At 34.5% G+C, this 62,752-nt stretch overlaps 3 protein-coding genes across 3 annotated transcripts; 2 read left to right on the top strand and 1 right to left on the bottom strand.

Moving 5' to 3' along the window:
* Positions 1-21,064: 21,064 nt before the first annotated feature.
* Positions 21,065-42,713, top strand: LOC113493831 (organic cation transporter protein-like). Its single transcript, XM_026871861.1, has 6 exons — positions 21,065-21,297; positions 28,997-29,213; positions 36,365-36,620; positions 40,324-40,956; positions 41,167-41,345; positions 41,546-42,713. The coding sequence occupies exons 1-6, from the start codon at positions 21,125-21,127 to the stop codon at positions 41,741-41,743; spliced, it is 1,656 nt and encodes a 551-aa protein (XP_026727662.1). The 5' UTR covers positions 21,065-21,124; the 3' UTR covers positions 41,744-42,713.
* Positions 42,714-50,737: 8,024 nt separating this feature from the next.
* LOC113493829 (myb-like protein W) lies at positions 50,738-53,093 on the bottom strand. Its single transcript, XM_026871858.1, has 3 exons — positions 52,805-53,093; positions 52,390-52,551; positions 50,738-52,026 (listed from the first exon to the last, which is right to left on the bottom strand). Exons 1-3 carry the CDS (start codon positions 52,841-52,843, stop codon positions 50,758-50,760), a joined length of 1,470 nt encoding a protein of 489 aa, XP_026727659.1. The 5' UTR covers positions 52,844-53,093; the 3' UTR covers positions 50,738-50,757.
* A 299-nt stretch (positions 53,094-53,392) lies between these two features.
* On the top strand, positions 53,393-54,848 carry LOC113493830 (60S ribosomal protein L36). The gene is made up of 4 exons (XM_026871860.1): positions 53,393-53,496; positions 53,647-53,770; positions 54,230-54,322; positions 54,669-54,848. Exons 2-4 carry the CDS (start codon positions 53,648-53,650, stop codon positions 54,819-54,821), a joined length of 369 nt encoding a protein of 122 aa, XP_026727661.1. The 5' UTR covers positions 53,393-53,496; position 53,647; the 3' UTR covers positions 54,822-54,848.
* Positions 54,849-62,752: the final 7,904 nt, after the last annotated feature.

The raw sequence follows: 62,752 nt of genomic DNA, 5'->3' as shown, positions 1-62,752 counted from the left end.
TCAAAGCCTTTGTAATCATAATACGAGAAGGACTAACAATTTTTTCTGGATAAATTGGACTTCCTACCAGTTTATGATATGTCAAATGTCTTTCTACTGTCATTAATCTGTACATGTGAGATGGTTACTTTAAACCTTTTATTAAGTCTTGATATTCGTCATCAAATCATATAATGCCGCATCTTTTTCACCGAACTCTCTTACTCAATCCTTGTTCTAAGAGTGAGTCGTGGTTTGATATCAGAAGATGCAACAAAGGAGCGGTCCCGTCCCTTTTGTGTGCAGTAGGGTCGCGACACCGCCCAAAATATTGCACTTCTCTAAATCGCCAGACTAGTGATGTGGAGTATATCGATAAAAATGTCTTTGAAAATATCGATACCATTTTTTCGTTTTCAAGCTTTAGCTAATTAATCATATAGGTTATACAGAATAATAATTTTCGAGCAGATTGCATGTCCAGAAATATTTTGTCTCTGTTTAAAAATATACCGGTCAAGTGGCAGAGGAGCCTCACTCAAAGAGTTACATTTAAAACCGTTGGATAATAAAGCAAGTTGTTTCTTTTAACATAGTTTCTTGTACTTTAGATTAACACCAGTTTAAAGGAAATGGCTTTTAATAGGAAGAAGATGCAGTAAACACTTACAGGTAAGAAAAAGGTAATCTTATAAGTAATTATTTATCAGCAGGCTATACTAAAATCAATTTTATTGCGTGTAGTATTAGTTCTATACATAGAAATCTAAATAACAAGGTAATAGAAGTGCCAACGCCGCGTGACCTTGTCGCCACACTGGTGTCTTGGACGACACCAGCGCGCAAACTTACGCTCAGTCGCTCGCGGAACGTCGTCACAGCAAGAACCACTAAAAATGGTGTTTTGCGGCGTTTCTCAGGCTGGAAATTCAACTGCATCGTGTAATAACATAAATAATTGCAGTAATATTGATGTTATTGCAAAATTAAATTTCAAAACATAACCTTCATTATAAACCATATGAATATCGCACCATCCTGCAACAATTTCATTCTTTACTAATCATTGCCTCTGCAGTAAGAGACTTACGGAAATGCACCGTTGTAAAAAGAGAAATGTATAACGAAAAATAATATTTATCAATGCGATCGTATTTGTAGTGGTACGGCCGCACAAAACTGTCGGAAATAGTGATGTGGTTAAGTGCGGACAAATTATCCAAAATGAACATTGTATACGAAAAGTAACAATTTTAATAGTCGTTTGTTTTTGTGAACATATTATTGAATATATTTTTATTTCAGATTCCCATTGAAATAAATACAAAAGACAAGATGTCTACCACGGGTAAACGAAATTGATACCCTACAAGTTAGGCCGAATATACACTATGAAATTAGTTGCATGCATGATAACTTGCCGCCCGCCGCCGCCCGCGCCCCTCTCCATTGTTACGGCTCGGACCGCGCTCGCAACTGAATGTTTCAAAAAGTACGCCTTGCGTTATAGCATAGCATTGAATAAAAATTGCAATTTAAATTTATCCAAATCTCATAAATACCTATTTTTTTATTTTGAACGTTTTCTAGTCATTCGATACATGAACTGGGCTGCTTTTGTAAGACGACTAAAAAGTCACCGTATATACCAAACCTACCTACCTACCAAGTATTTCCTAATAATATTTTTTTTGTCAACCGACAATTAGCGATTTTTTTTTGTAAGGAGGTACATATTATAATGTAATCCATAGAAGATTACAACAAAAAACATTGTCACTCATAATTTCGTCTTTCATTATATTTCGGATCCGTAGTCAATCCCTAGTGTAGTTTACGTAATCACTACAACTAATGCAAAAAAATGCAATGACTGTGTGAGTTAGTGAATCCATACAACGACAAAGTCAACCTTATTGCAATAGACGTACGGTCTAGTATTGTTTGCTTGGTCTTCTCGATGTTAATGTTTGCGTGATTGCGTAGTTATTTGCTGTGAATGTGTTGAAGCCCCGCCCACCGGCGACATGCGTTTCGATAGATCGCCGCGGTGTATGCCATTTCTATTACCTTGTTATTTAGATTTCTATGGTTCTATACTATTTCATTGCCAATGCCTAAGATCAGTGTTTTATGAATATTAAATCAGGAAGTGCCGTAAATCGATGTTTATAATCGATCTTGAAATCTAAAATCGTCTTCTTAAGATGCTGTAAAATCTGCTTTTGTTATGTTTAAGGAAGTTAATCTATATGAAGCTAATTTGCTTAATATCATTTACTAGCTGTTGCCCGCGACTTCGTTCCCGTGGGTAGAAGTTATAAGTTATGATTTATACCTGCCCTGTTTTTTTTCACATGTTCCATTGTATCTTCGCTCCTATTAGTCGCAGCGTGATGGTTTATAGCCTTAAGCCTTCCTCGATGAATGGTCTATTCAACACAAAAATAATTTTTCAATTTGGACCAGTAGTTCCTGAGATTAGCGCGTTCAAACAAACAAACAAACTCTTCAGCTTTATATATTAGTATAGATTTATTCGACTAACTACATATTAATGTGCTATTGTAAATTGTTATGTTATTTGTAGCAAAGAATACGCAAATTATAAATTTTAGCTTTTTTAATCGAAAAACGACAGATAAAATTACATTTTTTCATTGTGTAAATTAAAGAATTTCTTTATCTTAAATGTTGATAAAAGTTGAACAATCCATACGATATCAGATATTTTCAAATATATTATTATTATTATACACTTAAGTTCGTGTAGAAATAATAGTGGTACTGCACATAAATGAAATGATCATATTTTATATATAATCATTCACAGTTAATTAAATTTATTTCTTACGGTCAAAGGTTTCCATGTTTTCCTCATAGTGTCCTGTCTTTGAACACGTTTAAAGTTTTAATGACTTCCTTTTATAGCTAATTCCATTGTTATTCTCATAATTTAATCCAAAACATTGGATAACTCGTTAAAGGTTTGTTGATGTACTTAAACTTTTTAAATCACCTGATTAATGATTAAATAATCTCGGTTCTAATTCGAGCATTCTATTTTTATCGAAATTGAAGCTTAAATAAATTCCAATATCGTTTTTCTTTCCATCTTGCTTTCATTAAAGAATGTATTGCTGTCCTTAATTTGTATTTTGACCCTCGATAAATAATGGTAAAAAATCGTATTTTATCGATATCTATATTCCAAAACCATTCCCATCACTAAAACTTGTCACACAGTATATAGGCTCTTTGTGTGATTGAAACGCAGGCGGGGCCTATTTGACATCACCACACTCTATGATCGAGATTACGAAAACGGGCATCTAGGGAGCCTCTTTTAGTGATGATACCTAAAGTTCATGCAGCCTGGCTGGAGAAATAGGCCACCTCTCTATATTGACTTGTGACTGGACTGAACGACATCACTTTTGTTATTTCAAAAAGAGGATGTATATAGTGTTAACTTGAGGTAAAGTAAACAAAAAGTTATGTAGAAACAGAAAGGCAATAAGTAGAAAATGGCGTACCTTTACAAACAAATATACTCACAAGTTATTTGCAGATCGCTGGGCTAAAGCGACACCACTAGGAAAAAGGATAAATTATTTTTTAAGTATTCAACATTATTTCAACGTGAAACAACTACATTCATAATTTTCTGAAAAACTAAAACTTAGAGAGTGATTTCAAATAAAAACGATTGAACCAAATTTGATGGATTTCGTATGAGACTAAATGACAGCAATTTCTCGTTAAATAGAAAAAATAATCAACAACATCGGTTCATCAAGTCCTAAGTCCTAAGGTAAAAAACATAAAAAGCAGACAAATTAAGAACCTCAAAATCTAAGGAAGAATCTTTTAAAATTTCCTTTATAACATACTAGCTGTTGCTCGAGACTTCGTCCCCGTGGGTAGAAGATATAAGTTATGATTTATACCTGCCCTGTTTTTGTCACATTTTCCATTGTATCTTCGCTCCTATTAGTCGCAGCGTGATGGTTTATAGCCTAAAGGCTTCCGTGATGAATGGTCAATTCAACACAAAAATAATTTTTCAATTTGGACCAGTAGTTCCTGATATTAGCGCGTTCAAACAAACAAACAAACTCTTCAGCTTTATATATTAGTACAGAGTATAGATTGGCAACACCCTATCAACAAAAGCATAAACAAAACACTCCTTCCACAACTAAAACATTTTTAAACGTGTTAGACTAACGGTATTGTTAATAAGTACCAGTTTTCAACAAACTGCAATATAGCCGGTTTAAGTACGTGTAAGTTTCTTGTGAGACGCTCCAAACTACCATCCAATGATATTAGATAGAGATTTACTTGCTACGAGTTTTTAAAGACCGCCATTTTACTTGTATTACGAGGACAGCTCTTATAATAACGCAATTAAAGAGTTTCTAGGCTAATTTATGCAATGGTAGGGTTTAGATCGACGAAACAAGGCAGGAAATTGTAAGATACGGGATATTTAGCTCTGACACATTTGCAATTAAAGAAGGAATCTAATAAATAAACAGCGATTATTAATCTTTACCCTGCAATATGCTGGTTTTTGACATTAGAGATCTGAAACTTATGATTGGAAAGAAGTCAGTTTTTTATTTTCAGATAATGGGAATTACTCAAACGTAAGGCCTGTTGGTCTAGTGGTTAGTGACCCTGACTGCTATACCGGAGGTCGTGGGTTCGATTCCCGCCCAGGACAAATGTTGTGTGATGAGCATGATCATTTGTTCTGGTGTCTGGGTGTAATTTATCTATAATATGTATGTATTTAGAAATATATAAGTAAGTTTATCAGTTGTCTGGTTACTATAACACAAGCTCTGCTTAGCTTGGGATCAGATAACCGTGTGTGAGTTGTCCCATGATATTATTTATATTATTTATAAGGAAAGTATTTTTCATTTTGTAGGGTTATGTAGGAAAGGGCAAAAATGATATATATTTATCTAATGCCTGTGCTTGTGAGAGATAGGTTCAGGTCCTTCAATATCGAAACTTTTATACAACCTGTCCTCTCTTTCATCATTCTTAGGTATAGCCGTTGTCTCAACACAATACACAACAGTAATTACATTTATGCCTATTTCCTTAATATATCCGTTCAGTTCATGTTATTACAGAAACAAAATATTTCTTAATCATACTCTGAATTCCATATTCTCCGAAATTACATTCCAAATGGAAATATGTCTTCCTAATCAGTTCCAGAAACTAACCCTCGGGCGATTATCGAAAACAGATTGGTTTAGCGACGTGAAACTATTATCTTCACAAATTCTTATTACATTCAATATTATATTATTTGAATATTCTTATCAAAGTATACATGTACTTACGATTTGCTCCTCCGAGCTTCCTTCTGCCGGATGTATTAATGAATTTAAACTCTCCAAGATGCTATCCAAACGCATACAAAAAGTCATTCAAATCGGCTCAGCTGTTTAGATGAAATTCAGTGACACACACACGTAAAGTCCTTTATGTACACATACATTATAAAAACTAGCTGAGTCGACTATAACCATTCAGATAAAAATTGTGTGTATCAAGATATCGTCTGTTACAAGTTTTATGCAACCTCACAGTTCACACTGTCTGCGTATTATATTAAAATCGGTTAAGTAGTTTAAGAGTCGATCGCGAAAAAACAACGTGACGCATAATTTATCCTACTTACAGAATAAATGACTTCATTTCATGCTTTATGCTTTCGGCTTACAAACTGTACCATTTATTTTCACCATCATTTCAACAAATCAAAATATGATAAAACAATGTTCTAATTGAACACATTCTAAACACAGTATCTCGATTATTTCAGTGCCGCTCGTCCACAGACCACTGCGGTAGGAATGTTCAATTACTGTCCAACAAACGCTCGCACTATATGCATATATTTTCAGAAGTTAATATTTCACCAACAGATATGTAAAGAATTCCATGAACGAGAAGGCAATATATTTTTTAGTTCGGATTTGTTTTGTGAAAGGTCCAATGTGTTTTGTTTTGTTTCAAATTGGAATTTTGTTAATACAAAAGGCGACTTATTGCTCTTTTTTCAAAGTTGAATTTTGATTAATTTCTTTAATTAATCTAATCAGATAGACTAGGTATCAAACAGCGGAGAATTACTCTTTATTAATCTAATTAAATTTACTCTTTTATAAGGATCCACTTTTACCGCTTGGGTTTCAAACTAATAAAAAAATATTTTAAGTCCAAATATTAAGTCTGTATTACTTAGATCTGTCTCAGAAACTGCGAGAAAAATCATGGAAGTTGCATTGCATTGCGTTGTTGCGTGTTAAGTGACTTATCAAAACCAGCAAGGTGTCGTAAATACCCACATTTTATTACGTCTAAATTTTTGAAGAAGTACCAAAACTACAGCTCATTATTTACACGAAACTTCGACAATTTTCTCAGGTAAACATTAACCATAAAAACGGTTGTTTTGTTCCAAATTAGGGGCTCATTTGAGACTAATTAAGGGCCGTGTGTACCGAAATTACAAAGGTACGTGTATGTATAGTATTATAAAGTACACGACGACGCACTTAGGCAAAAGGAGTTATGCTACTTTAGGGAGTAAGTAGATATATAAGGGTGTATCATGAGTAAATTGAAGCATCAATCTTAGGTGGTATTTCGTTCTGTAGAGATTTAGAGAGATGTCGTGTGCTTGCTTAAGTGTGGTGTAGGTGTGCTGATATGTACTGATCTACTTAACATATGTAACGATATTTTGCCACGTTTTTATACTCTCACTTTTCTTGTTTGTCTGTCGTTCCAGTTGGATTTTTGCAACTCAATTTTGAGGCATTTTCCGATATGCTAGCGGGCTGAAATTATATTATTAAAAAACCTTTACTGACAAGTTGCTATTACTATAGCAGTTGCAGGCTCATTATTACGGTTCACAAGCATACAACTCACACACAAAATCACACCCAGACTTAGAATAAGCAATCGTGGATCACAAATGATTGTCCTACGTGGGAGTCAAACTCTCGACACGTCGGACTGTGGATTTACTTATACCTGGCTAGCCGTGCAATGATAATGCAACTAGACCCTCCCCATGCTACCATCAATACAAACCTTCACTTTCCTTCCTCCCATACAATTTCGAGACAGTGTCATCATTCAAATTACTGCAAATCATTATATTTTCCATTCGAATTCCCCACAAATAAGACGGGTAATCTGCTTACTCGAAAGTACTTGGAATTTCCACGAACTTCCACAACACTCCCGGGTCAGATTTTCAGTATTCATAATTCAGAACTTATTTAAGAAAATTACCATTCGTCCTTAGACCTTTAGGTGAATGTAGGGTGACTATGATGTTGTAAGAGTTTAAACTAGTTTTTGAATATGCACAGTGAGAAGTTGTTAAAGAAAAAACATAAAACAGGTAGTCTTGTGTCTTGTGCTACCGGTGTCTATGGACGATGGAGATTATAACAACACCCGTCACACTAAGGAATCTAATGCTTGCTTCGCGGCACAAAGAAACGCAGACTCAGAACAAGCATTCGGGGACCACACAACTTGTTTTGAGATCAAACCCTTGTCACGTACTAATTATTAAATATTTGGGACTTTTTAAAGGCTTATTTTTAATGAAGTATCAGGAATGTAAATGGCATGGTCACCCTACAACGACTGGTAACCGTCAAGTTACAAGTTCTCATTTCATAATTACGAAGTTGCCTTTTTCTTACGAAAACGGCGTTTTGTTTTTTAACAATAATAGCACTTAACTTTGATTAGTTTCAGAAGTTACGTTAAGTATTACTTTGCGAATAAAGCCAAAAGAATCATAAATTATTGATGAAGAGTCAACCCATTAAAAAGTAATTGGTAAGTAATTTTATGACTACAAAAAAGATGAAGGTTGCAATAGAAGTGAGTTTTATTAAGTGTTTCACCGGTTTAATAAATATACCTAAATATTTCTTAATAATGGTTATAACATACTGAGACACGACAAAATATTATGCCAGAAGGGTAAAAAGACATTAAGCTGATTTTGGTACGATCATGGATTTGATATTTGACCAATTATTTCTATTCGTACGGAACGGAGTGTCGTAAGATCGTCTCGCAATTGACCGGTTTTTTATACAACGAAATAGGCCGGGATGTATTTGGAATAACGTTTTTGTCCATGATTATAAAAGATAATTACAAAATAGAAGTCATTTGGGAGCAAGAAGACCACAAAATTAAAGTCTCGGGTCGAGTCTGGATGATGCTAAAATAGGACCGTAAAGGGAAGACGAGGGCTGTGGGAGATGATATAAAACTCGATACATTATTAATCTTTTATGTTAATTAAAACATAGTAAAAACCATTGATTAGTTGCTCACCTAAATACGATTAAAGTGATTTATACTCCTAATACAATCATAATCACAGTTTGTGACGCAAGAGATAGTATAATTTGAAGCAATTGCGTCAAACTTACGTTTTATTATAATGGTACATTTTAAGATTTTTCCAGTCAGTTGAACAATGGTGCCTTAACCTTTTAGACTAATGATACTACTTTTGTACGTGAAGTGACTTCCTAAGTTCAGCAAATCTTTGACACTCAAAAATAATACCGTTATTGTGAGAAATTCGATAAAGTCAAAAAGTATAAGTCATCATACCCTTTCATTTGATCTCCTACTTAGTAAAATGATAAATAGGAACGATGTAGACACTTTTAACACCCTAACTTGAAGACTGTAGAAGAATCAATTTGAAACAACCATAGCCAAAAAAAAAATTGCCAAGAAGAAACCACATTCAAGAAACTTAATAATGAGGTCATAAATAAATATAATATGTATACAATTGTTTTTCAATGAATAAAATACAAGCTAATCAAATTATTTTATCACACTGGCTTAAAATATTCGCTTTCTAGACAAACTTTAACGTATAGGTTTGACTCGAGTCTGGAACATACATTTGAAGCTACTTGTCGGATAACAATCCCTCTGAGTCAAAAAGTTTCAATCCCACAAAGAGCTTGTGTTGAGAATAGAGTCCCTTAGTGATGGGACTTGCAAGTACACAAATATATCGATAAGTTTAAAAAAAGATTTATACTTAGGTACATGATTTACGCATCTGGGTTAAATAATTATGGATGCATTTTTTTTTATCTGGCCCACTGTGACCCATTGCTGGGTAAAGGCCTCCCCCAAATGTTTCCACGATTCTCTGTACTGGGCCTCATGGAACCAGCCCGTACGGTAAGCGTTAATATCGACCAACATGGATGCAATTGTAACACAAAGAATCTGTTTTTCTGAAGTTCACAAAGTAAAACGTTTATTACATGCCTTGACAGCAAAAACAACACTAAAATTACCATAAACACGTCCTTTATTCAAAGTCCTTTTCACAGAATTCATTTCATTGAAACCTCATCACGTTTTCAATCAGAAAGCAAGACTCTTACTTTTTTATACAAAACGATTAAAAAGCATTCAATTATTATATCGAATTGATAACTCAAGTTCAAAAGGTACCAAACTAAAGAGAATCGATGAATAATGAATTATTCATTTTCAAATTTTCCTGCCGCATTTATTTTAAACTCTTAAGACAATTAAGGATGACGATAACATTCTAAGTAATTGATCAAGTGCCTTATTAAGGTATTGTTAACATTATTAAGTTGTCACTGAGAGGTTAAAATAATCGATTGTCTTCTTTTTAGTTTCTTCGTTCCTTTATTATTGTCCTAGCAAATATTGTGACTTAAATTATTTGTTCGCGATTTACACTGTGACATTTCGATAGTTTAATTAGTTTCTTTTGCTAGTACATTGTTGTTTTTTTTAAATACAATAGTAGGTACTGTAGTAGGAAAATAGAATACTCTCAACGACTTTAACGTTTAGTATCAGCAATGTTTAGTAAATCTGAATTGCTCTTTCATATCTTGAAGAAAGCAGTTTATTTTCCAGACACTGTAAATGTTCTTAATGCACAAATTGTGTGGAATAAAACGAGGTCAAAGAAGCACTTACCATAGTTAAGTAATGACAAAAGTAATATAACGGTTCACTCACGCGTATTTATCGGGGTAGCCCGACTAGTTTCGGACCCAATCGGAGTCCTTAATCATAAGCGCGTCAGCTTAATAATGAATCAGTCTCACGGTAGCTATTTTAAAAAGGACAAAAGTAGCCATGGACTGAAACTATGTTTAATGTGATTCAGAAATGGCGTGTCAATGAACAACGCCATGCAGTTAGTTCCTAATAAATTACTACAACTAATATTAATTCCAATTCTTTCTTGCCGTCCACCCATTCATATCAGCCTATGGCTGTTGGCATAGCAAGGTCTATGAAAATACTATAAAAACCATAAAAAATTGTAAGAACCATCATACCATCAAACATAATCATCTGAAATTGTAAAAACTGAGATGTAGTTGAATTGAGACTCTCCCGAATAAGCTTAAGAACACTCGCACATAGATAATTCATACAAAATTAACTAAGTCGAAATCGCTGGATCCGTTCAGGAGCTATTCACAGACTGACAGGGATGTCAAACTTATACCGAAACTCTTTTTGTGTTGGAACTTAAAAGGATCGAGTTCATCCCGTAATCACCGTCAAAAGTGTATCGAAACAAAAAAAAACATTTTTCGTTTAATTTCGTTTTTATCGATAGAAATTATGTGTCCCATCACTAAACGAAGCGTAATATCGAATACTAGTTCACGTCGTCGGAATAAAACACGGAAATCTCTTGCAATACAAGTCGTGTGACCGCGAATGTAAATTGTTTGCGCTATTGCATTATATTCTTATCTTGGAGAAGCAGAAATACACGACGTATTGGATTGGAGAATGGAGAATTTTAGGTGCAATGGAGAAGATGTTTGTAATTGAATAAACAGAGTTACACTTGGAACAGCTTTATTTTATTTTGTTGTAGAAAATCACTGGATATACCGTGATTTTTAAGACACGGAAAAGATAAGTTAAATAAAACCAGTCAATTACGATCTGGATACATTGCACTGAGGGTACAGTAAAAATTGTCTAAAGCCCACACAAAATTGTAAAATTATAAGATCATCCAAGTTGTAACAATACCACCGTTGCTTAACCTTGATTATTCGTATTGTTGTCGTAGCCAATAGAAATACATAATTGTTTAAAGTTTCAACAGTCTTCCTATCATGCTTTATGAGATACAGCCTTCTGAAAGGTGGAAGGACAGACAGAGCCTTAGTAATTGTGTCCTGTTTTAACCTTTCCTTACAGAGTCCTTATTTATCTATGCAATAAATCAATAAGTAATAATTTTAATAACAATAAATCTAAAGAAAATGACAGATAAACAATTTGCCATTGAAATTGTGGATTTTATCTCAAACGTTATTGGCGTTCAAATAATTCATCATCTCTACTGTGGTTAGTTTAGTTAATTTATTGCGGAGTTTATTTCACGACAAATGTCTTTAATAAAAGCTTTGCGGTTTCTCGTTTGTTAATAAAATTACAAATTATTCTATTGTGGTAAAAGATTTAAAGGAAATTCGTAAACGCAGGTATGAAAGTAAAGGATTCTTGGTTGTTAGTCTTTAGGGTTACGTAAGCAAGGAGTTAACTCAGAACCCTATAAATAAGGCACCGCTGTAAATCTGTCAGTATGTCTTTCACCAGGCTTTAAGTCATGGACTGTGATGGACGATGGAATTTGGAGACTAGAGCACAAAAAAAAAAAAAAAATAAAGATCGGAGTCGCTTGTTTCGGTTATATATTGGTTGGGTGACAAATAAAATGATATCAAATTATTAGTTTTTCTTAAACCTATTTTTAGGTAACTAGATCATGAGTCCAACTCGTACCTAACCAGTTATTTTTATAGTAGTACTAGCTGTTGCCCGCGACTTCGTCTACGTGATTTTCAAGATGTGAAAAACTATGAAGTTTAATAATAACGATCATCGCAAAAATGTAATACAATATTGAAAATGAAACACTTTTTTTACATTTTAAGCTTGCTTTTTTTTCTAAATTATAATGAACTAGCTGTTGCCCGCGACTTTGTCTGCGTGATTTGAGATTGATTGAAGATGTGAAAAACTAAGAAGTTTAATAATAACGATCATCGCAAAAATGTAATGCAATATTGAAAATGAAACATTTTTTTTACATTTTAAACTTCCTTTTTTATTTCTAAATTATAAGTAATCTTGAGCGGCCCAAACACTATCAAATGTTTAAATCAAACACATTTCATCGTTTACGATACTATCCTGGTGTCAAATATTTCACAGCTGTTTTAATGACTTTTTCTTATTTAATCCCAAAAAGAGGTCTATAACTTTGACATATCTGCCTGCCTGTCTGTCTGTGACATCATAGCTTTCGAACAAATTGAACTATTTTAATTTAAACGTCAATTATGTGCAAGTGTTCGTTTAGACATGTTTGACAAATCGAGCCGTTTAAAAATGGGGGGGTTGCAAGTAAAAAATAATAACACTTCTGCCAAAAAATGTTTTACTTTCGAGGGTTTTCCATTTTTTAATTGGAAAAATATGTTGTTAATCCTCGTCGGCTTAGCTTTGGGATCTCAGAAACTCATTCAGTCTCGTTCCTTCCCCTGTTTTTACCAGGCTACGAAAGAAGAAAATTTTAAATAAGCAGAGATTACAACAAATTGTTAAAGGATTTCTTGGAAGGACCACGTGTGGTGTTACGAGAGCGGATAGAGCAATAAATGAGAATATAAGGGGAAGTTTGAAAGTGGCACCGGTTACAGAGAAACTACGTGGTAACCGGCCGGTATGGGCATGTTATGCGGAGGAATGAAAATCATGTGGTAAGGAAGGCGTTAAGCATGGATGTGGATGGATATAGGGGAAGAGGACGACCAAAGAAACGATGGATGGATTGTGTGAAAGACGATATGGCTGTAAAGAGTGTTTCTTGTGAGATGACGGCCGATAGGAAGGTGTGAAAGAAGATGACATGTTACGCCGACCCCAAATAAAATAATTGGGATAAGGGCAGAGGAATGATGATGACCACGTGTGCGGTCTCTGTAATGGCGGATGTAGACTGATCAAATCGTTAAAATGTTGAAAAATCCCAGGTATCAGTAAACATTGTTCTGTCAATAGATACATAATGTCAAAAACCGTCTAGCGTACGCTCTTATTCATTGATAGGTTTGGTCGTACAGATCTTTCACATTGCATACCTATTATGCAGTTTTATGCAAGTTTTCTGGGCTTTTTTATCCGAAATACTTTTGGCCTATGTAATGTTGCAAATTTAAGAAAACATTATTTCATTGTTTGAAAGGCTTTTTTTTGTTTGAATGTTTATATTTTTGTTGCTAGTTGTTACAGATGAACCAAGGTAATAATTAACTGTGTCGTTCAGTAATTTATTGTTGCATATTTATAGATGAGATCAATGTGAACTACATGCAACTTTGGGTTGAGTGTCACTACGAATGTTTTGATCTTGAAGACATAGGTATATACTCCTATCGTAAATAAATACAAAATCTATCACGGCATTCCACATTTGAACTTGAGTCATTTTAGTACATCAATAAAAATAAAAATAATTTAAGTTCCTTTCTTTCAAGAGTGTACCGATTACGGTAACAATAGCATAAAAAAACGTATTAGTTTATGTTTCTTTTATTTTACGTGTGAAATAGTCGCGGTAGGCCTATATCAGACTTGAAAGAGAATGAAATCACTAATTTTGTGAAAATTATTTATTTTCGAAAAATCCTATTATTGCTCTGCCAAAAGTCTTAAGATAAATAGCGTGATGTTTTTTGTGTAAATTGATGACCGTGCTGCCTACTACTGAATGGGGTGAAAATACACCTCATAATTGTATTAAACGATGTTACGGGTGAGTCCAAATGTTTAAAACTTTACTGCTCATGCCCCCTGCATAGTAGCGTTATGGTTTTTGTATATTTGTTGTATCATGTCTACGATAAGGTTCATGCAAAATTTGAACGAAATATATTCAGTAGTTTATGAGATAATTTGATATTTGTTTATAGATATAAAAGGCTCTTGCTCACTCCCTGTAACGAAAAGCGAGATAATAAGTAAAAAGTATGTTGACCGGACCTCTTGTTGATATTCTCTGAAAATATGAATCAAATCTATCCAGTACTTTGCGAGATCTTTCCGGACATACATACAGACAAACAGACAAACAGACAAACAGACAAAAATTCTAAAAATTATATTTTCGGCATCGAAATCGTTCGTAGACCACCCTGCAATTATTCTTTTTTAAAAATATTCAATGTACAGTTTTTACTTTTCTACAATTTTATTATATGTATAGATCTTGAGCGGCTTAAAGACTATCAAATGTTTGAATCAAACACATTTCATCATTTACGATTCTTTCCTGGTGTGAAATATTTCACAGTTAATTTAATGACTTTTTCTTATATAATCCCAAAAAGAGGGGCTTATAACTTTGACATATCTGCCTACCTGCCTGTCTGTCTGTGACATCATAGCTTCCGAACGAATTGTACAATTTTAATTTGAACGTGAATTATGTGCGAGTGTTCGTTAAGACATGTTTGACAAATCGAGCCGTTTAAAATGGGGGGGGGGGGGTGCAAGTATGAAAAAATAACAGAAGGTATAACTCAGTCTTAGCACTTCTGCTAAAAATGTTTTACTTTCGAGGGTTTCCATTTTCTAATTGGGTGGGTTATGATTTTCGAGCACGACTGTTTTTTGGTCGGCCTGCACCTGAAATTGTTAGACGGATTATGATTATGAGGTATTATGAGGTATCATAAAATGATTATTGTACTGTAACCAAAGAGGTAAATCAGAACCATATTACTGAGGCCCCGGTGTCCGTTCGTCTGTCTGTCACCTGGCTGTTTCTCAGGAACAGTGATAGCCAGATAGTTGTTATTTCCACACACGATGTTTTCTGACGATATAAATAAGATGTCAAATTATTTTTGTGGACGGAGCTGGTGAAGTGAGAGTCGGGCTCGGTAACTGTGGATGTTACATAGTGTCGTGTATATAAGATTTTGCAAAACGTTATGTTTGATTGTCCTCTTAATATTAAAACTGATCTTCCTTACAAACATTTGGAATATTTCCAAAATAAAAAAGTTGGTAAACGTGTTATCTTGTTTTGATCATGATTTGCCTTTAAATTGCCGATAAATAAACAGCGTGATAATAAAAAAAAATATCAGACACCCCTTTTTTTAACTATGATAAAAATCTATAGTACCTATAGAATGTGTGTTATTTCTGATGTTACAACAAAGTAAAATATGAACATAAAAGTGACTTCATGTGCATGAGTTCTATTTACTGTACCAATTTACAAAGAAAAATTACGTATTTTATTCGTTAACCTATCTGACGATCATTGAAGTAAAATACCGTCATGCAGTAGGGCTGCATAAATGGAACTTAAATAAAGACTACATGAGGTTGGTTATGAGGCTGTCGATACCGACAGCCAAAATGAATGTTCCAGACATTGTGTGACGGATGTAAAAAATATGTTCCTAATCCTCGTCGGCTTAGCTTTGGGATCTCAGAAATTCATTCAGTCCTGTTCCTTCCCCTGTTTTTAAAAGGGTACGAAAGAAGAAAATTTTAAATAAGTCGAGATTACAATAAATTGTTACAGGAGGTTTTGGAAGGACCACGTGTGCGGTCTCTATAATGGCGGATGTAGACCAATCAAATCGTTAAAATATTGAAAAATTCTAGGTATCAGTAGACATTGTTCTATCAATAGATACGTAATGTCAAAAACCGTCTAGCGTACGCTCTTATTAATTGATAGCTTTGGTCTTATAGATCTTTCACATTGCATACCTATTATGCAGTTTCTATGCAAGTTTTCTGGGCTTTTCTATCCGAAATACTTTTGGCCTATGTAATGTTGCAAATTTAAGAAAACATTATTTCATTGTTTGAATGGCTTTTTTTGTTTGAAAGTTTATATTTTTGTTGCTAGTTGTTACAGATGAACCAAGGTAATATAATTAACTGTGTCGTTCAGTAATTTATTGTTATGCATAATTATACATGAGATCAATGTGAACTACATGCAACTTTGGGTTGAGTGTCACTACGAATTCTTTTATCTTGAAGTAGCATCGCCAACATTACTGAGCTAAAAACATAGGTATATACTCCTATCGTAAATAAACACAAAATCATATTACGGCATTCCACATTTGAACTTGAGTAATTTTAGTACACCAGTAAAAATAAAAATAATTTAAGTTCCTTTGTTTCAAGAATGTACCGATTACGAAGTAACATTTGCATCAAAATAATAATAATAAAAGTATTAATAGTTTATGTTTCTTTTATTTTAATTATTGTCGCGCTAGGTCTACATTAGACTTGAAAGAGAATAAAATGACTGATTTTGTGAAAAAGATTTACTTTCGAAAAAATATATTATTGCTCTGCCAAAAGTCTTAAGATAAATAGCGTGATGTTTTTTGAGTAAATTGATGACCGTGCTGCCTACTACTCAATGGGGTGAAAATACACTTCATAATTGTATTACACGATGTTACGGGTGAGTCCAAAAATTTAAAACTTTACTGCTCATGCCCCCTGCATAGTAGCGTTATGGTTTTTGTATATTTGTTGTATCATGTGTACGATAAGGTTCATGCAAAATTTGAACGAAATATATTCAGTAGTTTATGAGATAATTTGATATTTGTGTATAGATATAAAAGGCTCCTGCTCACCCCCTGTAACGAAAAGCGAGATAATAAGTAAAAAGTATGTTGACCGGACCTCTTGTTGATATTCTCTGAAAATTTGAATCAAATCTGTCCAGTACTTTCCGAGATCTTTCCGGACATACATACAGACAAACAGACAAACAGACAAACAGACAAAAATTCTAAAAATCATATTTTCGGCATCGGAATCGTTCGTAGACCACCCTCCAATTATTCTTTTTTTTAAATATTCAATGTACAGTTTTCACTTTTCTACAATTTTATTATATGTATAGATGCATGAGCATAAAGGAAGGGAAAATAGTGTGGGTCAGCTAGACTTTATTTAGACTAGGATTTTTGGGCTTACATTTTTATTGTAATCACACAAATCACTTTTTCAGCAAAAGTGTATTATTTCCGAATAATGCTTCATCGGATCTTCCAAATTTCGATTTAGGCATGCATTTCACATGGAATTCCTCAATATGCTGAATAGTCGTTTCTCAAAATGGAACAGTCTACGGTGCAAATGAAATTTGTGAAATCGCAGAGGGGGAGAGAAATTAGATTCCGATGATGGCAGGACTTTTTATACAATTGTAATGTTACTTTCGATGTACGTTAATATTTACTTAGAAGACATAAGAGGGCATTGAAGAAGGAGAGGGTCCTCAATTTTTTTATTCATTTTTTCTTCGGACTGAATAAACTGATTTTCTTAGATCATTATACATTTAACGTGAATTAAAAATAATCAAGTTTGGCACCATAGTTTTTAATTTTAATCGGTTGTATGTTTTTGTTGTTAAACCAACATAATAATTAAAGAATATGTGGCTAAATTACTAAGTAAAAATAAACCTGGAAATATTGAAATCTGAAATCGCCCGCAGTGACTAAGCTGCAGTGTAAGGCGATCAATGTAGGCTTGTCAGGCCCGAGTTGCGGGTTCAAGGTTATGGGTTCGATTCCCACCCAGGACAAGTCATTGTGATATGAGCACGATCATTTGTGTACCATATTTATACATATGTATTTAAGAAAAATATAGGTTTATCAGTTGTCTAGTCGTCTTAATACAACCTTTGCTTAGTTTTAACTACATGGCGTTGTAAAAATTGTGTCATACTAAAAAACATCTTAAAAGACTTATATAGGCCTCAACAATGACGTGAGGTTAGAAATGTGCTAATTAAACCTACGAAAGCAAGTCACGGTGCATGTAACATGGTTCACACATACGTCGCCTCGTACGTACAAGCAGGTAAACCGTTTGCAAAATTTTTGATCTAAGAAATTGACTGCTGAGGTTGCGTACTGACGTCATAAGACCAAAGAGTCTGCCGTTAAAGAGCTTGTTCGGAGTCTGAGTGTCTTTGTGCATGTGACTTAAATGTTTGTGAAAACCTTCGATACAAGGATGAAATTCCTTAATGTGGGAGTCGCTTTTTTTATTAAAAAAAATGTGACACTATGATAGGTGTGGAAGGGAGAGGACGCTCTACACCGTGTAGCGTGCTATCTCCCTCCCACACCTGTCTTTCTTTAAGCTGTACTGGTTGATCCGCCGACCGTAGACAGGACATTAGCATTGGATCTATTTTTATTTAAATAAATAATTAGACTAATCTACTAAATCCTTAAGGTTTTTTCCACCGCCGTGTATTGAGTATTATTTTGTGTGCTTTGTTGCCATGCGGTGCTAGTAAGTAGAGCAACATCAATACAAGCGGAGTTTTTATGTGATCTGGTAGATATCTTCATGTGGATAAGGTGAAAGAACATGCAGGACTCTTGCTGGCTAAAACCGGGACGCTTTTCCGTTCCTGATAGGCGAGATACAAACGGGAAGGTTTTCGCAAACTGTAAGCGGATAATACCCTGGTTTACCTTCTCAAAATGGACTACGTATGAAATTATTTCTATTTTTTAAAATAAGTTCTAATAAAGTTATACTGATTGATAATCAAAATTAAATGTTTACAAAGAATGAAAAAGAACAACAAGCATTAGTGTTACTTATTTACAATTTGCAAATTTATAATTACAGAAAACATAGACTCTCCGATAGTTATAAAAAAGCGAGCATACTTACACAATATACATTACAATCCAAAATCAATTTAACCACAATTACCTCTACTCTTGATGTTGAATTTTAGACCATTCCAAAATTCTTTAACAAACAGAAGAATTCTAACGTCGCAAGTAGAGTTTTATAGCTCAATAGAACGTGAAAAAGGCGTGGTTGCAGGCCTATACAGGTAAAACAGTAGCAAGCAATAGTCTTTCAAATATTGGAAACACCTAAAATAAACTGTTATCTCTGTCTTGCTTATTTCTGTTCTATTCCTGCTAATTTAGCTAACTTAATAACATGAAATGGTCTAACAAAAAAATGGTCTATTTTTGTACAGACAAGTAAATTAGTAAATATTCTTTTCATCTAAATCTGAGACTTGATTAAGTAGTCTTTAATAAAATACCTTCACGAATAAGCGTAATACAATAACTAGCCAAAGAGTTTGTATGATTGAAAGAATAAAGTAAACATTGTTCCTAAATAAACATAATTATAATCAAGCCCATTGCAACTAAGACGTACTTCATCAATTTGTCTTATTGCAAAACTCTTCATCTCGACATCTGTCAATTCTTTTCACCAAATTCGAAGTATGAGTTCGTGATACTACGCCGTTGTAAAAGCGAGACAGCAAATATGACGGCACGTAGTGCGTCTCTCTTCCGCATTAGCAATCATCATAAGATAGTGATCATGACGGTATGTATTGCGCCTGTCTTCCGCATCAACAATCATATGGGCAAATCGAATACAACCAAACAGTTCCCTAACTTGTGGGAGCAAGAAAGCGCTATACACTGTGTCTTATGGTGTCTCACTTTCTAATTACCAATCAGCTAAGTCGTTTTAAAAGCGGGACAGAAAACAATAGAGCGCGTTTTGCGTCATCTTCCAAATCAAAAAAAAATAATTATTTAAAATAGCTTTCAAACAGCTTTGGAGAACACGATCTCTTGACCCAGCCATTGTGTTAGCAAGACAGCGTACCACACAATCTATAGCGCTATCTTGCTTTTACAATAACCACCGTCTTGCTTGAAGGAATCATAGTATTTGCCATTTTACAAACGCGAAGATATGTCCTCTACGTACTTTCACAAATAATCACTCAAACAAAATGTCGTTACTCAAGAACTAGGTAAAATAAACTGTTATGTTAAGTATGGAACTGACAAAGCCCCATCAAACGAATATCGTAAGTCGTATTAGATATTTAGCAATAACACAGCAATTTCTATATGAGTTATGGCAATAACTTGCAAAAAATAATTAGTCGACATGGAATATAACTGAAGCCTTGGTGAAAGTGTCGTCATTTTTCTATTTAAAGAATAATTAGTTAAAGTAAAAGATAATTATTATAATATAAAAAACTTTAGTTGAGGCAGATTCATAATTATTTATTTAATAACTGTTTTCTTACGCGTATTTATCGGGATTCCTCGACTAAGTTCGAACCCAATCGGAGTCCTTAATAAACGATCGATATTTGCGCCAGCAATCTGTCGCTGTATTTATTTTTTTGTAAAATGTATGTGTATATATTTCAATAAATAAAACAGGTGCAAAACAATCCGTTATTATTTATTTATGACGGCTATCTTAAAAAAGTAGGGTCATTACTTTTTTTAAGGTTTCTGTACCTGTCGGTTTGTCTGTTCATCCGTCTGTATTCAAACTGATAAACGGTGCTTGCTAGACAATTAAATTTTTCACCGATAAGTTTTCAGATGAGTTACCATTATTTCCCTTATATTATAGAAACCTGTTTATTTAAACTCCTGAAAAACCCTTGGAAAATAATGAATTAACAATTACAAAACAGCATCTGATTTCACCACCTAAAACTTGTTCCTTATAACTGGAACATTCTATCCCTAATTAGTCGAAAACAAACAGACAAACGAACACTATCAAATATTACGCCTAATAGTAAAAATAGTAAACACTTTAATAGTCAATGTTATCGTAAATAAACTATGCTTCGATAGCCAATGATTTTATAACAATAAAAAGCATAGATCGGCACAGCCGTGCGCACAACCAAGACGGAGCGAAGCCGCGCGCGCGTTCCATATAAAAATACTTACAAATTACGACAAAAATAATAAAAAATATAAAATAGTTTATTTTATAATTTTATTTTTGCGCGTTTTATACAAACAAATACAGTTCCAAATAAAAATAAAACTTTATAAATAAATAAATAAAGTTAAAATAAAATAGTTTATTTTATAATTATAATTTTGTAAATAGTGTTTTGAAAATGGATCCCGAGAAGAAAATGAATAATGAAGTGACAGTGGACGATATCTTAACGATCCTGGGACCTTTTGGAAAGTTCAATGTATACGGTTTTATTTTAATATTATTCCCCGTGTTTTTGGCGGGAATGTATTCTTCAGTTTATAACTTTGAAGTTATGGATCTCAAATATAGGTAAGCCTGCATTTATTTTTATAATATAATTAAATGCAATTGTACCGTACTCGATATAACGTTGGTAATATTTATATAAGGTTAATTATATGTGTTCATTGATTTACTGATTACATAAATAAATGAAGCCCGACATAATAAATGATCGTTGTTAAGCTATCCCTCTCGAAATTTATGAATAAACAAGATAAAATATTTATTTTACTGTACGTGTGTATGTCACTAAACTCCTCCTAAACGGCTAGAACGATCCCAATGTTTTTTTGTCTTTATTTTCGTGGCGACTGGGATGGTATAGTTAAATTCACAAATCAGCCCGAAAAGAAAGAATTACGCCGGAAGAGCTAATTTATTATAAAACCCCAAATTCACACTTCAAAAAAGTTTAACCAATAAACCAATTCATCTTCATAATTTTATAATTAATTGAAATAAAATAAAATTGTAATAATATTGATTGATGAAACATATACGTAGGCACTCTAAAGTGATTAATGATTATTTTAATTTGTTTCTTACTTTATTCCGAAAACTATATTAAATGGTCTTTCCTTTTTTCCCACCATTTTAAATCATTTTGTATTCTTTAAAATCTTTACTAGGCGGAAATAGGTCTTAGGCGAAAACAATCATAGACTTAGGATTATACATTAACATGCTCAATTTATTTATGTCTTCACGAGCCCTGCGAATAAAATAGGTATTATTCTATGGTGTCAGTCAAATCTATATCTGAGTTAGTTAAAGTTTGAGGTAATAAACAAACACACATATTACTATTACATCTTGTCATTTTAAAATCTATCTTCGCTGCAGCCGGCTGGCTGTTTTCTTATAAAAAAAGGTCTTTAATTGGATATCCAAAAACGTTATTTAAATAAAATAACTGTCGAAGTTATTTATTGGTTAGTTCTTTATATCAAGTCTTTAAGACGTCTCTACATCTCTATTAACTGATCCTTAAAAGTTTCTGCTTGGATAACAATATCTTCCAGATAGTCTCCATATCTATTCAATTATAATTAAATTATACCAGTCTATAAACGTCCTACTGCTGTTCATAGGACTCTTTTCGTGTATATTTGAGCATTGATAAACACGCCATCGTCGTGATTTCAGATTCTAATACTGCCATCCAGGTTTCCACACAATTTCTTCCTTCACCTTTTATCACTGGTGTCGTAGTATTTTAAGACAATATATTGCACATTGAAAAACTCACATTCGGACTTTGCCTGCGTTAGAATCAAACCTGCACCCCTTGCAAACCTTATGCACAGAAATCCATGGATGCATAAAACCGCAATGCCACATTCAATTCAAATCACAATAAATTAAATACAAACCGATAGTTGAGCAGGAACATGGCATGTTACAATCACACGTGTTAGCTACGTAGGTCAGGTATAAAAATAATGTTATTGTTTGTAAACACAGCGAGTTGCCCAGTGTCATTTGACCCCGCTAACACGACGACGCGAAAATATTACTTACTTTTCATTGTTAGCAAATGAATGGTCTAAGTATTACAAAACTGGTGTTAAATGATTTAATAACAGACTTCGTGAATGACTACCGAAGTATTGTTTTTCGGTGTACTAAGGGGTATTAGCAGATTTGCGGTAAAAAGTATAGAAAAGTAAGATTATTTGATTTGAGACTTGTTGTACTGGAAAGGCCCCCTTTATTCGCAGTTTTTACAAAAATATTGGTTTTCTTTTGAGGAAATTGGGCGAGCTGTTTAGTTTTAAAGTATCTTCTCTAAACTAATGTGGAAAAAGGGATCTCCATTTTTGCTGGCAATTTTATAATTGAGGCTAAGCATTACCTATCATTTCAAAAGTAACATGTTGCTTAGCTTAATTAAAAATTAACCCTCCTAATTATTAAAAAAAATCTTTCAAATATAGTTGTTTAACAAAGTCACACCCCCTCCTAAAGCAATACGGGTTTAAAGAGAGAGGCCGCTCATTTCCATTTATAGCGCTGTCACTTTTCCACAATCGTAATAATATGATGCTACTTTAGGATGAGGTGATAGACTCTCTAGGCTTAAAGACAAGGTACACTCCTCCAAGCTCAAACGCTGACAAATCGCTCAAATGTATTAAACTGACAAGTCAGTCACGTCACCTGTCAAAAATGAATGACATTCCCATAATTTTCTATTATTTTTTTATTATGATGTATTGTAACATTGTGTAGTCTGTAGTACTATTTATTGTATTTCCGTGCAATGGAGATTTTATAGGCTCTTTGCCAAGATCCTGATGGATTTATTCTAACGCAATATTCTCATAGCAAATTGATTGATTTATCACACTTTCTTGCAAATAAAGTACCTATACCTATGCACGTGCATAGAATATCAGATAACCACAATTATTATTCTTATATTTTACAAATCGTAACTTGCCTAGCTAAGCCAGCGACTTCATTCGCGTGAATTTGTGACTTTCGGTCCCTTAAGCGAATCTAAGTGATTCCCTAAATTGGTATATTTTTAAAATTATAAACGTTTTGATATGAAGCATCCTACTTAATACAGCCGAGAAAGTCTGAATAGAATCTAATAAACCTTTGCGTATATCGTTGCAAACAAACTTACAGACAAAAAATATATTATTATTAAATGACGCAATGGCTTACTCTCCGTTATTTATTTATCGGGACTGCTCGACTAGTTTCGGACCCAAGCGGAGTCCTTAATCATGAGCTGACGTTGCGGGTTTCGATCGGCGCGCCGGCTCACGATAGTTACTACAAAAATACAGACAAAAATTGTTTCATTTTTTCAAACATATTTTTTAAATATTACTTTTAATTTCATTTCACATCTCTACAATTTAATTATAAGTATAGATTATACAGATAACTCATCTATTTATAATAGTATCGTCATGGCCTAGGGATTAAATTGGACTATGCGACTTTAAGGTTCAAAGCAAGATCGCTCGCAGTTTTTGTATTTAATTATGAAGTTATTTTTACAATTGCACTTAGAAGACTAGTTGAACAATGCTTTTTCACCTTTAATAATATAATTAATCAATCAAATCATTATTGCTTGCTGTTAACGATTGTATAATTAAAATAATTAATAATAATCACACTCAAACTGTTATAATTAAGGAAAACTATTACACTAGTATATTAAATCAATCGATCACTCTGACAATGCCGATCCTTTACTATTTACTTATATTTTAAAGGTTTTTAAGGAAACCCTGTTGATGAGGATCTGCTGTCTGTGAACAGACTGTATCTCAAGAACCGTAATAGCTGGACCGTGGAAAATTTTACAGATGCATTTTTCTGTTGCCGTTATAAAAACCAACTTATACTTAAAATAAAAATTAAGAATAAACAGCGGGGTCCTACTAATATAAAAATTATAAACGCGGAAGTTTGCATGTATGGATGTATCAGTGTTTTATAAGGACGACCTGGTGACAGATGGACGGACAGACAGCGTTGGATAATAATAATAAGTTTCCATTTTATCCTTAAAAATATCCAGAAAAGATTACCAATAAGTATTTACACTCAAACATAGGGCTTAACGTCCACTACTATAACGAATATAATGTTTATTCATTATATTCTCATGCACGAGACATTGATTGACATACAGAACCGCCGACTTTTCTAATTGACACTTCCATCATAATAAAGTCCTCAATGCCTTGGCATACTTTTTAGAAGCCTCGATAATCCTTAAAGGTCAAATATATTTTATTATATTAAAGAATATAAAGCAACGTTTTTCTTAACGTAAGGAGCAAAAATAAAGAAAGCCGTCAAGTGCGAATCGGACCCGCAGAACGAGACGTTTAAAAGGCACTTACAAATCTGCTAAAGATACACAAAACATTTATTTGTTTGTCCAAGGATCATCTCTGTAACAGTTAGATCAATATTAATAAGATTTGAATTAGGAGATGGTTCAAGTATTAGGACATTAACATATACTACTATTATTATACCTATATATAACACGCAAGATGAAGTCACTATGGACAATTAGTTACCTATAAATAGGCAAGCAATTTATAGCGACATAAGATTATATTTATTAGAGATTATTTTTAAAGCGCTTATTTTTTTTAAATGCCCATAATTCTTGAATATACTTCACAAGTTATAGAAGAGGTTTAGATCTTTGTAGAAAAATGCTCTTTTTTAAGATCTAATACTGTTTTTATACTCTACCTTACACATAACCACTGCTGGGAAATTCATCCAGGAATCTACTTTTTATTCCCTATCCTTTTCTTTTTTTTTGATGGTGAATAATTCACCATCAATACTCAATCATTTATTGCGTTCCATAATTTACCTGAAGGTCTTAAAAATATAATAATACAGAACCACTATGGACCCTGTCGGGCACAGCAATATCTTAGGAGGAGGAAGAAATGGCCTTATATTTTAATAGTACACATATCTACAATTTTATTTTTATCTTTCTATGCATTAAGTAAATGCACATATCATATTATCAAATGTCTGCTCCCACTTTGGGTTGAGCAGAAGGAAGTGTTAGACTTTTACAGACCCACCAATGTTCTTACCTTTGCCGTTTGTAACCCTTTCGGAGAACCCCGCTAGCAAGGCAGGCACCATCCCTTATGGGCACCACAGTGCTTGCTGCTACAATCTCTACTCTGGTCCACCCCTAGCCAGTACTCAAGAGATACCTGCACCTCTAGCCAATCGTTATATTGTGTACTGGAATAATATGCCTTCTTGAAACGACTACTACTTTGAAAAAAATATGGAAATTAATATATTTTTCGACGAAGAACGTAACTCTTTTGATTCCGCCCACTACACTTCGAAAATGCTCCCATTCAAACATCAAATTGGGATAAAATTCTGTAGCCAGTTTATAAACTAACTGTGTACCAAATATTGTCGCCGTTAATATTAGTCGGATATCCCAGAATGATATTCTTTTTCTACAAGTGACGTGACTTTGACTTGTCCTTTCGATACATTTGGTGAAATGTAAGCTATCTACAGGCAAATGTATAATCGAGTGAGTATCTGACAATGAGAACTTTATTTGTCTTTCTTTAAGTGATAACCCCAAAGGACAATAGCGATAAACTGATACAGTACCACTCTTTTACGATTATAATTATAATATTTTACTTAGCGGCCTGGTGGCCTAATTTCTAGTCCTTATTGTAAAAGCAATTAAATTGAATCTGAAAATAAAGGAATAGTCTTTTAGTATGAACTGATCTGCAGGAGATCTTAGGTAATCTTAGAACCTGTTTTTTGTTTCTTTCGAGTTCCTGTGGGCATCATTATTATCATCATCATCGTCAGCCCATATTCGTCCACTGCTGGACATAGGCCTCCCCAATTGCACGCCATAGAGATCTATCTTCGGCTGCGCATCACAAAGTAATCACCACTCTTGAAAGAAAAGATCTTGAAAAGATCTACTGGAAAGAAAAACCTTTTCCATTTTGATTGTTTTTGAACAACAAACAAACTAACAGTTCACTTAAAACATGAAATTGTAATCTAAGGCAGTGAACATATGATTTTGTCTTATCAATGATATTACATAGACATTACAATATTATTACATTATTCCTATTAGTTATAAATTATGAAATATAATAATTAATTAGTTAATGTTCCGTGAACACACGTGTTGTTTTATTTGAAGTCTGCGTGCGCGCAATCATATTATAATCTATTTAATGTTAGCATTATTGCGATATGACACATTCTCACGATGGTTAGCATCGATAGAACAGTTACATACTAGACAGACCCGTGGCTTTGTTCGCCTCGAAATTGTAATAATTTTGGATTTAAAAATTATATTTTTTTCGTGAATTTGCATATCATGTTGTTTTGTATCACGGATAGCCGAAACCAAACCCACTGTGCGCGATGTGTCGCTTGTTCGATCCAAGCGGAAGACAATTTGTGTGATCACACAAATTTTCAGAGTCAGGGTGCCTTTGTGCATGTGAAACCCCCGCGATAAAAGGATTAAGTTCCTCAATGCGGGAGTCGTCTATGAAAAAGTCATTTTTAATTGTAATAAATAAACGTCACCTTTATGTGTTCAATATTCGTCCTGCCTAATAGTTCAATATAATACCCTGGTTATATTAAAATGAGACAAATCAAGAGAAAAGCATGTATCTTGTATGCTCTCGTCTCGCCTCGTCTTGCTAATCGCTTTGCTTGTAAGTCCGGTATTACAAAATGACAAACAAGTAACCATTTTATTAATATATTAAAATACTATGTTTTGAATAACAAAATTAATCAGTAAGTCTCCGTAGCTTGACAATGGCTTCCTCGTGAAGAAAATACACAAGTATTAACTACTGTAATAGGATATTGACATAAAAACCATTGAGTATGATGAGAGGATATTAAAAAAAGACAAAACATTCCAAAGATACACAGCTGAGCATAATGACAGCAAAATTAATAGAATTAAGTATTGCATTGGGGAAGTACATGTCATGTAGTTGCAATAACTAATGTCAATTTTTAATTCGAATCAATGTATTGAAACGCTTTTCGGTAAAAAATTTAGATTCGAAATTACTTATGTACTAACTTGATTTATTTTTTGAATATACTTATACCTACTAACTTGATTTTTCTTCTCAGGGTACCTAGCTAGGTAGCTAGGTACCCTGAGAAGAAAAGTCAAGTTTTGTTTCAGATCTCTTTTCAATTTTCCTGTACATTTATATAAAATCACTTGAGCGACCAATATCATCATCAGCCTAGTCTTTTACCAACTATGTTTTCGTCGGCTTCTAGTCTTACCGAATTCATCTAAGTACCAGTGTTCAACAAGGAGTGACTGCCTACTATCTTAACTCAACTCAATTACCTAGGCAACACAATAAGCGTTACTGAGACTGGCTGTCAGACTGTCAACATCTCGAGTGACAAATATATCACCCAAAATATAAAAAAACAGTCGAATTGATAACCTCCACCTTTTTTTGAAGTCGGTTAATAAATAAACACGAAATTTTACCTATTTACTTTCCTAAAAATTCTACTCGTCGCAAGCAAAGAAATGGAGGAATAAAATACAGCACGTTCGTGCCATCCAAAAGACGTGCATACGTGCGCTGCGATCGATTGATATATGAAGTCAGCGACCAGAAAACAAATATAGACCTCATGCGGTATTCTCTGCAATATACTGGTTGTCAGTATCTTATAAGGAGAGTAAGATGGTTGATTTATGACAACCTTTATCATGGAAAAATCGTAAATACTGACGCGTAACTAATTAAAACTAGTTCACCAGAAATATTAGTATCAGAAATGAAAAAGATTGGCAAAGTTTCCTCTTTCTTATCTTGAATATTGGTTTGTCACGTGACTTCCATCTGTCATTTTTAATACGTTCGAGCGTTTTTATCCTCGCAAACTATTGTCCATATATCCTTTGGCAAAGGTGGCAGGTAAAAGCAAAAACTTATTCTGAACGATGCAGTCCAGGAGTTGTAACCTAATTCTTTACTAATGGTCTATTCTAAATTATTTGCGTAGAAGAATATGAGAGTTGCCTTTGATAAAATGACCGCACTAACTACTCAAGAAAAAATGCAGCTAATGCCGCTAAACTACCTTCACACAAGTTCAATCCCACGATTCTTACCACAACCATCCTAACTTGACCTCTTGCCCCCAGATGTGCAGTACCAGAATGCGAAGACAACCCCCACCACATCAACTTCACGATACCACACGACATGGACGGTGAACCAGCCAAGTGCCTGCGCTACGCACCATTCTCAAACGTGACAAACGCCAACTCAAGCCAATGCTCACCACACTTCTATGACACCTCGACGGAGATCGAATGTGATTCCTACGTTTATTTGGAAGAGCATTCTATTGTTAAAGAGGTAAGGTTCATTATTGAATGTTAACTAGATTCTATTATTGCTCGGGTTTTCGAATGCTTTTAAGTATGAATACTAGAATATGACAATGAAAGGATGACAATGAAAGGCAGTTTTTGAGCAGTCGCATGAGCGAGACATAGACATTTCATCGAGGCCAGCCCTTTGGGTGTGAACTGTGAAGACGTAACAAACATACATAGATAAAAACACACTCAAATACTTTCCCATTTATAATATTAGTATGATTTATTTGTTAATTTCAAACACTTCACTATTCACTGCAACTGTTATCGACTAGGTTGTTAACATTAAAACAAGTCAAGTTATTTGTTCCGCATTGCGAACATAGCTTACATACTCACACATTCTACCGATTATAGAAAATCCAACATTAGTGTTTCTGTCTTCTTAACCGGCTTTAAAAAGAAGGAGGTTTTCAATTCGTCAGTTTTTTTATGTTTGATACGTTAGAACTTCGGACTGTGTTAACAAGTTTTGTTCAATATTTTTTTCATTTAATGTGAAATAGCTGTCAATTGGTCCAATAAAAAATCAAGGTTGTGAGTTTTTGTTTCAAAAAATTCCAATGATTAAAATAAAAATGTATGTAATAGAATAAACATTTCGAATAGTACCTTTAAGTATGCGTTTACTTAGCTTGTAAACAAGTCAACATTTCTCCGAGTACAAATCGTTCCAACTTCCAATTTATTGAACTGACAAAACGAAGTTACGTCACTTGTCCAAAAAGCATGTCATTCCTATACATTTGAAGTTTTCTATTTAATTTTGAATTATTTTTATTAACTACTCCAGCAATAAGCAAGTCTTCACTTAAGTCGCTAGGGATTATTTACACAAATATTCAAGGCACATGCACAATGGAACTCAGACTTAAAAAAAGCATTCGTGGTTCACACAAATATTTGGCTAGGCTGGGATCCAATCCGCGACACGTCACGCATACTGGGCGCTGCGTGGTGACCTATCACACATCACTCACACATTATGTATGTCTTCTAATTTCTTCCTACACATAGTTTCCTGTTCGCGACATGTTTCAATTGAGGCAAAGTCTCTTGACAATAAATTAACACAATTCGACCAACATTCAATAAACGAATGCTGAACCAGGAATGTTTGATAATTATATTTCCTTACCATATCTTAGTAACCCATTTTACTATAAAAATATTTGAACAATGGTATCGCTAATCAATGTTCTGTCTCTTTCGAATCACTTACTTTTCAAGATAGAATGAAAGGGATAGAGAACTGTTTTTAATTCTAAAGTACAAGCGTACCGCCGATACGTTTGGTAGTTTGCATTCCATTTTCATTGTGTAGAAAAATTCTTAAGAGAACGTGAAAAATGACATGTTAAGCCAAATTTCATTCGTCCATCGGCCGTTGTAAATAGCAGAATTGGGGCCCTGGTATAATATATAAATAGAAATAAATCGAAATATACCTGTCCGAATTCTGGTTGTGACACAAGCTTTTGTATATACAATTTTGTATACACAACAACATTTGAAAAGGAAACGTGTTAAAAAAAAAGAATGTAAGTGCTTATAAATTAGGCATTTCGGAAATCATATTGTCGTCCCTTTAATATTTTTGGTTTAAAATTATGAGTTAGTTATATAGGTAAGTGTATGTTATACAGATAACGGTTCATATAATAATAATTAAAATGACTACAAACGAGTAGTTTCAATGTAAATATTAACTGTTTACTCGTTACAAGTTGTTTGTAAAGTAATAATTGCTCCTATTACCAACAATTAATTTTATTGAAGAAATAATAATATGTGTGACTTATTCAAATTCGATTCATTGAACAAGTCATCGTATTAGTCATAAATTCTTTACATTTTCTAGATGTTGCAAATTCAGTCATAGTAAAAATAACCTTTTGTGTATGGATAATATATTTTTTAGGATTCCGTACCGAAAAAGTAAGACTTAATTTTACACCCAACCGATTTGATTATCTCCAGCCTATTTATGCAGAAGCCTTAATCAGTCAGACTTGCACTTGGCCAGTTTTTTTTTTCTTCCAAAAAGTTAAAAGTCTAGCACATTGATAGCTCTACTTCTTTTAGTCCTGAAATAATCATAAGAGTCAGAGTTTATGTAAAAGATTCCTTCTTCCCCGTGACCATTTAGACTCCACTGTATATTTCTTTAACGATTTTTAAATCAAATCAATATTTTATTTTTTGGGAATTCACGAGCAAAAGCTAACTAAGAATATATCAACAAATGAGCGGTTGATTTTTATACAAAACCACTAAAAACCACAATACAATAAAAAAGGCAAAATATCTTTGCTATTTCAGTGAAAGTGTCAACTGTACAGAGAAAGTAGGGTTCAGTCTTTTTTATTGAAAGATTACATCATGGCTGATCGCGAGATTATAGAATACTTCTTTTTCCGACTATTTGTCCTTTTAAAAAACCTTTTTTCTTTTTCTTGAATGCTTTTTTAAACAAATGGACATCGAGATTCACGTGTAAAATGTTCTTTGTTGTTAACTTACAACTGTCCTTAAATTGTGATTGAAGTTTCAAAGGCTTAATAAAAGAAAAAATATGTGTGTCAAGATATTGTAGACCATTGTGCTTAAGGAAAAATGAACTGAGTTATTTGGCTAAGCTTACCCTGCACAATGTCCCTTGTTCTTAAAAAAACACATGTCTCGAATTCCGCATTTGTTATTTTTAGAATCAGCTAAAAACATAATTACCCCAATAAGCCTCATTGAAAATTATCGTCAATGCCAAAATTAACAACGTTCCGTCAACCACATCCTTTTCAGTTGAAAAAATGGAAACTTCAACATTAATTTCACAAGATTGTTCAGTAAAACATTAAATGCATTGCACTTAATGTGCCTTCATTATTTATATATTTATAGAACCCATTTCGAAACGCCTCTTGACCACTCTAACTATTTGAATTATTATAATTCCCCTTGATAAATGGGTACGGCGTAAATTACTATACAAATACGTTGGATAAATACTTAAATTGCTAACGTGGAAGACTGAAATTAACGGACACTTTTTTTCAATCTTATCTCAGATAATTATTGGTTGTCGTTTAATTTCGTCTTATTTTTTTATGATTGCGCATAATTGTTCTGATGGCTTCAACAATGTTAGATCGCGTGAAAAAATAAAGTACCTATAATAATAAAATCACGTGCAAATTTAATTCCATTTTCATGCGTTTAAAGCCCTAGTTTATGAAGGAAACATAGTTTTCTAGCTACCTCAGGCCGGCATGGCACCTGGTAGATTGTTATCTCATTTTAAACTAAAATTTTCAATTAATTTATATTATTATAAAACAACGTTTGCCGGGTTAGCTAGTAAATGAATAAGTGATGCTAGTAGGTACAGATACTGACATCTAAGGACAATTAGCACTAAAAATTACCAGAACCATTATACGTAAATGGAATTTCCTCGGGAGTACCCATTTGGCTGTGACCTACAAAAATGGGTAGACATCAGACCAACACCATTACTGTAATTTCCGCAAATTACAAAATCAAGGTGTCTTCTGTCCGAAATAATCTAAAAAGTAACATCTTTCAAAGGCCAAAAACTATATCTTCTCTATTCCAGTACTTTTTGCTTACTTTGGGTTGAGCTTAAGGGAGTTTCAGATTTCTACTGACGAAAACCCACCAAGATCCTTCTTTTGCCCTCCATTGACTGGAGCTATGGTAGCCCTTTCGGATAATCCCGATGCTCTGGCAGGATGCATGGCATTACTGCACAATGTTTCGCTCATATTACACGGATTCTTAAACACTATAAGTTGTGAAAAAGAAATTATGAAGAAGCTCCCCAGCGACCAGAATGACCTTAGATACCGGCACCATATCTCAATCTTACCCAGCGCACTCTATATCTACACTAAATACAACAATTAACTCCTTCATAACGGAATTCAAATCGTTCATGTTTATTCAGCATACCTATGTGAGCATTAAGTGACGAACAGTCGACCGAATATCAGATACCAGTTACTGGCAAAAATGAACCATAATTCGTTGTGATAAAGTTGCTTGTGAGTATTGAGGAATTGCCACTTGTGTGGTACACTGTTCTTGGATTTAACTGTTGATTTTCTTTGACAAATTGTCGCGTGTTTTTATCGTACATGCGCTCCTAATTATGCCTCTAAACTGCAATATTGTCTCGTAATCCTTCTGCTAATGACTGTACCCGACTCAAACATAAGTATGACTGTACAAAGCACCTATGTTTTGATTATTATTTTATACTTTTTTCTCGGCAAGATTATTTTATTTAAACGTCGTGTGTGAAATGTGTGCCAGTTATGAATACAATAGAAATATGTTTTAGAACTGGTGTGGTGGAGATTGATCTGGTAATCGCCTTGGTAGGTATAAACGTTTCGAACAAGATTTTGTTAAGTGTTTTATTTCGAATAAAATGCGGAACTAAAAAATATTTCTGTAAATGTTATAACGTAACTACCAATACCAAGATTCAAAATGGTAATACTATTATATGGGACTGCTTAACTGCGTTTAATACCGTCAGTAATGTCTTGAACCTTCCCTTAAATATCCTACACCTTACATATTCAGGATCTTAGCGGATCTAAAGCGTATAAGCAGAATCCTTTTGCTGAGGCTCCGTTGTCCATCACCAGGTTATATCTCCTGAACCGTTATAGCTAGACAAATGAAATGCTTACAGATAATGTATTTGCATTGACGCTGAGATTAGGCAACGGTTATTATATAAACACATTTGGTGGTGGGTGATAAATAAATTGAAAAGTGTGTATTTGTATCGCCCTTAACCACTTTTATTAGTTTACCATCTAAGCCGAAAGAGAGTGAAATCTCTACCTACACTAGAAATAAATGCTATTAAAAAGTAAATTAGATTACTTCGTGGTAGTTTCGTTGATAATCAAAATACTCAACGGATCGAATCAATGTTCAAGCGCCGTAATGCACACTGCACGTGTTATCATTTGCCATAAAACAGTTGAAATACGCACTTTACATTGAACCGAGTTCGCATGGAATATGGATCAATGAATAACTGAAATATCTTTACGGCTTTGATTTCATTGAGAGACTATTCTATTTGAGCCTACATCCTTGGTATCACCACAGGACGCAAAGACAAAAGGCCCACTTGTTAAAAAGATTAGTGGGTTATGCAAATTATTATTATTTTATCTTATAGGTGATGTTCAACCTGGTGTAAGAGTTTTAAATTTACCTCATTCTTCGACGTGGCATTACACGCCTTTGAAATGTATTCAAAATTAAAATTTTATTTTGAAAATTGTAGGCACATGAATCCAGAAATAAATTGTTGGATTTGTACCTTCTAAGTTTGAATTAGCAGCCTAACAGTCATAACACTAAGTCACTACTGTATTAGTTGCTCTCATACTAAGACTTTTCCATTGGTCTCCTTGTCATTATCGTGGGACTGAAAGTCAAAATACACCCTGATTTCATAACGTAGTGCGTCCTGATCTTAATGCAGAGCAAATATAAAGTCAAAACGTAGGTGTTGGTATGTTGACAGGCCCTTATACCATATTATGAAACGACAAATTTACTGGGATAAACGATTAATATCAAACCCAACCGGAGTCCACAAAAATGGGATGACGGAACGGGGATCGCGAATAAGAACTCCATTTGGGTCCTATACCAGTCGTGCGATCTCCCCAAATAGGTGTGAAGAAAATGCTAACAAATATGTACTTATAATTTCCAGTCCGTTATTTTACTTACACCGTAGTACATGACAGCAATCTGATTTTATTAATTATAATAAAAAAAATCCAATCATTTGTTGGCTAAGAATTTTATTCATAAATGGACTATACGCTTACGAATTCACTAAACGGAAGAAGTACTATTTCGGAATAAATTGTTAGGAAAATCAGGTCAGGTTAACTATTCGTATTTAATAACACTTGAATAATATTACATATATTATAATGATTTATTTACAATTTTACAGAGTTAAATATTTACAAGTTAAAAAACAAAAAATTATTAAATTAAATTAAAGCATCAAAAAATTCATCGGCATCGCTGCCGGCTGGGAGTGTGCCCAAAAGGCTGGCAGCATTGCCACGTTGAATGGCAATGCTAATCCTCTGAGCGAGGTAAAAGCTATTATAATGATTAAATTAAAAGAAAATCAAAAATTAAACCTAACCCAGTTTTAAACACCGAAAAAAAAACCAGGAAATCACAAGTTACAATCCAAACGATACAATAAGAGTTGGGTTACGTAGAAAAACAAATCAATGGTACATCGGTGACCGTGAATAATGATCACGTTTTGATTTACGTACTATTGATAATCGAATTTCACAGTATGCGACCTGTTCGGTCATGCATCATGACTCACTCTCATACTGCAACTATCAATTGTAAGTAAGGCTTTGCTCACGAGGCCGTCTAAATTAAGACCATCGTAAATGACAAGTTTATATGTCTCATGAAATATGGATGAAAATATAATAGCCTTATCTACTTCCTATGATATTGCAGTGTTGTTGGATAAATAGTAATAAACACTTATACTGACATCAGAAGAAGGAATTCTTGCTGCACTTCTTGAAATTTTGTGTTGGGAGTTGGGATGATAATTATTTTGTTTTAAGATATGAGGAATATTTTTCGTCATTACCCTTTTAACCTGATGTAAATTCGGATGCGGAAGGCGGAAGACCGGGTATAGAAGTGCAACTTGGGAGAGGCCTTTGTCTAGCAGTGGACCCCAATAAGGTGAATTGGTCGAAATTCGCCTGAGAGCGACTGGAAGTATAAAATCGGCATTAGGCGGTGTAATGCATACTAAACTATTATAATGTTTTTGTACGACTCCCGCAGTATGAAATTAATTATGTAGTTAACTTAATTTGCAATTGAGGAGGCCTATGTGGCCGAATATGGGCTGATGATGATGACGAAAACTAATATAGACTGAATTGATTGAAATTTTCGACTGCCAGTGTAGGGTATCTTGGGAGAAGTACTTGTCCAACAGTGGACTACAATTACTAATGACGATTAGCCAGAATTACATTCCAAAGTAACAAATCTTCTCTTTGTTTCCAGTTCGATCTCGGCTGCCAGGATTGGAAGCGTTCCCTAGTGGGTACAGTCCACAACGCCGGCTTCTTCATTGCCATCCCTCTGACAGGGCTCATCTCAGACAAGTATGGCCGCCGTCCAGCGCTCGTCTTCGCCTCGGTGGCCAATGGAATATTCGGAGTCATTCGGGCATTGTCGGTTAATTACGACATGTTCGTTGTATTTGAATTTTTGGAACCTGCTTTTGGAGGCGGCGTTTATACAGCGTGTTTTGTTCTTGGTAAGTATTTAATTCATAATATTTTTTTCGTCGGTGTTAACTCCAACTTTAATTGTTAATTAACTCATGTTGTAACATAATATTTAGTGTAGGTACTTGAAATACACTACACAAACCTTTCGGTAATGAATACAAATATGTTAAAGTTTAAGTTTTTTTTCCATGAGTATGAATTCTACCACTTCACTTTTGATAACAAAACAATTCTAAAATCATTACAAGCTGAAAATAACATTGTGTTTGAATGGAAAATCAAAATCATCCGCCTTGATTGAATATAGATCTTCCTTGTTTCACATGAAATCCGGTCCTTTATCGCTTCTTATCCGCATACCATATCGAATGTTTAGTGAATTGTCAATTCGATATAAAGCAATTTAATTAATAAATACATTAATACGGACGACTGAACATGAAAATACGGGGATCTTTTGAAGTTGTCAGAAATTCTATCAGAAAATACCGTACGCCCAATCATGCTTCAATAACTTAAGGTCGTTGTGCTCGGAGCATTGATTCAGATACCTACCTAACATTTTCCTTGAGAATGTGAACGTACGAAGGCGAAGTGATAGTCCTAACGGAAACATTAGCCATTGATATCAATTATATTGTTACACAATGACATATTTTAAATGGGTGTATCGTTTGTTGAAACCGGTAGCAGCGAATTTTTCCATCGTCGTGTTTACATCGTGCGCAAATGGACAAATTCAAAGTTTTGGTTAGTGACCTCGGTAGCATAGTTGGTAAAGTGACTAGCGTGTATAGACAGAAGATGCAGGTTCTAGTCTTATCTCAATTAAAGAAAAGTCGCAACATTACTTGTATTCAATTGCAAAATTAGTTAGGTTTTTCTGTTCCCAGTAGGTCTAAATGATAAACCTAGAGTAGAACCAATTATTACAGATCTAATGACTTGAGGTTCGTGGTCTCAAATTTTTATCCTATGGGAAATAACCGGTAAGAAACTCCATAGGTATAGACGCTGAGCACCGACCTCTTTCCATGTAGCGAAAAGTTTAAGCATTGATCACCACGCTAGCTCACTGTGGGTTGGCGATTTCACATTTCAATATTTACCGTCAAACAAATCAAGCAATTAATGAAGCACTATATTTACTTTGAAAAAGTCAGAATTTTCGAACCTTTCTATACAAAGAATCTCAAGGCCACCTCAGCACCATAAACCTTGCCGACATATAAAAACCTCTTAAAATAGGTACTTCCTTTCCAATGAATAGAACAACTCAATTAAAAAAGCAAAGCAACAGTATTTGCGTCGTCCCTGTCACCAAATTAATGTCTTAGTAAATACCAAAATTAGTTGGAATTGTCCTAAACAAACCGGCTAGGACACAGTTTAGGGACTTGCCTTCGCAAATACTTGATTTTGGGCCTAAGTAACGTCTCTGAAATAATATTTGTGGAAGGGAAATTAACGAAAACTCCTACCGAGGCTTTTGGCCCCTTTTTCCAGGAGAAATTGGCATTGACCGGAAAATGTTAACAAGCAATCAAGATTTATTTGACCGCGAAACGTATGAAAATAAACTTTGATATGGTTTTGACTATTTTGATATCATATCAATATCATTCCGAATGGAGAATCGTGTTTCGATTCTTTTTTCATTAGCAGCCCAAAATCATTTAAAAAAAAGTTTTTATTTAAATCAGCTTTCCAATTAACTACGGCTGGAATTTCCCTGCCTGTTTATTGCCCACGTAGCGGTAGACCGTAGAACTGTCAAGTCAAAGATCTCGAGTTCGATCCCCAAGCTGGCTTTTCGAATGTTGTGTGCGTTTTAGAAATAAATATCAACATTATTATTATTACCGAAAAAGTATTTCAATCCTGACGGGTACAGACAGTTGTAGACCCAAAATAATAAAAAAGCTATCTAGACTTCATCAGAGCATCTATTTCTTCACGTTTTATACAAACCGTTATTCACGCTCAGTTAATTTAAACTCCATTAGGTTTTTAAGCCGTTGCTATTCCTGGCAGTTTGAACTTTTTCTCGTTTTTTTGCTCCTCCTTTTTCCTTCGCTCTTAATAATAAAACTTTTTTAATATTAACAAAAAATATTACATTCACTTCAATTTATTTGTACCGAATTATTTCGTGCGAGTTTTTGTTAACATTAAAAGTTGATTAAAATGGCTTTTGGAGCGAGATTGGAAGTTGCTGGTTGATGCAATTAAATGTGAACTTAATAGATATATTATTAACCTTGTCAAGGTAACGTTTTCAACATATTTATGTGCCCGTGAAATTCCATTTATAATTACTTTATAATAGTATTAGTTTCAAGATTTATTTATTATTGATTAGGTTAAGTGCATTCCATTTGTTTTCGTCGGAGCAGTCTTTTTTTAATCCTTCCAGAACAATCGGAACCCTGTTACATAGCCACCGCCTTCTCTTCGTCCGTTTTATACCTGTATCTCATGAACTATGGCATTACATCAACAAATAACCTTAAACTTATTTGTTTTCCTTTAATCCGTCTGGCACTTGACCGTTTTTTTTTAATTTTCTTAGCTTCGATAACCTTTTAATACATTTTAATAACGTATACACTGATGCTATAAAACCACCCCTTGAGAATCCTTTAAGAACAATATCACTGCCAATGAAACGATGATAAAAAAAAAACTAAGTTCGCAATGAGTCCCCGAATTGAAAATGCGTAATCAGTATTACCAGAAAACACTATTTACCAAAACTCAAATGTTTCGAAGGCATTTAATTCAGCTGATTTTCCTCAACTGTCGCTGTACAGTCAGCAACAGTCGAAAACCGATTTTCAAAACAACTGCACACAAAAAAATCGAATTGCTATTGTGATTGCGTTGCCATTAGACTTAAAACATTCTTAAAAAGTCCTACACGTTTTTCGTTGTCTGTCTGTGGTGTACAATAAAGAATATTCAATTGTATAACATAAATTAAAACTTTGTCATGTCGGATACGCAAACATTATTATCACATGTAAAAGCACCCAGGCTCAGAACAAGCGCAACACAAATACTTTTGCTAGGGTTGGGATTGCAGCGTAGTTGTTTCTTTCCTTCAATTAGATAGTCGAAACAACTTCTGATCTAGACTGTACATTACAATTCTCCATTTATTTGTTTGTGCACAAAAACCCATCTATGTTTAGCATTCATCGTCACCCAACCTTCGCGTCTGATCGCATTACGAATCAGATGTAACTAATTTTACAGTTTTTGTGAATCTTCCGGTCTTTGTTTTAAAGCCTTCTTTCAGTGTCCGTGGTTTACCGGTAGTTAAACTTAGGCTACATTTTTTGGTCCTTTTACTCATGAAACATTGCGATTACGACCGAAAAAATGTCATTCATAATGGCTTACTTTTTATGAATTATTGATCACTGAAGCGGAATATTTAAATTAAATAACTAATTATTTCATTAGTGTTTAATTGTTCTTAACTTCTCACAAAGTTCTGTGATTTTCTTATCACCATTTTAACCGTTCATAATTTATTGCAAATAGTTTTCATTCGTGTATAACACAAAAACACGTTATATATGAAAAAAACATATAACTGAAGTGTTTAAGACTAAATAAATATGATTAATGTAGCTTACATTCATAGTCTCAAATGGTGACCATCGATTAAAGTTAGACAATATATAAGTATCTTACAACTAAATCTCTTTTTCTTCTTCGCAGCTCTGGAACTGGTCGGCCCAAAGGGAAGAGTCTTTGTCAGTCTTCTATTCAACACGATGTTTATTCTTGGAGGAGTCACTGTGACCTTACTCTCCTGGTGGCTCCTAAACTGGCGGTACCTCCTCTTCATCATCTACACTCCAGCAGTATTCGTCTTCATATACATCTGGTCCCTCACCGAAAGTTTCCGATGGCTGCTCAGCAAGGGAAGATACGAAGAAGCTTTGAACGTCCTCAGTAAAGCAGAGAAGATGAACAAAGTAAATGTACCGAAAGACCATTATGAACAAGTGGAGAAACAGGCTACGAAACAGAGAGATGACAGGAAGTGCGAAAATGAGGAGAGGAACCAGTCGACGTTCAACCAGCTCTTAACTTCTCCCATGATATGGAAAAGACTGTTCATCTGTTCTTTCCTATGGATATCGTCTACCCTGGTCTACTACGGTCTTTCGATCAACGCTATAGAGTTGTCCGGGAACAGTTACGTGAACTATATTGTAATTTTGGTGATAGAGGCTCCTGCTAATATCTGCAAGTTGATATTCTTGGATCGCTTCGGAAGGAAAAGAGTGATTGCTACGGCATATTTTCTGACTGGATTGATTTTGATCAACTATGGATTTGTTCCTGGTAAGAGTCTTTAATATAAATATTAATTTCACTAAGTATTTGTAAATTCTTAAGAAACTCAAAAATATAACCAGCAAACGCTGATGTCATCTTAATGAAATCAATCAGATATATATGTATTAGTATTCCGTAAGTTGCTTAGTCTCTATCATTTTTTTCGAAATCATATCTTATAGCATTGAACAATAAGTCTAATTTTCTTTGTTGCAGCCGGTAACTGGTCAATACTTCTATATCTTGGAGGAAAGTTCTTCATAACTCTAGCATATAACTCTCTGTACGTTTTCGCTGCTGAAGTATTCCCTACAAACTATAGAACTTCGTTATTAGCCATGTGCTCTACTATTGGAAGGATAGGATCTACAGTAGCACCTCAAACACCTTTGTTGGTAAGTCATTCCACATCATAACCTAGATATTTATTGGGACCACTTATCGTATGAAATTCGAATTCTAAATTGCACTTCAAAAATTCTTACGCCAAAAAGTTGAAGAAAGCTCTGTTTTACCTACTAAATTTTGTTCAGGGGGGCGATTTGTAACATCTAAAAGAAATACAAATAAACTGACAATTTCATTTCTTTCACAGACAAAGTATTACGAATACATGCCAACGATGATATTTGGCACGATGGCGGCAATATCAGGCTTCCTAGTTTTAACATTACCAGAGACAAATAATTTGAAACTACCCGATTCTTTAAAAGAAGCTCAGGATCAAGACAAAAGGCAAGATGTGAAAGAAACAGATGAAAAAACGTTGGCAGATAACAAAACTAGGTTATAATAGTGTGTTAACCCAAGGATGTGGTTGGAACAAAGTAATGAACGAAGAAATAAGTTGTTGCATAGCTAGCTTGAGATGTTTGCCTTCAGTACGAACTCTTCTAGATTGGCTGATGTTATTATAGAAGCGAGATGCGACTACGCGTAGCTTAGTGCACTGGACTCTTCCATAGTGATACGGCCTTCTCCAAGAGCTTATAGTAAGCAGGTTGATTCATTACAAGTACCTGATTCCGTATGTTTTACATAGAGACTACATGGCTTAAGGCATTCTCATAATTTCGCATAAGACCTGTGCAATAAGAAAACAGATCTTATTTCTAATAGTCTAAGATGATACTTGATGTACAAATCCGAATTAAATTAAACCGGCAAATATAACACTTTTAATTTTGTTTGTGTAAAAGAAGTTAGTGAAATTGTACCATTATTTTATAAGTGTACTTATAAGTTTATTTAAGACTTTGTTTTATCACAAAAGCTTTCGTGTCTAATCTAGAAGCCTAATACCACATTTTGGAGTAAGGCTAATTATTGTGGGAGCGAGATAGGACTCTACAAAGCATAGAACGATGTCCCGTTTCTACAATTGTAACGGTCCTATTACAAGAGCTTCAAGAGCCTGGACTAGCTGATAATCTTTATTTAAAAGAATAATACTATAAAAAAAACATAAAAAACATATTCAACGAACGGTATCTTACTAATAACTGTAAGTACCTCCTTGTAAAATATAATTACAGTTGGGGAAAGAGAGAGCGCGTTAGACAATGTATGACGTCTCTCTTTCATTCCCGGTGGTCGGGCTTCTGTTTACCATGAATGAACTTAGAACCATAAACGAGTTGTAAAAATCTAAAATAAAAATTAAAGGATATTTTAAAGCAACTTAGCAAGGCTTGTGATAATTATTTGTTACTATTAGATAAGCTTAAGTGTAAGACGAAAAAGAAACATGTAATATGAAATAAAAAAAATGTAACAAATATTACCGAGAACAAGGCATTTGATTTAAATCTATGACCGAATAACTTATTAATACAAGGTTGCCAACTACATAATATGTAACTTAAAAAAATAGGAATATTTTTACTGTAACCAAACCTACGTCAAAAATCATTCATTATAATCATTGTAAATTCAAGATGCCAGGGTCCAGACTCCGTATAGTTTTTGGGTTGAGTTGTACAAAGCTGTGAGAGCTTTACTTTTTTAAAACTTACTTATTTAAAAAAAAGATGATGCTCTTTCGCTCCGTAGCCTATTGTGCATCCCATTAATACTGTTTAATTGAATAAAACACTTGAAATTATTTCCCTAAATAAGTTCTACAACATTTTTGCCACATAGGTGTCACTTGCTAACTTACAACAAGTGTATTTGCAAATGACGTCACAATACATTTCAACTTTACCACTGAAATATATAAAATTAAGTACATGTTTACAAATTTAATATCCAAAACAAGTACTTGAATTTGTATATCTTGGAAATTATTAGGCTGGGCACTCATATCGCGACAGTCCGAGAATATTTATTGTAACACGAAAATTCAGCTCAAGGTTTAATGTACAAAATGCAAAGCAATTAACATGACGTAGGAACATAATAATATTAGTTGAATAATTAAGATATATTATACGATTAAGTGAATTTTGTAGTGAAGGAGGGAGAACGACAGCGTCAAGGAAATGTTAAATACGATTACAATACATTTCTAACATCAATTCCCCGTTTTAAAGCAAGCCACTTGCAGCTGTGGAAAAGAGATGCCGATCTATGTGGGATAGTGCGCTGTCTCACTCCCACAAGTGGAACGCTCTTTGGTTCACTAACTGATTGGTTCTAATGATGAATAACTTACAAGTTTAGGAAATCGTTTTCACTCCTTTACTCTAAAATCCTACCACTTCCTCTTAAAGTAAGCCTGTTGCACTTGTTGGAACGAGATAGCACTAGACAGCTTATAGCGGCGTCACTTTTCCACACCTGCAACATTTTGAGAGATAGTAGGCCCTCAGATCGCTCATTATATTTTGTTGTATAATTGTACCGTTATAAATATGTTCACTATGATTGTAGATAGTACCGTGATAATAGATTAAAGTAGGTTTTTACTTAACTCGTTTTTTTTTATTTCCGTATTACCTTATGAATAAGTACCATTCCTTCCTAGTCACCGATTGTACTAGATACTCTATACAAGAACTACGTAGTATCAATTTTTATATTTAACGTGTAAAATCATGCTCCAATTTCATACGCAATTTTTACATGTAGTATCTTTCAAAAATAGGTTTTAAAAAACCTTTTTGTTGTTTTAAAAATAAATCTGCGAAAAAGTCATTCAGCCTAGATACTAGATACTTTTTCGGCAAAATAAATAAAACTGGCCAGCGATAAAACCCAAACGGTCCACGTCCAAGGTTTAATTTGAAAAACGGATTAAAAACTGACGTATTACCCCTTGCCTCAAATATTGGGCGAGATGTTTGGCCAACGTTGGTGATTGTCAAAGGATGTGGTAAATAATAAAAGAAAGTTATATTTTGACTACTTATAAGGATCAAGGTTTAAGGAAACCCTTTCCTTAGCAATTCGTTAAAACGAATTAAATTACTATTTTGTGACGTTACCAGTTTTAAAACTTCACATCGCATAGGAGCCATGGACCAATATCAAAATCAAAATAAGAATCAAAATCTGCTGAATATACGTGAACATTTAATAAAAAAAACTAAACGTCAAAAGCATTTGGCGCCAAGTAGCCAACATTCGTTCAGAGGGGGCAATATTTTTAAAAAATCGCTCCATTCCACGGTCCTTTGCATCTAACGGGAGCGTTCGCAATTGTAATTATGCGTTTACTACGTGATCCCATTTCGTTGGACGTGACTGCGTGGACTTAGCAATAATATAAATATAAAAAGGCCTATTCATTTCACTGATAACTGAACCTTGGAGATAAGCTATAGATAATGTGGACTTTTAATGCCCTTCCTCTTAATTAAATTACATGTGTACTTGACATATGTACTTCATACGTCCTGAATGCTTTTGGGAATTTGTGTTCCATCAATACTTTCCGATTGTATGACGATTTGACAATTAATATATAGGTCATATTATGACAGGCTGATTTTAGAACTTCGGTCACAAAGGCATATAAAAAAATATATGTACGTTTTTTTTAAAAAATGATTCCGGCACAAATATGTTTTATTCTTGTGTCGCGGGGAGTTTCACAAATATTGAAGTCAAAGACACTCCGACTTAGGACAAGCATTCGTGGATCACAACTTTTGTCCTACGAGGGGATCCAACCAGAGACATTTCGCGCTCAGTGGATTTGGCGTTTTGACCTCCAACACTTGGCTACCCCTGCAGTTAAAAATTCAGCGATTCAAAAATTTTAATCATTTCTCAAAATTTCTGGAGCTTGTTCCGACTTCTTGCTCTACGGAAAGAGAAATTTGAATGTTTCTCACCTTTAAATCCAGCCATTCAGTCCGTCTAATGGGGAGCGCAGTTCGAATTGGTCAGTGTTGTGTATAGTGTAGATAAGCAATAGAAATCTTAAATATGGTAAACTGCTGAAGCCTGTAAGAATAAAGCCGACCTCAATACATTTTGAAAAGAAAATACTATTGAATGCATTAATATATTCAGCCTCAGGTCAATAAAGTCATAATTTTCATCCGTTCACACTCATTACCTCAATTTAGAACAAGATCTGCATATTCTTTATTCATGAGAGATAAGTATCGCATAATCTTACTTTTATAATAATTGTGGAAAACGAAGACATGCATTGTTCAATTTTTAACAAGCTGCAAAGCATGCGATCACGTTTCTTGACTATCACGTAATTATTTTTATAGTATGACCTTTTATATAAGTAGATGAGGAAAGAAAGTCTTTAAAACATATTCAGAAACTGCTATAAATGTACAGAGATCCTTTAGCATATTTTGTTTACAACAAATTTTCATTAGACGATTGTGTTCATGGACTCTTGCTGTTGACTTTATCATGACCCGAGGAAATTTTCGTGTATTAGCTTTGCCTTGCGTAAAACGGAGGTCTTTGCCTGAATGTCAGCAGACAAAACCTCGTAGCTAAGTTGTTCGTTTTCCCCTCCATAGGATTACCCCCAATTCAGGTTTCTGATTAAACTTTATCGTCAAAACATCAAGACTTTCTTAAAATAACAAAGATAATTATTTTCTTGACATCAAATACAGACCCTTGTATATTTTAATAGTATCTTTCGTGAGTACTATTCGTTATCAAATTCTGCAACAATTTTCAGAATTTAGCGCGACCTTGCCACCACGTGCGTCTCCGGTTGGGTTTGAAACTAGCTATTCCGTTTTAAATACGGATGAGTAAGCAGTTGCAACATTCAGTAAGATCCATATATAAACGAATCAAAATTCATTTATAACGTAATTCAAAACGTCCTTTCTTTGGATACTCTTACCCTTACTTTATTACCAAGTCCGTATTTTATTAAAAGTTATTTCATTTGAAGAAAACGTTAAACAAACTAAATTATTCACAACTTAACATTGAAAATTCTTACGATATCGAAGAAAAGTTTGTAAAACAAATCTAATAACCTCTATTTAGAATTACAGTGTTTGGTAAAAAACTGGCAACACTCGGTCAGGGGCCAAACGTTATTCGGGCAAAAACAATTTGTAAGTTTTTGTTAGGGAACCCTTGGGCCCTTTTGGCTGAATACATGAATACGTTAAACCGTAAATGCCCTTTATGATAGCTATGGTTTTTCACAAAGCGTGTTGGGTTAAAGTCGGTAATGTATATGAGATTGTATTAAGGTTCTCAGTAAGGGGATAAGTCTTTTGACTTTGCTTCTTGTTACAATGAGGCGGTTCGAGAGGGAAACCTGTTTCCTTGGTTGCATGTGGAAAATACGTTTTATGGAAAAATTTACTGCTTCCAGAAACGTAACTTCTTGGTTCGATCTGTAAATAATACTTAATCTAATTTTGTGTTTATTTAACCTAAAAATTCAGCAGCTTTAGAGTGCCTTTTTTTCATCAAGAGGTCTTTGAAATTGTCGATGTATTTACGGCTTAAAAATAAAGTTCGAGGTTAAATAACAATTTAAAAGATCATAAAATTTATTTGCCACACAATCGATATTTTTTTTCAGCCTATGTACAATGAACCCTCAGCATCAGGAGATCGATTCGTACTTGAATATAGTTGTGAACAATACTTTTTTTCTAAAATAAAATAATAAACCAGGGATTAAACTTTAAATAAATTTAAAATAATTTTCATCTATAAAATCGTCCAAAAATTCATCAGTTATTTAATTGTGACATAAATGCTGGAATTCATAGAACCCCTATTGCTACCTTCTGCCTAGAATTGATTGCGGACCGCCACGCAGTGACGCGACTAAATTATAGCTACTGCATCGATGGCCATGTAAAAAATGTCGGACAATATGTTTCCGTCATATGTATGCGACATTTTATTGTCACGTTTACATGTGTGACGTTTTAGTGTTGTACGTGACAGGAGAAATAGGGTTGTGAGAAGTGGATTTTTGAATTTCGTATTACCTTTCAAGATTAAATTGATGAGGTATTTTAACCTGACAAAGATAAATTTACTCTGGGTTTATTCTACTTCTGAAACACCCGACGATAAAACACTAAACTCTTATGAAGAGCCTACCAGCTTATGATTACCCCACTAATAGGAAAATTCCTGTTCTCATTCCTATAGACACCGAAAAATTCATCATACCTTTGAAAACTAGGTGCTCAGCTTTCAAAGTTGCAAAATTGTGTTGCAAGGCCACTACAACAATAGTGGGTAAATTCCTACCCAAACCCACCTCACTACACTATTATTAAACCATATAAATTAACTAATATAAATCCCATAAATCTTATGATTTATCTTCAATCCGTGCAAACATTAGGTAACTGGCCAGCAACAATTAATTCGAGCAATATCTCAAGAGATTGCAACTGATATACGGCCTCCTTGTCCCGTTCGCGCCATCACTCAAGCAATCCAATATGCCGGCAGTAAATCGCTTCTAGTCATCTGTTAAGTGTTGTGTTGGTATGTAATTAAGCATTCCCGCGTTGAATCAACGCTGCACACAAATTAATGGCGGGTCACCGCTCACCGCGTCGCCGGCAACATTCGGTATTACAAATTCCGTATGCAACGTCCCACCTGTGTGTGGATGTCTGTATTACACGTTCCTACGGTTGTATTAGCTCACTGCATTGTTATGGAATTAATAGTTCATTCCGAATACAGTGACGTCATAAATTTGTGCGTAGTCTTGAATGTCGTAGAGGATGCCCTTTTACTTCATTCCCTGTCTTCAGCGTTATTATTTTTGCTTCAAGATTAAGGTTGAATCAAATTTAGTTTTATTTGTCCATAATATACGCTTCCCAACATATTTTTTAAAGATTTTCTCAAACATTTGGCATTTGAATTCTTATTGTAAAGATTACTCCTTTGGCAGTTATCGTTGCGGGGGTTGACCACTTCTTTTTCATATGTATTTTTTTATTAATTAACGATTAAGGCAAGTAAAGCATTTATGTACAGCAATATGGTATTAGGGCAAGCATCATTAAAAAAATAAAGCCGTGCTAAAACCAGTTATAACAGGTCGAGATTCCCATTTCAATTCTCATCTACAATTCTGTCGTCAACATTTCAATACCACAGATTTTAATCAATACCATGAACGGCACACATTTTACAGCTAACCCAAATACCTAACACCTATACTGAACACAATGCACAATAAATCGACCAAATCTAAGTAGCAATCCAGGTGTTACACCGGTATTTGCAAAATGTCCGCCACCCAACTATGTCGTGCATTCGCGCTGCATTCGCAATTTAGCCGGCGGTCTACGATAAATCCCGTCAGACCTGAGAAATGCTTCATTACGAGTCGCCACACACTACACGACAACTATACGGTGCTGAACACGATAAGGGAAGCAATACTGCTTGCTACACCGAAGCTATTTATGATTGTCGAAGTAATATCGGCTTGGACATCAGCGGGTATACATTCTTTCAGGTGGACTTGAAATATTTTGCTCGGAATTCTGTTACGGATTTTAGAGGATATTCGAAATTCTTGGGTACATACAAGGATATTTCAGCGAAATTGTATCGACAGGTATAGAAAATGCTGTTTTGGTTTCATTGTTTCCAGCCAGTAAATTTCCCACTGCTAAATATAGACCCTTCTTTCACAGCGAAGGTTTGAGCATTAATGCTTGAGTTTATCGTTAATTTAATAATATCCTGATCGATTTCGGCTATGGTGGCTAGTACAGCTAGACACCAGTCAGCTGTGTCAGCCAGTCAGCATAGCCGACGACTTTATGCCGGAGACGTTGCACGGCGGGTCGGGTTTAGTCAGTAAGTACCCGCTTCCTCCCCCCTGAGGAACAGGGAGGTTATGAACATTAACCCGCCTTACCAAGAAAAGGCTATATTATAGTGCACAAGCGTAAGGGTAAACACAGGTGGACTCTCTATTTCCTTACTTATAGCCCAATAGGACGGCAATCCGTTAAACAAATTTTCTCTATATTAAAGTGACGCAGACGAAAAAGAGGTTTCAACTTTTAATTTAAACCAGATTATTTTTACAAACTTTTGGAAAAATAACCACCTTGTTGCACGGCCCAAAATACCGTAGTACGGGGAAAAACCAGCAAAACCGGTCTATATAAAATTAAAAAAAAAAATCGTTAAAATATAATAGGAAACCTACATATAACGGCTTACTGCATTCTTGGATGTATATTCGCTCCGCAAGGTTTCACGCAAGCCGCAAATAGGTCAAGGCACACATACTGCGCGAACTTGCGGTTCGAAGTAATATCGACTAAATTAATTAATGATTTAAGATCTAAAATAATTCTAACACGAAATGTGGCATGTAATATTATAGTGTCTAACTTTATACGAACTAGCACACAAAGAATATTTTCGGACATTATTAAATGATGCGACGGTTTACTCACACGCATTCGCAACCGGAGCCCATAATCATGAGCTGAGGCGGGGTCGCGAAAGAACCTTCTAATCTCAAAATCTTCGGACAATAGGTTGAGAAACTACATATTTTCTACTCCTCCGTGAATTTAGCCGCATTAGTTATGTCCCGGAGGATACTACATTTTGGGACATGTTACTTGTAACTTAACTCGGTCTACCTGAGATGTGTATTATTGGGAACCAATAGAATTGCATGATTATCAAAACTTTTAACTTACACAGACTACTAACATTAGACGAGGTGTAGGTTCAAGTAGGTTGAATTCTTATGCAGGCCAAGAACCAATGTGACTTTTTAAAAGTTATAATAGGTATTTTTTAATAGCTTTAAGACACCACTGACTTTTGAGGGGATTCTAAATATTGGAATATGAAATCGCCAACTTACGGTGAGTTAATATAGTAATCAATGCTCAAACCTTCCCTATATTGGAGGAGGCTGGTATTATATTATTTCTTAACTCAGACTGTAGGTTCAAATCTATTGGTTCTTAAAACTCATTGTCGCTACGCATCCCTACTGAAAACGCAGCCAGTAAACCAGTTTAGCATGGTATCTTACTGTGTTGATTTGACGGGAAGTTTTTTGTACCAACTGGTTTTTTACTATTCACAGAAGACTGTGTCACTATGCGAAGTTCTTTCAACTTCCTCCGTCATAAATTAATAAAAATCGAAGTGACAGTCGGATACTGAGGGTTCTATGATAACTGGCTAAAGAAAAAGAATTGAGGCGGCCAGGCGGTCAGGTGGAAGAGATTAAAAAAAGATACGTATCGGACCTAATGTGAACCGACTGTCACTTCTGTCAGGCTAATGGCCTTACACTACAGACAACAGCATTGAGAAGATGGTTCAATAGACACGGAATCGTTAAATCAGATGGAATTAAACAACAATATTAATAAAATAATGTTTTACTTAACTATCATCAAACACAATCTTTTTACCTTCAAATGGTAAAATACCAGACTTCTTCTTCTTAGCCTCCCAAGATGGATGCAATTTTTCTGGTTTTTCTTCAACAGTACTTCTATCATTTCTGTTATTAAAACCTCTTTTATTATTAAAATCGTTATTGAAAGTCTTCCTATCATTATACTGAGGTTTATCATTGAAATTTGACTTGAAATTGTTAGGCCCACCAAATTTGTTTTGTTTATTGAATCTGTTGTCATTGTAATTGTTATTCTGTCGGAGTTTGCTTTTAGGGACATGTCCAAACATGACTGCTCTTCGAAGTCTTCTATTACCTTGCATATGTTCATCTTTGATTTCATCTGGTGCACGAGGTTCGACTACAGACATGTAATTTTCTCCAGTCGAAGTTATAAAGAATGGATCAACAATCTTATTTTGTATTGCAGGACCATCTGCATTTCTTAGTTTCTTCTGGTTTATTTTTTCATTGAATTTCGTACTTTTATTCAGGTCCTTTAATTTCTTCTCTGGGGTTTTCTTTACAACTTTTTTAGGAGGAATAATTTTAGCTTCTTCTTTAGGAGTATCTATTTTCTTAATCTCCGAGTCTTTAGTTCTAACCTCTTTTATGGCCGCTTTGACTTTTGGACTAGGTTTAATAATTATCATATATTTCTCACCACTGCCACTGTCTTCATCAGGAGACTCACCCTTCTGTTGTGGTTCTACTATTTTGTCATCGTCATCAGATGAATCTGCTTCATCAGCAGGTTCACTTTCATCACCGGAGGTTCCTTCATCACTGGATGCTCCATCGTCACCCGACTCTCCATCGTCACCAGACTCTCCATCGTCACCCGACTCTTCATCATTACCAGACACTTCACCATCTCCCGACATCTGATTATCATCATCAGTCACGTCACCATCATCATCACCCAATTTACCATTACCATCCATTCCAACATCTTCCACATTCCAATCACCTTCTGAATTGACAACTTTGTTATCTTTCCCCTTCTTTTTGTTCTTTTGTTTTTCCTTTGCTTCCTTCTTAAGCTTTCTTCTTTCTATTCTAGACATAAATAGGTCTTTAATAGGAACATTTGAGAACCTACCTCTTATAAACTTGTATTTGTCTTGTAATGCCTTATGCAGCAGTAATCTGGCACATGCTTTATCATTGTCCACTTGAGGTTTGTTTAAGAAGCTGTTCAATTCTCCTTTATGTGTTACTATGAATTTTGCGATGTCCTTTGCTTTGATTTTCTGTAATGTAGAAATACAAAATGTTTGTAAAAAAGAATCAACCATAAATGATTATGAAATACAATACACTAATCTTCAAGTATGAAAATGGGATAGTAATGCTCCGTTAGAAATCATTTTAGAATTTATTTTTATATATTTTACAAATAAAATGTAATTGTCCAATGTTTTGGGAAACAATACACACGTATTCCAGTCAAATGCACATATACCTGGTGTACTATCTTATCTACTCTTTTACTTAAAGAAATGGGTTACATAGAGGCAATTAGATCATGGCAAACTATAGTTTCTACTATGTTCACTCACATTAAACTCACTCTACCGTACTTCTACTAATCTTACTATTCGTATAGTATTTACCTTTATAATCAAAACTTCTTTCACAGCAGACTCCGCTTTTCTTTTAAGCTTCTCTTTCAATTGTTCCGGAGCCTTCTTTTCCGTCAGTTGTTTTGCTTTTCTAGTCAATTTATGTATGATCTGAATTTTAGCTTGGTTTAACTTCTTTTTCAATAGTATAACCTGAAATTTCCAAGATTTTTTTTTAATCATAGTTATCACATAGGCTCTTGCTTTGTTTGCTGTAAATGTGTACATTATGTAGATGGTAATAAAGTTATCTTATTACTGTTGTATAATATGCTACAGTAAAACGTGTTTTAAGAAAAAAGCGTTTAACCGGTCGTAACTTAGACCAAGTCTCCGGTATTAAATCTTCGTTATGTTTTATTTTTTATACATAATAGAAGTATGTCTAGAATATAAATATACGCACCTCATTATTAAAGGCTTGTTTTACCGCTCCGACTTCCATATTAACTTATTTTTCGGATTTATTAGTGCACAAATAGGTTATGTTGTGATTCGCAAAACATACTTTCTGAAAGAAACTTGACAGAAATATAAATGCAGATTTAAATATTTGATATTGAATTCAACTAACATACGTATAATTATTTGAATAAAATCTTTTTTTCTCGTGTTTCAAATATGAAGATTTATATCAATTTGTCAACATTCCACACATGTACCTATCACGTTTTGACACTGACATTTTGACATATAATCTGTGCTGCCAGTTGATGGCGACGTGTGTGCCCAATAATTAACAACTCCAAGCTTTTTGAAAACACGGAATTCTTTCTGCGTGCAATAAAATTGTTTTTAATTCTGTAGATAATATACTTTTTTTACTTAATTTGTAAACTAGTTAGTGTAATTCTGTTGACGTAAAACTTAGGGTTTTGCCAGGTTATGCTTTGTCTTTGTATTTCTGTATATGATAAAAATTTTCATCATTCCTATTCATTTTGTTTCGAAAGTATAGATTACCTTTTACCAAAACTCTTTTTATATCAGTATTGCCATATGTTAATATAACCATTGACAATCGCTTCTACAATTCTGTCAATTCAAACCGCATAAAAAAATCCAAATTCTTTTTGGTCGGATCTGTCAATCCGAAATGTACGTAAAAGTTTTCGTTAAAATAAATTCCTACAAAATCAATTAAATCCAAGAGATTTTAATAATTGTTATTGTGATAGATGAATCTTTATAGGCTAAGTTAAGTGACTGTGTGTTTATTTCGCCTACATAGTTTGTGTTTATTTTCAGCATGGCTCCCCGGTTTGAGTTAGCAGTCGGTCTCCGAAAGGGGCACAAAACGACTAAAATATCCGCTGGCAGGAAGGGTATTACAGACAAAGCCATCAAAATCAGGCCAGCCAGGCTAAAGGGTGTAAGTATATATAAAAGTCAATAGGTAATCGAGGTTATGTTTTGTACCTTGTGATTGTTGTATGTCTCGAGTATCAATCATCTTCCTCGTTCGAAATAGTGATCCTAAATATCTAAGTAGTCTTAGTAGGTGTTAGTTTAAGAGATTATTCCAGTTTTATTGTAGTCTGTAAACAGTGTTTAACTGAAATATTTGTGAAATGCTATTGTTTATACTTAGTGCTTATCGGTCTACTCCTATTTCTCTAGAATTATTATTATAATCGATAGAGCCTACCTTGTGAATATTCTAAAATTATTGCTTCTTTTTAAACCTAGCTAGGTTAAGAGTAGTTTTACCAGGTAGGATTCTATGATGAAATTCTAGTCTAACAACAAGTCAGCCTGTGATTCAAAGTCAATTCTTACCCCTAACCCAAAATTATGTGTAATTAATGTTAATTTTATTTTCTTTTTACAGCTCCAAACCAAACACTCAAAGTTTGTTCGTGACCTGGTCCGTGAAGTTGTTGGACACGCTCAGTATGAGAAGAGGGCAATGGAGTTGCTCAAGGTGGGTGCTGTTACAAAGCATTTGAGTTAAAAATAACCTTCACCATAAGAGTTTGATAAAACAACAACATTCAAAGTTCTGTAGCTAATACTTGAAATACGAACAAAAATAATTTGCCTGCACCATTTTCTTGGCAAATTTGTGCAAGCAAAATATTATGTGAATTACAATTCTGCTAACTTGAATTTTTCATGCATTAATACATCTATGAAAGCAGTCATAATATGTTTGCAAACAACACAAGGACTTAAAACAACAACAAACAATTCCCCTCTTTTTCAATTGTATGATGTTGTTGTTGTCCAAGTTCTACTGTAGTTTAAACATTTTTGTTACTGTCTTCCAGGTGTCAAAGGACAAGCGTGCGCTGAAGTTCCTGAAGCGTCGTCTGGGCACACACATCCGTGCCAAGAGGAAGCGTGAAGAGCTCAGCAACGTGCTTACACAGATGAGGAAGGCCGCCGCACAGGCACACCATGCCCCTACACACACTAAGTGAACAATAAACTAATTAGAATAACATCTATGTATGTTTTTTATTTCTATTCTGCTTTTTTTTTCTTGTATATGAGCCTATAATATTGTTGAGGTGGTCTTGCAGTTTTGTCATTGATTTTTCATAGGTATTCATACTCTCCTCTAAAGGTATGAGCAATCATCATCATGTTGCTAGTTAGCAGTCAGCACACAGTGTAACATTATGTGGAAACCAACGTTATTTGCTGGAATATGGAATCAGAAATAGCTAGCCGGTTGATCAAGGCTCAATCCTTCCCTAAACTGGAAGAGCTTACATCAAGAGCTGGTATTACTTTTTTTACTTACAAACGGAAGATGATTATGTATTTAGCGTCGATGTAGTGGATCCATTCGAATGCGAAAATGTGGTACTACGTATATAACAATTTTTGCTAGTATTTGTAACTATTGTGAGAAGCTTAGTGACAACACTGAAAAGTTGACTGAAAGACGTAATATACGTATCCTAGGACTGAAACAAAACTGAGTTATGCATTAAAAACATTTTTTCTCAACTTTTGATGTTTTATGGTGTTCATGACTTTATATTGTGCCAACATCGTAAACATGCGATAAGTTTTTAATTTGTTTTCATATTACCCTAAGTAAGTTAGCTGTTTTAACATCATAAAGTGTTGTTGTCCGTCACACCGGACTTTATCAAATTAAGGGGCCTTAAGTTAACAGCTAACTTTCTCACGAGTACTGGTTACAAATAGTGCCTGGACATTGTGTAAATGATAGATCTATGTATAGTATGTATATCAGATGAAACAGTGTGGGATTTCTGACTGTAAACTTAAAACGAAGACCGTTATTTTTGTGTTTAATGCGGGACAACTAGTGTATTTGGAGGGGGTGACATAGTGACAGCCTATATTTTCGGTAAAATCTGATGCAGGGAATGCACTGTAGGTTGTGTTACAATTACACTTTTCGTATTATCTCAAGCATTTTCCCTAAACAATATTTGGAAATTCAGTACGGGACGGTACACTCAAGGTCAAAACAATTAACTTCCATTGATTGTTTTGGCAAAACGCTAAGAGAATAGGAATAATTTCAAATTCAATCCAATTGCCATTCATTCTTCGGCCATTGTAAAATTGCAGAATCGGGGCCCTGTTTTCTCTCAAATGAGAGCTCGACTAACCATAGTTTTGGAGCCTGTGAAACCTTTGATATTATGTTATGGGCACTAAAAACTAGTGTACTTACCGTACCGCGGTCCCAGGGCCGGAAAGGCAAAGGAACATGGGGGGGGGAGGGGGGGTTTAGTCGGTTATCCTGACACTCCCTCCTTACACAAAGCGGGAGGAGTATTTTAATGATTTCCCATCCCTGAAAAAATCCTTAATCGTCTCATCTCTATCATAAATGAAACATGGTACATACCTAGATACTTAAGCTTCGATTTTAAATCATTCATCTTCGCACGTAGTCGATTAATTGAGGTAAGTAAGCATGAAATAATTTGTCACTCGTCCAAGATCTATCGATATCACCTGTACGAGTTCTTGAATTCTAATGACTGTCATGCTGAAAAAATCTGCTACAATTATATTAGTTATCTCATGACAGATTGCTATGCTAATAGTGTCGAAAAAGAATGTAACAGGGCTGTACTTTTGGCTGTTGCCAAGTTATTGGGATGAATCATTTTATATGGGTTGGGGGCTTTTCTACGATATATAAGCAAGATAGGTGCCTAATGGAGTGTAATATCACACTAATGGTGATTTTTGGGTTCTATACAACCCAGAATACAACACGATATGTCATTAACCATAATAACGAGACAGTTGATTCTTTTACAGAAGATGTATGCATGCTGTAAGGCTCAGCGCAGACAGAGCGGAGCACAGCGGAGAGGATTTTATTAACGCACTTGAAAATAAATCAGTAGATGATGACCAGAAATACAACACAGAAAAATAGCGTCATGGGTGTACTTAAGCCATTCTTTTTTTTATCTTTAGATTGTTTGGTATAGGTACCTAAGCTAAGTTTAAAGTTATAACTTTATCCAGTTGCTAACTAGTGATATCCTCATAAGTAATACCTAAATATACTGAACATGATATTTTGCAAAAGACGTGTGTATGTACATTTGCGTTCAGTCAGAACAAACAAACAACCACGTGTGCCTTTGTATGTAAACAATAATATATTTACGACGTAAGAAAACTGCATCGCGAAAATATTTGTCTCAGTGCGGGAATCGATTCTGTGACCCCGAACGTCAACTACACACTCGTAAGATCCGTTAGACGTACGTTACTTGCAGGCATTTGAGGCGGACGTGCGCCTCTGAGGGTTCCGTGCAGACAGGCCAAAGATAAACAAATCAGTAGATTGACAAATGACTTTGTACCCACCAACATGACCTCAACAAAGTAACAGAGTCGCTTAACATAGATGTTTGTTGGTATAGTAGCAACAGAAATACTTACATAATCTGTGAACATTTCTACTGTCTACCTATCACAGTTCATGAGATACAGCCTGGTAAACAACATACGGAAAGACAGCAAAAACTCAGTAATAAGGTTCCGGATTTGCTGTTTAGGTACTGAACCCTTTAGGTCTATTCTATTTTAAGGTACTTAGATCACCTACTTTATTTCCTAACCACAAAATCAAACCCTCACGTTTCACAGTTACATTTCGTAACTAAATAAATAAGTGGTATATAGGTACCTATCTATGTATACCACAAAACGAATTGCACTGTGAGCTGATGAAACGGCAGTAGAGTAGCAAGAATGACTGCACAAAAAAGATAATTTCGTTCGAGAAGTGTTTCGAGCAAAACAAATACATTGACAGCAGCGTCGATTATTCGTAAGCTTTTTTTTATAGATACGTACACTTCCGTAACAAAGCCAGTTTTTTATTCTGTGTAACGTCGTATATTATGTAACGATGGCATTCAAAAATACATAATTCTATCTTCTGCGCACAAAAATCTATATAATACAAGTTTTCGAGGATTACAACAGCAATTTGTTTCTTACACTGCACTGCCTAACTTTGGAACTTATACTTAACTTTGGAAGCAGGTAAAAATAAATTGATGACTTATGAGTAATTTAGGGTACTTGCTCCGTCGGTAAAAGAAATTCGGGGCCAAGCGGGGCATGGAAAAGTGATGACGCTCTACGCCGTGTATTGGGCTGTCACGCTCGCACAACAAGAATAATATACCTACTTTAGGACGTAGTGGTAGACCCAAAAACGACGGTAAGTGTTAGGATAGTTCGGTATAGGATACCTTGAATGTATTCTTAAGTTGTAGGCAGTTATGACAGAAACCATACCGTTTAAAAACAATGTACTCGAAAACGATTATTTTTTAAACCATCCAAAATGGTGGATAACGTCAAATCGAGTCAATGACACCAATTTTTTTTTGGTTCATTCAGCCTAACGACTGTTTAGATAACTTTATCAATTTAGTAAATCCTTTAAAGTCATATGATAAAAATGTACCTAGATGAAGTAAAATTGAAAATAAACTTTCAAGCAGAAAATTATTGGATTCTTTATTTGAAATCGGCTGGCGCTGCCTTACCATAGTGATGTATCGAGAAAAATAAGTAAACAGTTTTATGTTTTTGCAATGAAGTATTATTTATTATTGACTCGATTAAATTATCGTTACACTTTTAACTAGTGGGGGTCTCAGAAAGGTCAGGTAGGCTATCACATTGCGTCAAGAAACTCGAGCTACGTGTCACATCTCATTACTTTTGCTTATGTTTTCATGACGTAGACTGGTTCAAGTTATCTTCTGAATAAACAACAACAGTTTTAAATTAAGTTTCAGTTAAGGCCTCTGAAAATGGAAACTTTGATTTTCACACTATTTTGGACGATACTATTTGGCGGTTATGTAATTAAATTCATAGTGTACGTTAGATTAAAAGCGAATGCAACTTATACGTAGGGCCCTCAAACTAAGAGACCGCTTTATAAAGAAATAAATGGACCCGCCAAGGCATAACCGGACAGAAAGCACCGGCCTAAGGCGAGTCTATTATTTTGTCTTCCTGTCTAAAGGTAGTCAACGAGACCAGGTTAAGTATACCTAATATTATGTTCAGAAAAAATATCGACGATACTAATTGTGATATCTACCCATTACATAATATTCGTAATAATTACATACTTACTTAGTTACGACGTTGAACACATCATGTTTTAGTTTCAATGTCGAGCCTAAAGACGAACGTGGAAGCGTTGTGTGTTTACGACGTAGATAACATTTATCAATGACACGATAGTTAGCGATATATCCACGAATATCTATCTAAAACAATAGCTGTCGGTCATCGTTACTGGATTAAACACATGTTATGGAAATTCAATCAACAGGTTTTAAGACTGCAGCCATTTTGAATCATTATTACTTTTTTTTTGCAAACGGCAAAGGCTTAAGTTATACAACCAATCGTTGCTATAACTTGTTTAGTTAGTGCATAAAAAATATTTTTACATATTAATTTTGTAACTTAATCTTCATCCGTATTAACGGATAAGAAGACGTACTAAATGCTTATAAATAATTCTAATCGTTAAATGGATCGTTATCTTATTCTGTTATTGTGTCAAGGTTCCCTCTGTAAGCAGCTGCTGCAGATAGATAATAAATATATTGTTCCTGAAGAATAAATGGGACACTGTGGAACAATCATCGAACAATGAGTAGGTAAATGAAAGTTATTTCCCCAATAAATATACCAACTGACTCAACACCAACAGGTTGTTTTCAAATCGTTAATATTTCAGAGTAGTTACTGTCGTTACTGATACCCGATGCGGCTTCTCAATGGCATAATACCTCCTACCATGTAAGAATTTCTTAAGTCATTCGACACCACTGGCGAACAGGGAAAAAGAATACCGAATAAGGTAACTACCCATAGAGTACTATTCTTAAGCCTAATTTTATATTTGAGAGATCCCTCCATTACTACCGCTGGTTAGAAAAAAAAACGGTTCAATCTGTTTTCAAATAATGGTGACTACTATTGTCATTGGTCAATTTGAAGCCTGATAGCCAAAACAGCCCTTGTCATAAAGTTTGACAGGTAGGTAAGTAATTAACCTAATTATTTCAGTTGATCAGTGTCAAAAGCTGTTTATAAGGTAATTACGAGATTATTCCTAATTAAGTAGCTAAGAGCGTTTAAAAAATACGACAACAGAGGAAAATTTCTATTAATGATTTGTAATAACGTTTCGTTTTGCATTATGACGTTATCGTGACAAATCCTAATTAGGTAGGTATCATTTGGATTGCTGCCTTGCCAAAATAAGTAGTCATTATGTCTAAAAGAAGGCAAGACGAAGTTTTAAACCGGAAAAAAAGTTGCTGAATTTCGTCGACTTTAGACAGAAAATAGGTGAATGGCCCATGCTAAAACCCTAGTGGGATTGGTGAATTTGGTTTAAACAAGAAAACGGTTTTAAACCCAACTGGAGTCCCTAATCATGAGCTAACCCGAAACCGATTCATGATTTAATATGCATGTTTTGTTAATAGTCCAAGTAAGCAGTAAGCACGGTTAAAATAATGTGCATGTACTATGTATGTAGGTAGGCAAATCTTGCTTGGATAACAGAAATAAAATTATGAAAATTCAACATTGCTATTAAAAAATGACGATCTACTTTTTTTTCTAACTCAGTGTGACAATAATAGCAAGACTTAATTATGATGAGCGCTAAAATTAAAACAAATGAATGACAGCCGCTTTGACCCGGATTAGGTACATTTAAACAGCTGTTTCTAGTTTATTGACCCCGATATTTGGAAATATACTGCTTGTGACAACAATTTAACTCGAGTGAGTAGCGAAACTATCTTTCGTCAGTTACAAATATTATTAAATTGTGGTTAATAAAACGAATAACCTAATGTTATCAATTGTCGACATCTAGTTAATTACATTGCGATAGTAGAGGTTAACGAAATACCTATTACAATTTGGGAGCGATATGTTGGCGTATCAAGAGGACCTACGTACGATATTTCATAGGTACTTTTGTTACCAACTATTAAATTACCGAAGCAATTTTTTATTAATGCTACTATGCGGAAGATTACTCTTATCTTTTACATATATTTATTTTTGCATGTTTTATCTATGCTTGTTAACATTGTTAATAGATTCTATACAAACACCATAATCCATTATTTAAATCCCGGTGGTAACGGAACAGGTACCAAGACTCGACCGGTACGGTAAGTTAATTTTTCAATAACTTAGTGAACTATTTATGTTATAAGCACAACAATGCACGGCATTGTATTCAATCGATTATTTAAGGCACAGACGATAGGAAATTTGTTCGTGGAAGAGAAATGACTCCGCTCGATGGTTGCTGTGACTATAGGTGTTGGTTGCCCGCGACGAACTAATGTAGACTTAGTCGGACAATGCGATCGTTGAACATTTACCATAGACAGTAAGACGGCGAAGAAAAAGTCTACCAACTCCAACAAATATTGTATGAGCAAGTAAAATAGCTATAAAGATGAGATTTGTGGTTTTAAATGGGAAAATCAACCCTATGGTTCAGCGACGCGAGAATGTCTTGGCTGACTGTATAATATTCAGCGTCTCATACGTAGACGTAAAAAAGGCGCCTCTATGAGGCGCACTCACCGAATGGCAACCGGAACAATTGTTGTATGTTGATCACTGCGTCACAAGTCGAGTCGTCAATGGTAACATACAAATAACGATACCTATTTTTATCTTCTTATTCTGAAGTAAAAGCGCTATTAATGTGTTTAATTGTATGTTGTCCGGGCAACTGTGTAGCGCTAGCAATTATTCATTGGTAATCCCATGGCGATTTGAGTCAGAATTAACTGCAACGTGTGGTACTAAACAGAGCAAATTCTTTTCCACCCAATAATAACCTTCCACATAGCAAATTAGATTCATTATTTCGTTAATCTTAAAAATAAACTATAATATAAACAACTGATATCTATGTAATAAACAAATTGGTTATCACAAAACAGGTTTCATTGCGATAATTTCACGGCACAATTTTTCGTTATTTTTCATGTTTCATTGCGCGTTTTAGCCTACTTGAAAAAATTAAGTACTTTTTCAATCCGCAATGGTATACAAATACGTATCAAATTTCGCTATTCAATGTATCCCAGCACACTTAGGAAGATAATATAGGCACCATTTAAAGGGCAAAGGTCTAGTAAATTCATAGAGAACTAGTTTTCAACACAAAAAGTTATTCAATAAGTCTAATATTAAAATTGGATTGGTTGTCTAACAAACCAATTGTAATTGGTTGATGAAATGGCAGGCCATTTTTTGTTAATCTGCATCTACTTCTCTTCCTTAAAATGAGGGTAAGCAGGTGGTTAGGAACCTACTTGTATTATCCCATCCTTTTTATCCCATTGACCGTGCGAATCGACATGTCTGTGTTAGTGTATTGTGACGAGTGGACGCACCCACTGACAAACAATTTACATCATTGGCCCGTGACCTTAAGGTCAGTTTTCATATTGATACAAGAGTACTGTGATGTAAGACCAATTACTGATGTAAGTATACATTGAAGAAACATATTTTTGTTAAGCTGAATAGAAATTGATGATAAAATTGTCCTTTGTTTTTAAAGGAGCCTTTGGCCTTGTAGTAGCGATATGAACCTATAGGTGCCATGCAATAACAATTGAATTCGCTACAATGAGCGGCACGTTTAATTAATCCGAACAAATCCTTGCTTATAGCCTGAAAGCAGCCAAGAACCAGTAATAGGTCAAGGTTATAACAATAAGAGCGTAAAGTATTTATTCTCGCGTGTGACCTGACATAACCGCCTTAGTTGGATAGTTATTTTAGAGCTTTGTCGCTACGTCACAAC

Source organism: Trichoplusia ni, chromosome 5, assembly GCF_003590095.1.
Source record: "Trichoplusia ni isolate ovarian cell line Hi5 chromosome 5, tn1, whole genome shotgun sequence".
Taxonomy (NCBI): domain Eukaryota; kingdom Metazoa; phylum Arthropoda; class Insecta; order Lepidoptera; family Noctuidae; genus Trichoplusia; species Trichoplusia ni.
The sequence above is the reverse complement of the archived record's forward strand: the minus strand, read 5'-3'. Positions and strand labels throughout refer to the sequence as shown.

Coding starts and splice junctions, on each gene's coding strand:
- LOC113493831 (XM_026871861.1), top strand. CDS start 21,125: ATGGATCCCGAGAAGAAAATGAATAATGAAGTGACAGTGGACGATATC. Junction 29,214..36,364: donor AGCATTCTATTGTTAAAGAG/GTAAGGTTCATT, acceptor CTTTGTTTCCAG/TTCGATCTCGGCTGCCAGGA. Junction 41,346..41,545: donor CACCTCAAACACCTTTGTTG/GTAAGTCATTCC, acceptor TTTCTTTCACAG/ACAAAGTATTACGAATACAT.
- LOC113493829 (XM_026871858.1), bottom strand. CDS start 52,843: ATGGAAGTCGGAGCGGTAAAACAAGCCTTTAATAATGAG. Junction 52,552..52,804: donor AACAAGCCTTTAATAATGAG/GTGCGTATATTT, acceptor TGGAAATTTCAG/GTTATACTATTGAAAAAGAA. Junction 52,027..52,389: donor AAGAAGTTTTGATTATAAAG/GTAAATACTATA, acceptor TCTACATTACAG/AAAATCAAAGCAAAGGACAT.
- LOC113493830 (XM_026871860.1), top strand. CDS start 53,648: ATGGCTCCCCGGTTTGAGTTAGCAGTCGGTCTCCGAAAGGGGCACAAA. Junction 53,771..54,229: donor GGCCAGCCAGGCTAAAGGGT/GTAAGTATATAT, acceptor TTCTTTTTACAG/CTCCAAACCAAACACTCAAA. Junction 54,323..54,668: donor GGGCAATGGAGTTGCTCAAG/GTGGGTGCTGTT, acceptor ACTGTCTTCCAG/GTGTCAAAGGACAAGCGTGC.